Below are 60,948 nucleotides of genomic sequence, written 5' to 3' on the forward strand. Positions count from 1 at the left end.
CTTTGTGTGGAAACACTGGGGTGATTAAGTATCGTTTCTGAAAGGAGACAGATCTAGGTTCTAGTCTCAGTTTTACTGCTGACTGGCTCTCTGACTTTAGGTGAATCATTTATACTTGACCGTTTGAACAAGGTCTCAGGTCTTTCATCTGTTAGCTGGAGATGGTAATATCAAGATTCTGGACAGTAAATAGGGAATAGTGTCTCAGTGCATCCTACATGTAGTGAACATTTCAAAAATGATGTCCATTGTTAATTTTTATGGATCTGTTGCCCTTGTTAGATAGTATGGTGCTCTCATCATGCTTTCCTTCACATACAAGCACGTAATATGGGGCCAGGCACATGGTAGGTACCTGATAAATATTTGAACCAAAATGAGCATTCGAGATAGAGACGGCATTTTAGGAAATGGCAGCAACAAAGACACAGAAATGGAAGTAGGGATCATCAGTGTGAACGGCAGTGGAGGAGGCAGTGGGAAGGAAGAGTCTATGAGAGATTCCTCTCATCTGATCAGAGGAAAGATTTATATAGGGGAATAAGTTATGCTGGATGGATTGTTAGGGCACAGGAAGAGGAGGACCAGGAGAAGGAGTTTGGATTTGATGTGATGGGCAACAGGGAGTCATAGTTTTTGTGAAGACGAGTGACATCACGAAAACAATGAGAAAATCGGTTAAGACTTTCATGATCCAATAGCAAATTATTTTAGATATTCCATTTAATATGACCATTTATGACTACAGTTTGCTGCCATCTTACTTGATTATAAGAGAGACAAATCAGTATTTTTCTCTTCTTCCTGAGTTTTTAAAGAAAAAATAAGCATTATTCTTTGTACTATAAATGGCCATGTGATAAGGACTCCTTTAAAGCAGTGAAAGTACTCCTTCCGAAGACATTGAAGTGTGTCTCAATGATAATGATTAATGACTTTAAAACACCCATAAATCTTTGAGGAATGAGCAAACTACTATTAGAACCATATGTTGCTCTCATTCTTCACATGGAACTTCTATGAAAGTCACCAGGAGTTCAGGGGAATGATGAAGACAAGCATATGGCACTAGATCTGAACTAAATTAATAACAGTATGAAAACACAGCTAAATTGTGATAATCCCCCTTGTTATCCAGCTTTTTTCTTTTCCAGACAGCCTCATGGTGTATAGTTAGCACCGAAAAGACACTTGTTAAATGGGGAGAACCGATGTGCGAGAAGAAGCCATGTGGCATATCTTTTGAAGCAAGCTGAAGAGGCAGTGATTTGGGGCTTCTTTGCTCAGGACCGCTATGGAGTCAGTCAGAGATCAAAAAGGAGCCTAAACCTGACTATGCTTTAGGCACTGCATCTGGCTCCATCCCACACTGTTGCCATAGTCACCCATCTCCTAGCAACAATGAACAGCATTTTCATGTCTCTTAAGTGACAAAGCATGTGAGTAAAACACATAAATGTAATTACAATAGGCTAATAATTGGAGAGGTTACCTCGTGGTTAAAGTTCACTGCGAAAATCCATACGAATCTTTGGTTTCATGATTTGATCTCTCCTGTCATGGGTTTTAATAAGAAAACACCTTGGCTCGAATTGAGGCAGCTCAACAGCGTGCTTTTGAATCTAATGACTGCAAATATCCTTATATAGACTGTGATAAAAGGGAACTTTGTTTTAAAAAGTGAAAAAGCACTTAGTTTGAATAACCTGACCGTCATTATCTGGAACTGAATAGAATGTCCTGGAGGTGGAAAAACCCTGGCCTTGGGGCTGGGAAGAAGGAATATTCCATCCTAACACACTCAGGCTCAAACAATCCATTAGCAGCCTTTGCCATGAGCAATGAGTCTCAATTGAGGTCACTAATCAGAAGCAGTAAAGACAAAATAGAGATAAAAGGGAAAGGCTACATGCGTCATGCTTGTCCTTGAGGCAAAGTTAAAAACAAACAGTGTGGCACTTCTTAGGGGATCTTTAGTTGTTTACTTCTAAATGTTTGTGTCATATTTCTAATAATCTCTATCTAAATATTCTGTCCAAAGAAATCCATTGAGATACCAGCCTCGTCTTTAAAAAAAATGTCATAGCCTTGAATCCTAATAAACCTCGCTGTTAGGCTGACCTACGTGCGTACAATGAAAATTTAGGAGAGTTTAGACTTCCCCAGAGAAGTTGCAAACAAAGAAGTCAACGCCCATTTTCATTTTAAAAAGGCATCTTGTGTATTATTGACAAGATCTATTGGCCACATCCCATGACCCACTTCCTCAGAAATAAGAATGTACATGTCATGGTATGAACACTGCTTTGCTGATTTTTGTATCAGAGCCTGTGCATTTGGTAAATGTCAACCAAAGAGACCCCCTGTGGGAAGTAGATTCTGGAATGTCACCGAGAGATTGCACTGGAGGGGAAGTAGAGCAAGGGGACACTGCCTCCCAGATGGACACACAATCCCCACACCTCGGCGGGCCAGTGTTTCCACGTTGCATACAGAGCAAGCTTAGCTGTGCTAACTGCTTTGTGAAAGGAAAATCCTCCTGAAATTAAATAATCAAAGAAGATAGGTGAGTGCTGATTTTGTGAAATAAACAGTGATTGAGGAAAGAAGAAAACCCAGCAGGACTCAGCGTGAAGCAAATTAATTCATGTTGGAGATTTACTCTCCTGAAGAAATTAAATTGCCCACTTCCTAATCAGCACAGTTCTTGGCATGCTGTTTCCCTCTCTTTCTTCCTAAATTTGTTTCATGTTAGAAACATGAATTAATGTTTAATTCCTTAATTTTTCACTCCATTATTTTTAAACTTAACAATTTGAAGCTCCGGTTCTTTGTGTGGTTCTCTGAAGCTGGGCATTCAGTGGGTCCCTTTGCCATTTATTTGTTTCGGAAAAGGAAATGCCTTTCCAGTCATCTCATTTTGTTTATTCCATTTGCCTCTGTTCCAGAAGAGAATAGAAGGAGACACCAGGGCTACTGCGTCTCTTCTGCATTGTGCACCTGAATGGCTTGGGGGAGAAGCATGCTTCATCATACTAATTTGGAATTCCTGAAGGAAAACCATATCTCAGTGTTCATTCAGCGTATATAGCTGCTCAATGTAAATACAGATTGCTGGGTTCTTTCCCCATTCTTCTCATCCTGCAGCAAAAGAAAAAAAAAAGCACAAACTGTTGTTCTTCCAGTTAAATCTGCACACAGAGGAAGATGTCAACACACATTAAAACTGAAACCACATTTGAGAAGACACGCAGAACTTTGCAAATGCCACTGCTGTTTATAGAGCTCGGAGCTGGAGGGGATATCATATGTTTTTCAATCTGTTTTTTTTTTTTTTTTACTCTTCTGCTGTCTTAAAATAAACCATATAATTCTTGTTCTTGGCCTTAGAACGTGAGTTATGCCATCAGTCTGGTGTGATTCATTTGCTAAAATATTCCGGTGATGAAGGTCTCTCCCTCCCTGTAATAACTGTTGTGGTACTGTTGGTGCCTGTGGAAGTCATTGTGTCCCTTGGAGGGCTGACAAGCAGGAAAGGGCAGCTATGTGGCACAGGCACTGGAGGATAATCAAAGCTGGTGAGATTTCATTTGAATCCTGTCTTCCTTACAGGCACAGTTGGCTGGTGGGAAAACTTCGTTGGCACCACCTGCATACCAACTTTGATTTCAAACGGTGAGGCCAGATTTCTAAAAGCAAGGTATTGGAACATGACCGTGCCTTAGAGTGGAAGCCAATATTCTACTTTGGTCTCTAAGTTGTGTACGCAAAAGCAAGTTTTGGTGAGGACTAACACGTCCAAGTGGTCTTCTTCCGCCTGTCGTATCTGGATTTGACTATTTTGCAGAAAGGCCTATTTGTGTGATATTAATACCTTTGGAGACATTAATTACAGCTTCTTGTAACCACCAGAAGACAAAAGTGCCACCCTGAGTAGCTAAAGAGCTAGGTTCCTGCCAGATATTGAAATTCTTAAAGGCAAGGGTGACACTCTTTTTGTCTCTTCATGGAAATTGAATCTGTTGCTGCTACTGTGGCTTGAAGGTGTTTTCATATTGTAAAAGATCATCCTCCAGACAAGGGATGGCTAGGAGGAGGCATCACTCAAGGAATGAACGAGGGGTGGTGAAATAAAAAAAAAAAAAAAAAACTAAGTCAGAAAAGACTTGGTCAGCATTACCAGAAAGGTTTTATATATTGGGAGGAATACCTAAATGTGTAAGGAATTTGTGATCTTTTGCAGGGTTATCTAAAAAGGGAAAGATCTCTGATTTGAAATGGTGTCTGGCTTGAGTCACTTGATGCAGTTTCCCCTATAGACCTGCTAAATGTTGTTAGAGACCCAGAAGAACTTTCTACCAAAAGCTAAGATGATCAGAAAAGCTAATGTCAGAATCGCAGATATGTTTCTAACCAATAAGAAGAAGCTAGAGCTGGATGGAGAAAAAAATAGCAAGGTTACACACTGATCCCGGCCTCCACCCACCAGAAAGTAGTTCAGGTGCTCCTCTAATGTGGGGAATTCTGTTTTTTTTTTTTTTTTTTTTTTAATGACTCTAATGCTCGTCCCTTTTTCACATTTCCATCCAGAAAGAGACAGAGGAACTAGCAGCACCCATTGAATCTGCTGATGAGGACAAGTGGAACATGGAACAAAAAGCTTTGGCAGAAAAAAAAAAAAAAAAAAAACTTTGGCAGCAATCCATGCTGGATGCTGGTATTTTTATAAACTTTATTAAATCAGAACCAGGCAGGAAAGGAGGTAGAGAATTTTACTTTGGTAGAGGAGCTCTGCTTTACAAAAATACCTCTGAGGCACTAGGATTGAGCTAACCCCATGCACATCAAAACGCTTCCCCACTGTGGATCTGAGAAGGAATGCAATCAGCATCTATGGTCTCCTTGAGGCAACAACCCTGGGCGATGTCTCCTTGTTTAATGAGGAGGAGTGTGGAGAGAGAGAAAGTTTTACTGCTTAGAGGAGAATTCCTGGGTCATGACTGATGCCAGTATGCACACGTTCAGCTTTAGTAAGTACCACCAACCGATTTCCCCATGTAGCTCTACTCCCACCAGGAGTGTATGAGAGTAGCACTTGCTCTATATTCTTGTCGACTTTTGGTATTTTCTGTCTTTTGCATGTTAACCATTCTGTAGGATGGGTAGTGGTATCTCCTTGTAGTCTTAATTTGTTTTTCCTCGGTGATTAATGAAGTGGAGCATATCTGGTGAATTAATAGGACAATTTCTGAGACCATGGAGCCAGCTAACAGCCTAGTTCACCCAGAGATAATTTCAAAATATTTAACCACCAGTAAGACAAAACATTGGCCAGTCAGAGTGAACACTGGCTTAGAGTGATGTTGTATGGTCTTGTATGCACTGGTTGTGCCATATGCTAGCTCCCAGTTGATGGACTTGTGCCAGGGTTGAGGGGTCCAAGAAGGACAGCTGGGGAGGCAGGAGAAAGCGCTCAGGGTCATAGGGCAGCAGCTATATGGAACCCATGAAGATCGTTTCAATATTTAATCAATTGCATGACCATAATGGCACATACTAGCTAAATATCAGCCATAGGTAATATATTTATATTATACCCATGTTACATATAAACATAAAATAGATGATATAAAACCATATTTTATAGGGGATGGCATGTTTTTCACAGAGACGGTTTTGCTCCAGGTCACACAACTAGTACATGCCTAAGTGCCAATCGTTTCTTTGGGCTTAGAGATGTTGCAGATCTAATGCATATTTCAAGTCCATGTCACATGTTATGTATCTGGGTTTCCATGTTTTCATGTTACGTCAACATCCCCCAATAATCAAATGAAATTTTGCCTTCTATTCCATCAGTTTTCTTTTGTGAACAGCATCTTCTGGAATCCAGGGCAGGGATTGGATATCCTGGAGTCCACCAGTCATATTCTACCAAGTAGTCTCAAAACTATCACAGTCCTCAACAGATTACTTGACTCCCCAAGTCCCTGCCCATGGGAGGCAACTGTGAGAAAATAAGCACAGATCCCACGTCCTCATCCATAAATCCTGGAACTACATGTGTTTTTAGAATTAAAAATTTTTTTTAATTAAAAAATTAATTCTGAAAAACCTCTCATGGGATTTGTGCAACATCTTAAATTCAAATGCTTAATATTTCCACAATAAAATGTATGAATATTCATACTAAGTGAGATCAATTAAATTTATAAATAGCCTCATGTCAGTTCCAGCTAAGCTCAGTTGCCAAATGAGTTTTGATGCCAAATAATAAACATATCTTTAAGGTTTCAGAATTTTTCGAATTTCATCATTGAGATAAGGGCTTTTGGAATGCTGATGGCCTGAGCCCATTTTCCCAAAAGTCAGTCATGTTCTATCCAGTAGACTAGGTAAATCAATGCCTTTGCAGTTGGTTTAATTCAATGGCAGATGCAAGTTTTGTGCAGCCTGCAACTTCATTTGCTGAGAAAAGAAAAAGAATATGAAATTACAAATAGAAAATTAGGCATGAACATGAATATTTATTTAGAATGATAAATCACAATGAATTAAATATTTTTTTTAAAAACCAGAGAACAAATATCACAAAGACATTTTTAGGTTTATGGTTTTTGCTTCTACTTGGATGGATACTTTTTTCTTAATACATTTAAATTTTGGTATGAACAGTAATTCTGAAAAAAATAATAAAAGGAGTCTGAAATTATGGAATGCACAAGAGCAAGCCGAATGTATGCTAGATTTAGTGCTATGTTGTAATGGGCCACATAATTTTGTAATCAAATTACTCATAGAATATACATTAAATAAATAAAGGTAGGTGCTTGGTCATAGAAACATTTTGCATCTTCAGGGCATTTTGTTGCCTTCATAGCATTTTTGCATGCCATTTCGTCTGGAACCTCTGGTCTTATCAGGACAATGAATTATAAATACTAATATGTGATCTAATACATCAAAATTAATAAAATGTGACTTTACATATAGCTATATTTATATTTTGAAGTATTGCTTCAGGTTTGTCCATTACAAAGTCAGAAATTCTGATAAGTTCTTTTTTGGACCATTCTATAAAAATGTGCATTTATAATAGTATAGGCTGTATTATTGATTATTTTTTCTGAGAAGAGAAAATTTCAGTTTTCATCAGTCATTGATGAGAATTGCTTATTGCAGTTCTACATGTCTGATGATGAGAAGAATTTTCTGTAGGCTAGTTTCTGGGTCTGGATTTTCAAACTTCACTTCTCAACAACTTATCTACTTAAATGACAATAAAACCTTTGTCCCTGTACCTTCCTGGAGATGAATCATCATTTAGTCATTCCTGGAAGCCATTCCTGCGTCAGAATGACTAGCAATGCCCAAACCTATGTACAGAAGTCATTGGGGGCCAGGCTAAACCCATGTTAAGTGATTTTGCACCTCAAATTTCCTTTAGCTGGATCTCACTATGCTCATGGCTACTCCAGTGCCACCAAACACCCAGGACATGTGATGGAGAGGAAGTTGGAGTGGAAAGGGGCAACAGTATTAATTGGTTGTGGTTAAAATTATTTTGCAAAATTTCAAATACAAGGCTTTACTGAAACCTGTCAGGGTCACGATGGTACCCACAAAAATGAAGGGCTCTGAAGATCGAAGTTTCATTAGTTTTACAAATATCTTCCCATCTTTCTCCTAAGGCATAGCTTAGACTGCTAGGCTGGAGGGGTTCACGTATGCGTAACGAAACATCCTAGTTGTTTCTTCTCCTTCTTCTTCTTCTTCTCCTCCTCCTCCTCCTCCTCCTCCTCCTCCTCCTCCTCCTCCTTCTTCTTCTTCTTCTTCTTCTTCTTCTTTTTCTTCTTTTTAGGTCATGAGAAATATGAACAGCTGGAGTTGAACAAATCCTTTCACAGCTATTCAGAGTTGAAATGAGTTAAATGGGTCTACCCAAAGCTTAATGCCAAACACTACACAAAGCTCTTCTGTGGGATACTGCGAAGCATTATTATTTCACTAAGAGAATGGTGCAGAGGACTTTGGGAAGTTTTTATACAATTTGTACCTTCACTCTGATTACAGTGTTCCTGTGGCAGCTACTGCCTCAGGAGAGGGGCAGTACCCACAAAGCCACTGCTTGTCCTGCCATCTCTGTCTCTGTCCACATATTACTGTATCGCACAGCAATCCTTGTAGAAAAGAAGCTAAAATGTGAGGGTACTAATGCTACAGTCCTTTTCCTTTCTGATTCTTTCAAATAGGCTTCCTGACAACAGTGCTGAAATAATTCTGTTAAAACTTCTCATTCTTTCTGTTACCAGAAGAGCTGCCTCTGTGGTTGGATCACGTGGCAAAGGCAGGTTTAGAAATACTTTACATATCATTTACATACAGCTCTTCAAAGATCAGGAAGGTGGTAGGGGAATCAGTGTCTTCCCTTGTAGACCTTGTACCTAAATCCCACACTTTAAACCATAAAATGATGGTCCAAATACTCACTGGAAACTTGGTAAATATATCATGATTTTCAAAAAGTCTTGCATTTATTAAAGTCTTTCCCTAATAAGATCCAATTACAGAAGAAGCATTTATCAGGTTATGGTTGAGAGGTCGATAAAGAAGCACAACCTCTAAAGATTTATATTTAGGTTGAGTAATAGACAACTGAAGTGTAGTTGCATAATATTCCACAATCACAGATTTAAGAAAGTTCTAAATTATGATATCAAGTTATCAAAATTATTTTGTATATAATTATACATTTAAAATAATTAACATCAATTATTAATTTATAAATTAAGAAATTAAGAAAAAGTACTTTTAGACACTTATGCAACACGTTCTGTTTTTACAGATCAAGAAGCCATGCTTAGAGCTATTTGGGCACTGCTTAATGAACCGATGGGTTCATTCAGCAAACTTTAAGGTTAGCAAGTTTTTTTTTTAAGATTTATTTATTTTTTAATTCTGAGAGACACAGAGAGACGCAGAGACACAGGCAGAGGGAGAAGCAGGTTCCCTGTGGGGAGCCCGATGCAGGACTTGATCCCAGGTCCTCAGGATCACGACCTGAGCTGAAGGCAGATGCTCAACCACTGAGGCACCCAGATACCCCAAGGTCAGCAAGTTTTAAGCCAGTTGTCTCTTGTCCATTATAATTATTGAGGAAAATACATTAGTTTTATTCTGTGGCAAAGCCAAGTATGGAGTGTTTGCTCTCAAGCCTGTATTAGTGGAACAGAAAGAGAAGAGTAAACCAGAGCTCTGCATCCTGTGAGCTTTATCTACAGTCAATATGCAAAGCGTTTATTGACACACTCTGATCTTTAGAGGGAGAAGTCGGCTCCAGCCTCCATTCTTTCTTCCTTCGCTACCTCCTAACCACAGAGTTGGAATTGCAATTTCTGAGAATGGGGTGTGGAAGAGAAGTTAAACCTTCTCTCTTCTGCAGGTCCCTTTTTCATCTGTGTCTCTTGAGTGATCCCTTTTTGGGGCCTTTTTTCTCTGCTCCTTCCCATGAGGTGCAGCGAGGTGATTCTGTACTGCTTCACCTTGGGACCTTCCTTTCCCAGCACTGGGAGTCCACTCATTGAGTGACTTGTAGAACCAAGGTAGAAGTGGCTTGGAGCATGCTGTGTACCAGGAGGGTCAAAAAGAGGCTTCAATGCTCTGGGCTTGCTGAGATGTGAGATCACCCAGAGGCTTGACACTGTAGTCTTAGCTGATAATTCAGAATTCATTTTCCTTAAGTGTCTTCCATGCACGTGCTTCTGGGGCACCCATGGTGCCAGGATTTGGGGTTTAAAAATCCTGGCCACATGTCTCTTCACTAGCACCACAGCTAATCTGGGGTGGGCATATTATTTTGGCTTTGGCAGCCCAACCTCTCCTTTCTCCTCTTTTTGTGACCAACAGCCAGTTTGGTGACCAACATTCTCAGGGTCTCTTCTTGAGTCAATAATACCAACTTTTAGATAAGAATCTGGTAACTTAGGAACTCTGAGTTATAAATGGTAAGGCAATATCCTGTTGAGAGGTTTTTGTAACAGGTCATGGCTTAACACTCCTGATTTTTCTTGAAATTTATGTGTAGTGCACAAAATAACAAATTTCAAGATTTTAAGCATCTGCAACTATGGTGTAGGAGTTTTGGAAGCCTCATCTCACTTCATAGGAGCCTCCTCAACCATGGATCGGGCTGCAGAGTGTAACACTAGGCTGCTGCTGCTGGTATAAATTATTCTGTTGCTCAGGGCTCAGGGCAACATTTTATGTAGGAGAGAATTTCATAAATGCTGTATGAAGCATGAAGGACAATGGAAAATCTACCTCCTACCTTCATCAGACATGCCATGCTGGCTATAAGCGATGTTATTGAGTAAATATCTCACCACTTACCAGTGCCTTTGTAATAAAAACACTTTGTAGCAAGCTGGAAACAAATAATTTACCTTCCTCCCTGTGGTTATTTGGTACCAGTCTGCAGAGATACAGTCATAGTGTGGAAGTGTGGAAATTACTTGTAGTCCTCAATACATTGTGGTCCTATTCTTGGGGTCCACCAGAACATGTCTGGTTTTGCAGGATACCTAGCCTGTATTGGAATTCTTTGTTCTCGACGTAAAACAATCTTGCCACTTCCAAGCAGCTCTGCAGTATTAGTTGCTGAGATAAGAATGACTCCATTTGGAATATTCCGTAAAGTGTTGCAGTCTGTATGAAATCATGACTTAAATTTCTGGCAAAATGTGAGGGCAGCCTGGCCATAACATCTGTTACTCCTCTGATGGCCAGGATTGATTCAACCAGTTTTAGTTTGGGTGACTCTTCCTGGATTTACCCAATCTAGAATTACCTCAAGGTGTGGGTTTCATGGAGAACAATGAAAATGAAGTAATTTCCCCTATATCATGGCTCCTTGAAGGTAGACCTTTGTGTGGAGAACATGAAGAACATGAACCCAGATGTGGGAAATTTCTCTATCTGTTGTTGACTTAATTGGCTGTATCCCTTCTCTACATTGCCTCGGCAGGGTTGAGTAATGTGGTCTTATAGGCTCTGTACCTACTTGCAGAAGCTTGTCAGTCAAGTCCATGTAGTCGTCAGCTCCCAGGTAAAGTCCCCCACCAGACATACCAGAGTCCTATTTACCGCCATTGCAGCAGGTCTATGGTCCTTCACCGTGGGCACTCCACTGACTGATGGTGCTATGCAGCAAGTGCCTGTGAGGCAGGCCCTCACAGAACCTGGGCTTAGGGGAACAAGAATGGTTTGGGAAAAGAATCACCTCACAGGGAATCTTTTAACTGAGTCTTAGAGTAAGTTCACTGATTGATTTGTTGATTTGTACATTTATTCACCAAATAAATATTTCTCATGTGTCACCATGCGTTAGTGTATCTAGAAGTATTATGTATGAACACTCACCCTTTTGTGGCTTCATTCTGAATTGAGAGCCCAAGTTTTCTATAACAGTGTCCATGATTAAAATGTATAAGCCATCTCTAAAACACTCATGGGTTTAAATTTGGACTTAAGCATGAAGGATTAGCCTTTCAGCTATGCTCACACTCTCCGAGCTTTGATTTTATGCCTCCAACTAACATATGGATGGTCATGAATATCAACTCCACATTCTCATTACTTGCCTGGGAATGAATCAGTGTGTGTGGGGAGAGGCCTTTAAAAATTATGATGATGACAGGTGAGGGAGAAAAGTTGAATGATCAAGTTTGTATTTAACACATTTGAAAAGACTTGGAAATCACTAGGGAATATTTCTGCTCTCAGCTCTACTTCTAGGTAAGTACAAGATGTGTCTTGGGTATGGGTGAGGTAATTGCTCTAGAAGATCAGGGCATTGCTCTGTGCATTGTAGCATTCAGAGCTATGATATGCTTCAGTAAGCTGAAATTGTAAAGAAAATTGTTAAAGGGAACCAAACGCTTGGCCCCTGGAATCAGATAATCACATTGATATGAAGGATGGATGAACTAAAAAAAAAGAGAAGAATTAGAATGATTTTGAACTATTACTTGCTGGATGCAACATTCCCCAGCTATTTCAGCTTGCTTCTAGCCCCCTCCGTATGCCCTTGCTCCGTCATGAATTCCAGTCTCTCAATCTGCCTGAAAAAGGGTAGAACATGATGTGTATCTAAGTACAGCACGAGGTACTAATAACAGCTTTCAACTAGACGTTTGTTTTGCTGTACATCTTTTGGTGGCGGAGGCTTAGAAGTTTTAAAGCACCAGGCAAATGTGACTAACTAATATGTGTAAACATGTGAAATTTCTTGAGACTTTGGCAAGGCACCATAACTGCTGTAGATCTCCTGCCCCATGTGTGAATGAATTTAATGAATGAGAGGAGGCTTAAACTAAAGTGCCACCAGGGACCTAGCATTTGATTGAATCTGGCTTAAAATAAGAATAGGGGATGGTGGGGAGTGTGGTAAACCAGAAATATGCATTTTAAACTACCCATTTGGATTCAACAGATACGTGATTAGGTTGCCAAATTGCTATAAAAGTTTCTAAAAGCTGAAGCTCAAATTCTGTAGTTTTTGCCAACCAATACCAGTTCATGGGCTGACAACTAGCCTGTTGGTGAAACTAATTGTTAAGAATATTGAAATTTGGAAGTTTTTTTTTTTTTAAGATTTTTATTTTTTATTCATGAGAGACAGAGAGAGAGAGGCAGAGACACAAGCAGAGGGAGAAGCAGGCTCCATGCAGGGAGCCCGACATGGGACTCAATCCTGGGACCCCAGGATCACGCCCTGGGCTAAAGGCAGGTGCTAAACCACTGAGCTACCCAGGCATCCCTGGAAGGTTTTTTTTCTTTTAAAGATTTTATTTATTTATTTATTTATTTATTTATTTATTTATTTAAGAGAGAGAGAGAGAGAGAGAGAGAATGAGAGCACAAGTGGAATTAGGGGGCTGGGGAGAAAGCACAGAGGAAGAGGGACAAGCAGGCTCCCTGCTCAACAGGAAGTCTGGACATGAGGCTCTGTTTCAGGATCCCCGAACCAAAGGCAGGCACTTGACAAACTGAGCCACCCAGGTGCTCCTGAAATGTAGAAATTTTAAAAATACGTACAGACCAGATGGACTCTAAATTCAGGCAAAATTTGAGCTGCAGTCTCCAGTTGTGACCTCTGAGTTAGGTAATGACTGGGGAACTTGTACTTTCTTATGCTCCTTACTTTGGTCTGTCTTTCCTGCACTGTGAAAACCTGGCTGAAGTCTTCATGCTAAATCTCCCTTATGGCCTGTATTCAACACCTCATGCCACTCCAGACTAATCTTGTATTTTTTAAATAATTCATTTAACTTTTTCCATCTTGTAAAATCTGAAAATACAGTGACATAATTTCCTAACTTACTGGCATTTATTTATTTAAGCACTCATATATAAACATTCTTCTAGGAAATCTCTTCAAATGGAATCTCCATAACTCTTAAAATCCAATACGGTGGGTAGAACTGTAGTTTTACTGTATAATTTTAGGTCATTGTTTTAATATAATCTAGCCATGTCCTAAGGGGCTGATACATAGGGCTGGTTATCAGTCAGTTTTCAAGAAAATGGTCTCAGATTACTTCTGAGGTAAAGATTCTGGATTTTTGTCTTGGAGGCAGTAAGGAGCCATTGCAAGGTTTTAAGCAAGACCATTAGAGAATCAGATTTATTTTGTAGAAAAGGTCATTATGGCAGCCATTTGGGCCATGGACTTTTGAGGGGTGGGGAGATAAGAAACCAGGTACCGTAAGAAATAAAACATTGATAGTTTGATGGAAGTATAAATGTATACAGTGTATACAGTCTAAGAATAATAGGTAAAAGAAAAGAATTTTAAGATTTCACTTAAAACACTTGAAATCTAGCAATAATACAGTTGTGTTCACTATATTTAGCTTATGAAATCAAATCAGAAAATTTGCTTGTCCCAATTCGCTTTCAGGGTTTAAGAGATGGAGGCATCTACATGAGGAGTTAAACAGATTTTTATAAAGTACAGGCTAAGTCTAGAGTGGCATTAGAATCTTGGACACTGTTGCAATAAAGTAGGCAAAATAAGGTGCTGGCAGTGGAGATGGAGAGGAGAGAATGGGGTTGACAGTTCAAGTACCATTAAAGAGATAGAATCAATAGGATTCAGGTTTTAATTGGATGTGAGGGTTGAAGGAGAGGGAATGTCAAGCATACATTCTGGCGTGGGCAACTACGCGTATAATATTGCCCATTAGGAAGATAAGGACTGGAGGTGGAGGAACAGATATGGGGAGGGGCTGGAGAAGATGAAGTATTAATTTGGGATACGTTAAACTAGAGGTAACTGTTGGACGCTGAAGTAAGAATGTCCTGGGGCAGTAAGATATACAGCTTTAGAACTCAGAAAAGAAATTTGAACTGGAAGATTATTCTAGGAGTCATTAGCTTCTGATGATGGTCACCGCCATAAATTTGGATGAGATCACTTATTTTATGAGTAAATGTTGCGTGAGAAAAGCAGAAGGCTAAAGATGCAACCCTGAGGAACATAAATAATACTCTTGTTCAGGAAGGCTGTGCACTATGGTAGCTCTTTGGAGCCTAGCTTCCCCCCTACTAGCTTGGGTGAGTTACATAACCTCTCTCTCTTGGTTTCTCATCTATAAAATGAGGGTAAATATTATCTACCCTTAGGATAGTTAAAATGATTATAGGGATAATTAGAAATAATGTAATGTTCCTATGTTAGTGCCAAGGCTATCTATCATCATTATCTTCTAAATGATTGTCATCACTACTAATCGAGATCTTTAGAACTGGGTGGCGAGATAGACCAACGAGCCTGTGAGTGAAGACAAAGATCCTGACTAGAGGAGACTCTTGAGTTTTGGTGTTTGAACCCTGGAGTATCCATTTTGGGCACTCAAAACTTCTTCTTCCACTAATTACTATTTTCCGACCAGTTTAGGATAGTTAAAGTGACAGGATTTATATATATATTTGCAAGGATTTTATTTTCTTTTATTTTGTATATTTCTTTTTGGAGTTCAATTAGCCAGCATATAGCATATCACCCAGTGCTCATCCCGTCAAGTGCCCCCCTCAGTGCCCGTCACACAGTCACCCCAACCCCCGCCCACCTCCCCTTCCACTACCCCTTGTTTGTTTCCCAGAGTTAGGAGTCTCTCATGTTCTGTCTCATTCCCTGACATTTCCCACTCATTTCCCCTCCTTTCTATTTTTTTGTTTTTATTTTTTTTATTATTTTATTTTATTTTTTTAATTTATTTTTTATTGGTGTTCAATTTGCCAATATATAAAATATCACCCAGTGCTCATCCCGTTAAGTGCCCACCTCAGTGCCCGCCACCCAGTCACCCCCACCCCCCGCCCACCTCCCCTTCCACCACCCCTAGTTCGTTTCCCAGAGTTAGGAGTCTTTCATGTTCTGTCTCCCTTTCTGATATTTCCCACTCATTTTTCTCCTATCCCCTTTATTCCCTTTCATTATTTTTTATACTCCCCAAATGAATGGGACCATATAATGTTTGTCCTTCTCCAATTGACTTATTTCACTCAGCATCATACCCTCCAGTTGACGGGAAATATATTATCACACTTTCATCTACATAGTTTCCAAGAAAGACAAAAAATTTCCTGGAGATCATCACAGGACAAGTATTATTTATCGAGGACAGAAAAGCATTCTCTCTCTATAGGATACAAAAGAACGTACAGGGTAGAGAACTTGTTTAACTTCTTTTTCTTGGCAAGTTGGGGACAGCCCCCCAATCAATATTCTCCTTTCTTCTGATATTTATCATCTCAATGAATAAATATTCATTCATTATTCTCCTAGACATACAAGCGAGAAACCTTAGAGTCATCCTTAGAGTATGGGCAGTAAAGAGAAATAATCTAACAAATTTAAGAACAGCCTCCCGAACAAAACCATGGCATGGTTCTTGGTCAGGATCCTTGTGAACCTTGTGAATTTATAGCTGAATACATAAGCTACAACTCGATATTGTGGTAGACAGCATTCTTCTTGCTTACCCTCACCTTTTAGGCAGTCTGCGACTTTGTGGACCTGTCATAGCATGTCTCTAGGAAAAAAAAAATAGGCAAAATTTATATTTTCTTCTATCATATTAAAACAAAGGCTTGTGGACGTGCGATGATGTAATTCACTGAAATGAAAAGTTCTAGGAAAAATGACCAGCCTTATCAATCAAAAGACAAATATCTCGCTTGATGCACAGAATTTTGAATGCTTCCTAATAGAAGGCACTGGCTTTGTATTGGAGCCTGATGAAGTCACTTTTCACAAACCAGCCCTTGTAGTACCTGACAGATAGAGGGTAAGCGCATGCTTGGGCACTTCTTCAGGGGCAAGCCAGTCAATTTCACATGCAGGAGTCAGGAATATTTATGAATATTTTAAAAATGTAGTAATCAGACTTAGGTGGATTGAGTCATGCAAACGTTTTCACTACTCAAGAATATCTGAAAAACTGGGATCCCTGTGTGGCGCAGCGGTTTGGCGCCCGCCTTTGGCCCAGGGCGTGATTCTGGAGACCCGGGATCGAATCCCACGTTGGGCTCCCGGTGCATGGAGCCTGCTTCTCCCTCTGCCTGTGTCTCTGCCTCTCTCTCTCTCTCTCTGTGACTATCATAAATAAATAAAAAAAAATTAAAAAAAAAAAAAAAGAATATCTGAAAAACTTGTTGGAGATTCAGGGATAAACCCCACAGTTGTTTAGAAAATAAGACCTTTAGGAAGATGAACAGTATTGGATTTATTCTGCCTAAAGCATGAAAAGCTACTGAGAAGTTTAATAACTATCTGTTTCTATCTTCATTGCTTCTACAGGTCAAAAGTGTGATAGATGCCTGTATGAAAAAATTCAAGTAATAAATGTATATGTGGACAGGAGCCCCTATTGTCCCCCAGCAACAATCATCAATAATATATATATTATTTCACACTGCCTCACCATGCCCCACCATCCATATATTAATAAAGCTCTTCATTAGTACTGATATTCAAATCCAAAGCTTTTCATATTGGTAAGGGAGGAAGGGAAAGGAGAAAAAAAAAGGTGTTTTAATTCCTCCAGAGCTGGAGATAACAGTAAACTTCCATGACCAAAGACATACTGGGTCAGCAATGAGGACAAAAATTTGCGTCTCTAAGCATGTGAAGAATGCAGATTCCTTCCTATTCCTTACATTTCCACATTTAGTGCAGAGGGAAGGGTAGCGTTCATACCAACTGGTAGATTCCAAGTCACACCTTGGCACATGTTTCGTTGGCTAACCTCACCCCCATCCAAACCCCCATCTCTACTGTTCCCCTGTCAGAGGCTAGAAAACCACATACTCATTTTGGTCAGAGGGGGCCAAAAACTGTATTTTAAAGTTTGCTTCTAAAAATAAAATAAAATAAAATAAAATAAAATAAAATAAAATAAAATAAAATAAAATTTGCTTCTCTATAGGTTAAATGCATTTTGTATAAGCTACTTTTCCTCTTCTTCCTATATTGAACATAGCAAGATCTGAAACTGGAGGGTCTCTCTTGAGATCATGGTGGAGACCAACACATTCAAGATACACAGCCAGGAGACAGGAAGAGCCTGGACCCTGGACAATATTTTTGAGTAGCAAAAAATAATGCCAGAACAACATAACCCTGGGTGTGTGGGTTGTGGAAAAATAACACTAATTTGTTTAATCCACTGTCATTTGGGATTTCTGATACTGGTAGCTGAAAGCTCTCCTAACTGATACCATGTTAGACCCATTTCTGTTATTTGCCTGGACAATAAGGGTTAGATAAAATCCCAGTGTCAGTATCTTTAGGGATTGGTATCAGGTTTCTTATAGGTCCAAGAAACAACAAGTAAAATCTACAGTTAGAAACCTGTTAGAGAGTGGTGACAATTCTTTTCTTAGATATCCTGCCACCTTACGGACACACCTCAAAGACAAAATTATCTTAGAGCTATCTCAGAATACATATCAGAGATGCAAGGGCCAGTATTTGTTCAGGGAACCGGAATGGCACCCATTCTAGGTTGGGAAGTGCTAGGTTGGAACTGGCACCAAAAATCACTATTTCTAACAGAAGCATTCACCTAATGAACATAAAATGGAAGAATTTTGGCTTTTGTTTATAGTATGAGTCTATTCTGTAGTGGTTAAGAAAAGCAGATTATGAGATTACATTGCTTGGTTTTTTATTCTATCACTTCCCAGCTATGAGTCCTTGGGTGAACTAAATCTCTTTGTATCTCTGTTTCCTAACATGCAAATTGAGCAGAATAATAGTACCTACTTCACAGGATTTTCACAAGGATTAAATGAAGTTGATAAGGGAGAGCTTGGTTCTTGTCTCACGGAGTCGAAGAATGAATCTCGTGGACAACAGAGAGTGAGCAAAGCGATAGAAGTTTATTAAGCAGAGATACAGAGAAAGCTCTCAGGAGTGAGAGGGGTCCCGCCAGGGTGGCCACTGAGGGCTTTTATGGTCTTTTGTAGGAAACTGACTGGGGAACTTGGTAAATTTCTGTCAATATCAGGATGGATATTTAGAACAAACATGGTGGACTGGTAACTCTCCCAATAACAAACAAGATGTCCTTCTACATATCATGAGCCCAAACAAGGTGCACCCTTCTCTCTGGATAACATCTCCTCCATAATGTTTCCCACATCTGGGATTTCTGTGGGCCTACTCAGGGAGCCCATGGCCTTGAAATTCTTGTGCCATCTTGGTTTGAGCAGGGACTATTGATAACACCTTAATGACATATTTCTTTGTTGTCTGGTGCTTTCTGTGATTACTTAGGAGCCACTGAAGGGGGCAACTCCCTAATATTTTGCAGCTAGGAAGCCAGGTTTATATTTTTCTGTTTTTATCTCTTATCTCTGTTTTTTTGGGATGAATAGGAGCCTGACTCTGGGCCTTTCCCTTATCCTTCCCTGCCTAGCTCTATCTGCCCCTAACTCATTCCTACCTCAAAGTGATACATATAAATTTCTTAGAAAAAATGCCAGATCCTCTGAAACTGGTGGATCTACATATAAGACTGTTGTTGCTTAGTGTGGTGTCTGTCACATAAAAAGTTCCCCAAACATGAGCTGTTACTCCATTTAATGTATTCTCCCCAAATTTTCCATATAGTATTGTGGGAGGTCGTATATAAAAATATTTAAAAATCATGCCAAGGCTATTTTTTGGAGTGCTCTTCTTACATTTTTGCAGTAAGCTGAATTAATACTTTTATAGATAATTGCTTCTGCTCTGTCTTCATATAATCTCTTTGTTCTTTTAAAACATATCTACAATATAGTTTAGAGGGTACCCTGGATATCTTTCTACTTTAGACAATTTCAGCCTGAACTCGATTTACTCTGACTTCCTTACCCAAGGGCTTAGCCATAGGTGCTTTGTGGGCAGCCAGTAAATAGGAGAGCCATATAAATTGTCTAAACTAGGACATTCTTGATAGATAAAGAGAATGCTAGTAATAAAGGATCAGGATTATAGGAATAAACCTGGTTATGTGGTCCTTAAATGACTCCCTCCTTTCAGATTTAGTTGTTTTAGGGAATCCCTCTAAGCTCTGTCCACCCACAATCTTACAGACCCTTCTGTTAGCTTCCAGCTTCTGAAGGACAAATTTATTTCGCCTGGGTTTAGGAAGTTTCAGAATAGGGATCATTTGGCGGAGACAGAAGCAAAGCTTCGTACTGCACCACAGGGAATGTCCTTTCTGGAAAGACATAACAAAACAGCTAAAAAATATATATACATAGTAATATTTTCATTTGCTTTGTAAACTTTTCAGAGTGTTTTAACTCCCCGTTTGCAAGGTCCCCTTGAAGCTGTTGTTCAGTTTGGTCTACTATAACAAATACTGCAGACTGGGTGGCTTAAACACCTTACATTACTTCTCTCAGTTCTGGAAGCTGGGAATTCCAAGATCAAGTGCTGGTAGATCCTGTGTCTGGTGAGGACCACCTTCCTGGTTTGCAAATGGCTGTTCTTCCCATTCTCCCTGCACTCTCACATGGTGGGGCGAGAGAGAGAGGGAAAGCTCTGTTGGGTATCTTTTTATAAGGGCATTAACCCCATTCATAGGGCTCCATACTTATGATGTAATCATCTCCCAAGGGCCCATTTCCTAATTCCTTCACCTTGAGGGTGAGGATTTCAGCATATAAATTTTGGGAGGACCCAAACAATCAGTCCACAACGTTGGCCTTATTTACTTCTTGATTATTCTATGCACAAACACCTTGACCCAATCCAAAATATTTTATTTATTGTTCTGCAAACACAGTGCTTGTATTTCTATTTCTAACCTTATAGACATGTGCTGTCTGTGTGCAATACCCTCTCCCATAAAATATGCTATTCTCATAAACTTATGTATATGAAACACAGAAATAATACATTGCCACTATTTGTCATCATAATTAAATCATATGGCAACATAAAGGCTCTCCCAAATGACCAAATTAGGTTAAGATTTCTTCATCTCTCATAGTAAGTCAAACTTATCGTATAATTTCTTAAGTTTTCTTAGCAAATTGGGTTATGATCCTATAACTATAAACACGATGGTGTCTTCTCCTTTCTTCTTGCAGAAGATTACATTTCAGAAATTTTTGATGTCTTTATGTTGGAATTTATTATTCAGAAGGCAAAAGTAAAGATGTTGTTACTATTGAGATAGTGAGTAGGCAGTGATAAAAATAAAAATAATCTGTGTGATTTTACCTCATTAAGAGTATTCAGTATAGTTATGTGTATATATTATATGATTTCAATAGCAACAATAAATCTTATCATATAATTGAATGGATGTGAGGCCAAAAAAAGGAAGAGGAGAGAGGAGAGCCTGGAGCTCATAACTATTCTATTAAACTGAAGCCCTGGGGGTTGGAAACTGACTTACGATGGAAAGGAGAGCTTTTTTTGACTGTACAGACTCACAGAGTGCTACATGATTGCATGTAATAATTTATTTAGTCAGGTTTCCCCTGTCATTAACTCTGTTAATGAATCCCCTGTCATTAACTCTGTTTCATTTTAAGGTTTCTCAAAATGTTATTATAATCATGTGTTGAATCTTAGATTTTTTTTCTCTGCCTATTGAGATGACCAGATGGTTTTTCTTCTTTAATATGTTGATATGTTCAATTGCAATACTAGGCTTTCTAAATCAAACCATCTTTGCACTTGTGGAATAAGCCTAATTTAGTCACGAGTATTTTTTTTTTGTCAGTTTGCTAATGTTTATATATCCATGTTTATAAAGGAGATTATCTTGTAACTTTGTTTCTTGTGCTGTCCTTATCTCGATTTTTTTAAAATTAATCACTGATTCTTCTCCAGGTATTTGCAGTGGTTTTAATATCATTGATTAGGCCAACGACTTTAACTTCTAACTATATAACATTTGAGAAACTGTTCTTAGAATTCAGAATGTCACAGGAGTGATTAGAATGTGTTATTATATTGCTATTAATTAATAAGGAAGAGTCAAAGAGCCCCAGATCTAAGAGAACTAAAAATTAAAACGCCCAGCCTCTCTGATTCTCACTCTGACACTTGTTTATTAATTGTGTGGGCTTGAGTATAACAGAATTTTTAAAAAAGATTTGCCTATTTACTTGAAAGAGAGAAAGAGAGAGAGAGAGAGAGTGAATGCACAAGTGGGAGGAGGAGCAGAGGGAGAGGGATAGAGAGAATCCCATGTAGACTTCCTGCGTAACACAGATCCCAGTGTGGGGCTTGATCCCATGACCTATAAGATGATGGCCTGAGCCAAAATCATGAGCCTTAACTGGCTGAGCCACTCAGGCACTCCTATAACTGGAGAATTTTATGATGATTTATGCATTTAAAAATATAATTCTGTTGAATAAAGAATATATATAAATGAATATATGTAAAAGAATATATATAAAGAATACATATGTATGAAGTTTCTATTATATCTGTATATAATAGAACATGAACCATAAAAAAGAATGAAATATTGCCATTTGCAACAACATGGATGGATAGAGAGAATAATGCTATAAGTGAAATAAGTCTGTCAGAGAAAGACAAATACCATATGATTTCACTCAAATGTGGAATTTAAGAAACAAAACAAAGACAAAAAGAGACAGGCCAGAAAACAGACTCTTATCTGTAGAGAACAAACTGAGAGCTACCAGAGGGGAGGCGGGTGAGAGGCTGGGTGAAGTAGGTGTGGGGATTAAGAGTCCACTTAACCCAATGAGTCATGTATAGAAGTGTTGAGGCCTTATATTTTACACTGAAACTAATGTCACACTTACATTAATTATACTGGAATTAATAAAAATGATTCTGTTGTAAGCGTAGAAGACGGACTGGGAGGGGAAGGTACCAAACTGTGAAGAAACTGTTGGAATAGTCTAAACAACAAGAAGATCTGGAACAAAGACCATTGTAATGGAGGTGAAAGAGGGTGCAGATGCAGATCTTTTCACTGCAGTGAATCTTCTCAATCTGCCCCTTCTGGTGGAATTTAGACAGACATAGATCTAGGTGGTGGCTGTGTCAGTTATGAGGTGCTCGAGTTTATGCTGCACATAATTCAATGTCACTGAGCATGACTTTAACTCGTGCAGTACAGATATAACAGTACTTGTCTCATTGAAGTCGCTGTGAAATTAAATGGTAAATTCTAGATAAAGTTCCTACTATCATGCTGGAAACATAGCTTGTACTCCATAAACTAAAAAGGTAATTACTTTTTTAAACAGGAAATTATTTTTAATTACGAGAAAACTGTTCAGTTCCTAGATGTACTTTAGCATGATGGAATGAAAAGGGAACTGAGGCAGGAGGGAGGACATTTCGATTCTAATCCAGCTCTGTCACTAAACAGGAATTTATCTTGCGAAACTGGAGGATGAGTTTTCTAGCTTGTGAAAGGAAGGTTTTTTTCCCTGCGTGGATGGGTCTTGACTCTAAGCAGTGCCAATCCCATGAGTGGGTCCCAGCAGTTGTCTAGGTGGAAGCCGTACTTCTCAGAGGAATCAGTCAACAGTCACTCCTCTTTAATATCTATGGTTTGCCATCACTTTTTATTTCTGCCTCTGACAATTTATCCGTCTTCGAGTTGCTAGTCATAACCTTGAATTGTTTCAGTTAATCAGGGTTCTTTCCTGCACCTATGTAAACTTTTCAGATGTTTTCCATTTTGTCTTTTTGCGTGAACTGGGCTAATCCCTGGTTTATCTGAACCTCCACCAACCAGGGAGTAAGGCCACACTGATGACTCCATGGAAGACATTCTGGAGGTGCAAACCAAGACGAGGGCCATGCCAACAGACTAGCATGTCCTGGCCCTTAGTCACTCAGAGCTCTGTGTCCTTGATTTTCTTGTGGTTTACAAAAACAAAAACACAGTGGTTTTGGTTCTTTGGCTTCTTGTCAACTCTTCCTTGCTCTTTAGTATTTTTCCACCCCGATAAATAGCTGGTTGAATTTATAATATGAAAGGGTAAGTCATACTGGAAATGTTAATCCTGAATTGTCTCCAAACCTAAGAACCTTATTCGAAAATCATTCAGGAAAACTCCTTCTATAATTAAAATAATATGGTTGGCATAATGTTTAATTATAGAATTGATCCTTCTTCATAAAAAGAAAGAAAATGCTTTCAAAAGCGGAAATAAAGTCGTGTTTGTTATTATGAAAGGTATCTCTGAGATTTGAGGAACTAAGATTAAGGAGGTTATAATTGTTCTTAAAGCAGGAATAATTAATTATTAAAAATGTATTTGTCTTATAGGCAAATGGTTCTTTAAAAAAATTAAAAAAATAAACATTTTGTAAAGATGAGAAGCTAAGGTGAAGATGAAGGCTTGATTGACCCTTGAGTGCTGAGACATCCTTTTATCATTCTTTTAAGAAAGTTGCTGATATTCTTGTAGGGTACTGCGCATAAACAGTTTAAAAACTGGTTCTGAGAGCCGGGTGTTACAGAATGAACACGTTATCGTTGGGTTATGAGCGTCAGCCACATCTCTTATTTCAATTAAACACCTCACTAACCCTGCTGGCAGAGCCTGAGCCACTTCATCAACAGACTCGTCCTCTCACAAGTAATCCCAGCAAATGGCACCCTGCTCATCCTCAAGAGGTGTGAGAGAGGTCTGAGAGGGTGCACATGCTGTGTGCTTCCCATCTGAGGAATGGCATGCGAGGATGGGCTGTGGAAATTCACAGGTTTGGGGTAGGCTGGGTCAAGAGCATGCAATATATACACAAAACACTCTCTTAGGCAAGAATAAAATATGCTGGAAAGTTGTAGAACAGGAAGGAGGGTGAGCTTTTGCTACAGTGATCAACAAAACATATTACTAGGTATTTTTGGCAGGGGAATATTAAACTTCCCAGGCCTCAAAGCACTTAGTCAATCGATAGCGGTTTATGACACCGATGGTGATTCTACTGGAGTGACATGATATGTTAGGCAGACCAGCAATTCATTCCTCTTGGACCCACTGCAAACCCTACATGGTTGTAATTTTCTCTTCACATTTACCATGACCCAGGGTTGAACAGCACTCCCGATTTCATTTTCCTCAGTATTAACCATTCAAACGTTAACATTCTGATAATGGACAGAGAATGGTTCTTAAGAATTACAAGGTTATGAAATTTCATTGCTGAATATAAGATAAGTAGGCCCAAGTATCTGAATACTAGTGTGGTCTATTAAGCATAGAATTTATGGAGAGTGTTTTTACTGTTGCTATTTACAAGAAAAAATAGTTTCTATTATAATCATCCAATTTAATACTAACAGGCAATAAGATACTGAATATGATATAGTATGTTACACATATTTTAATTATTCACTTAAAAAGTATATCTGTCTCCCCAGTAGACTGTTAGCTCCTGAAGGCCAGGAGAAAGATTGTATTTTATTCACCACAGTCTAGCAATAAACAGATGCTCAATAAATGTTAATTGAATAAGTGAATGAAATAGTTCCAGATTCCTTTTTAATGACCATGAAAACTTACTATGTGTTGAGCTGTACAAAGCTTACTTCATGTAGGGCCACTGTAAAGCCTAGGGAGTTTTATTATTTTTAACTGAGGGGAAGAAGAAATGGAGGCCGAGAGGGGTAAATAAGGTGCCTAGTGTCACAGTTAGTGAGAGTTGCAGTCAGAATTTGAACTCGGGTCTTGCTAACATCATAGTTAGAGAAGAGATTTTTTTTCAGTTAAAATAAACAGTTTAAAAAATGTCCTTTGAGAAAGTGTGTTTTATTAATCAAAAAAGAAAGACTTCGTGATACCACTTTTTTGTACAGAAGCAAAGGCAAGATTTAGACTAATCGCTCTTGGGAACTTGGTACTTTGAAAATCCTGTGGCCCTCAGGCAGTAGAGATCCTTAGTTATTTAGTTGAAGCTATTGTTCTGTATAAAACAGGTTTGGGCAGAAGTAACTGCTGATTCTAAATGTGAGCCATCGAGCGTAGTAGGATAAGTTGAGTCAGAACTCGCTGACCTCAAAATGGTCTGGGAACGCTTTCTGCCTTCTAGACTGCATGGCCAGTCATGGGGTGGGGGGGAATCACCCACTCTGTTTTAATGGAAAATTTGTCATTCTGGTTTTAATTGAAGGATCAAAAGGGAGAAATGAGAATATTTCAGACTTGAATTCCTATGTGATTTAGGCTGCCAGGCTTCAAAGATTTCTCCCAGACAGACAAAGAAGGCCAGGCCTGGTCAAGAGTTACTGCCTTTGTTTGCGATTCTAGTGTAAGTGGTTGATTCAAGGTCATCCCAGGAAATAGCAGCAGGGGAGTGGGCAAGTCAGGCAGGGAAGGAAAAGAAACCAATAGAGTTTTTCACCAAGCAAGTGACTACCATGGTGACACTGGTGCTCATTCCCTCTGGGCCACTCTGGGAGGTCCTGGAGAACATATACCTCAAACTGCTCCAGCAGAGGGGCATCTCCTTCATCATTGGTTGATGGCGATTCCCAAGATCAGTAACTGGTACTTCTTGGGTGTGCAGAGTGGGCCAAGCTTTGTCCATGGCTGAAGAATCACCGGGGTTTTCAGTCAGCAGCCTTGGGCATGAAGCAACTGGAGATGAGGCGCTGTGGAGCCACATACCTCAACACCAGCTACAGGCATTGAGGTCAAAATAGTAATGCTCACCTACCCCTGTCGCACTTTGTGGTTTAACAGAATTTTCAGAAGCAACACCTGGTCTTAGTTTTTGATTCTTTTTTTTTTTTTTTTAAAGATTTTATTTATTTATTCATGATAGTCACAGAGAGAGAGAGAGGCAGAGACACAGGCAGAGGGAGAAGCAGGCTCCATGCACCGGGAGCCCGATGTGGGATTCGATCCCGGGTCTCCAGGATCGCGCCCTGGGCCAAAGGCAGGCGCCAAACCGCTGCGCCACCCAGGGATCCCTTAGTTTTTGATTCTGTCAACCATCCTGTGAAGTCAGGACACATCCCGTCATTCTTATTTTACAGAAGAGGAAATGGAGGCACAGAGAGTCCAAGTATGTTGCTCATGGTCACACACAGTGTAAGTAACAGGGCTGGAGTAACAGGTCGTCTTCTGACCTAGAGTTCGTTTCGCTTTCCATCCCACTGTGTTCCAATGCAGTGGCAGATAAATTTATGTCTTATATGTCATCAAATTGTAAGAATCTCTTCCTTCAGGGGTATTTAGTAAGATATGGAAACTTTCAGCCAAAGGAAGTTGAACTTTATTTATTTGTTTGTTTGTTTTTTAAAAAATAGAATGGATACTCTGTACTTCCTATACCCCACTGGGATTTTGTGGAGACTTGTACAATTAAAGTTCGCATTTGGAGTGGTGTTGTATATCTTTGTGTTGGAGGGAATCACGGGTAAATGAGAAATTAGGGAAGCTGGATTTGTGGGTACCCAGCTTGAATGAAAAAGAAATGGAGACGTATAGGAAGAAAACAGAACAAAGAAAGGAAAAGGCACCAAGGCAAGTGCTATCAACATGAATTAGCTGTTTTCATTGCTAACCTTTTTCTTTTTCTTCTTTATTAACTTTAATATGTGTATCACATGGTCAATTAATTCACTAGTAATTGAAGTGTTTTTTTTTAAAGATTTTATTTATTTATCACACACACACACACACACACACACACACACAGAATGAGTGGGGGAAAGGGGCAGAGGGAGAAGGAGAAGCAGACTACCTGCTGAGCAGGAAGCTTGACTCAAGGCTCCATCCCAACACCCTGAAATCATGACCTAAGCCAAAGGCAGAGGCTTAACTGGCTGAGCCACCCAGGCACCCCTAACTGAAGTTTACTAAATTACTTCACCTACTGAATAAAACATCAAACCCTCTATTCCTCTTTTCACACATGGTCATAGACACAGCACAACAGTGTTTATTCATTCTTTGTATAGAACAAACATAGACATTATTTAAAGTCTTGAACAAATATCCAGTTTCAGGTGGCATATACCATCACCTACTGTGAACATTTTTGAGGTCTCCATGATTATTAATTTTAGAAATACAATGTAATATTAATTGCATAGATTACTAAAAATCCATTGGCAACATGAGTAACATTTGGAAAGATATTAATGTAATTTTTCTATTGTTTTTCCTAAGAGGGATTTTTCCAACTGGTCTACCTGAGGCATCCATCTCTCAGGAGATTAAGATATCCAGATAACATTCAGCTTTTGACGTGCAAAATGGGATTACACAGCAATTAATATCATTGAGAACTTCTAAACTTTCTAAACTCCTTCCTCTGTTGCCATATAAACCACAGAATTTCTTGTATCATGTTGTTAATATGCTACCGTGTTAACAACAGAGCTGGAGGCCTCAGCCTTTGTCCATCATGGGGCTTAAATTGTGCCTAGGAGAAGGAGGCAATGACATAAAATGACATTTACATTTCATGTAAATGAAAGCTGTGTCTCTCTGGCCCTACAAAGTTATAAGGAGAATAAGACAGACAAGCCAGGAGCAGACACATTTAGATGTCTGCCCAGATTTTCACTTATTTGGAGTTGGCCTAGAGAAGGATGGGTACATTTGGAAGAGGACTCTTTTTTCCCCATGTCATCTAGCAGGTGGCTCGTATTGACCTAGTTAGATTCAGTTAAATTTGATGGTCTCTGCCATGACACTCAGTCACTCAGGTCCTGATGCTGAGGACCCAGCATTTTGTTTTCCCAGCCTATCCTTGTTTTCCTCAAGGTAAAAATAAGAGCCTAAGATAGCAGCTTTCCAGGGAGTTTTGGTACAGCAGAGGCAAGGTGGCTTCATAAGAAGGCTGAGTGGACAGCCTGAGCTAGGGGTGCATGGGACTGCATGGGGGTACAAGGCAGACATCCCCTGGGTTTATAGTGGAAGCTTAGGGGAGATCGGCATAGCCAGGATCCATTACCTGGAGCATGACTTGAGCCAAGAGGATTAGATCCAAATTCAAATTTTCCTGGGCTTCTGCACTGGGGGTCTGCAGGGCACAAGACAAAACAGACCAGAGGCTTCACCCAAAGACCAGAGGACTAAAAGATAGCGTAGGGTCCCATAATTTCTCAACACTACAAAGTCATGTAACAAGGTCTTTTTACTCCTTCACTCATACATCCATTCACCACTTATGGATTAAAGAAGAGAGTTAAGTGAGATTATCTAAGAGAAAGAACACTTAAAAAAAATCCTATGGAGCATGTGTACCACCTAAAAGGACTATTTAAATTACTGGATTTTATTAAGCTTTAAACAATTGTCTATTTAGTTCACCTGTTTCCTAGTTAACAAAGGAATGGGTGGGTGAGGAATAAAAAGAAAGGACTATATCATTTAAAGACAAAATTAAGAGATTATTATTTTTCTGTACTTCCAAAATGTAGCGTGATGGAACATTTTCTACTCTGATACATTCATGTTCTTTAACATGTCAAATCTCTTAACTTGGAGATGGGGACATCAAATTGGCCTTTACTAATTCCTCTTCATTTGATTTGTGCAATGTTTCTAAGTGCCCTTTGTCTGTCTTTCCTACTACCAACCTATTCCTCATCTCCTTTTACCTCACTTAGACTGAGCCTTCTAACTTGTATTCTCAACTCATGTCTTCCCACCGCAGTCCATCGAGTCTGCTGCCGTATGAATTTTACTGAAGAACATCATACACTTTGCCATTACTCCGAAATCTTCTTGCCTAAAAAACAAATTCCATGCCCCTCCAACTGGGATTTGAAATTTTCTTAGGGTCTCGCCCTATCAACAGATCCCCTCAGGATCTCTGGAACACAGTACATGTTCCCTTGTTGTGTCTTTGTACTGTTCCTATTTCCCCAGACATCCTTCTTTCCCATCTGTTCCCTGTAGACTGCAAATTCAAGCTTTAGAACAAATGCCATCTTTTCCAGAAAATCTTTTCTGATATGGTCAGGCAAAAATCATTTTTATTACTTGATGTCAGCATTATTTGCATGCATGTTAAATCAGCATATGAGTCTTATCCCACCTATTAGAAGAAATCCTTTATATGCCTTGCTCATGGCAGTTGTTCAAAATATGTTGATTTTCTTGAATTATTAAAGGGAGGCAATAAATCTCTTTAACTATAACACTGAATTAGTAATGTTAAATACCTTTGTATTATTTACTGTGCATGGACACTGAATGATTTTTAAGAGGTACAAATTAAGTAAAAATAATTTCTTATGCCATGTAACACATCTCTATTGTTGCTGATAAGTTAAACAGGAATGTGTGAAAAGTCACTGCAAACACTAACAGTTGGAGCTTATCCCAAGGTCTATAAATACCTAAAGAGGACTCCTAAAGATTGAGGGTGGTTTTAATGGAACACATTGTTCCATGAAGATTATATAAACACATTGTTTTAAAACTACAAAATTAGAATCATGTTTGTAGTTCTCTACCCACTGGATCTTAATAGTCTTTATTTTTAAACCACTTGAAAAGAAACAAATGAAAACTTATATAACATGAATGAATTTTAATATTTTTGCTCCCATGTATTTTTTCCCCATGTATTTTTTTTTAATACAAAAGTGTTCTTCCTTTGATTCATCACAGGTAATATTTACCCTGAGGATGAACATGTTTCCAACATAACTAATATCCTATAATTTTAAATTGGAGAAGCAATATTGGATTTCACATATTAAAATAGTTTGATTTTTCCATCTCTTTAAAATTTATTTGAAATGTGGACATTCTCATTGATTTTTGTCTCTATACTCTGTTCCAAGGATACTGCATATTTTGGATTCAAACAGTGTTTCCTTTCCTTTTAATTCTTGCCTTGTGGAATAAGAAAGTTTAGATGGCCAATAAAATGGGACTTTTAGGCATCCCTCTAAATTGTAAAAATAGGATCAATGAACTGAATAAATATTCCTTAGACACTTGAGATCTTTTATAGACTCAGAATTCTTTATGTCAGGGAAATCTTTAGTATAGGGGGTGTACTTAGGGAGAGGAGAATAATTCTTTCCCTATCGCCTGTTTCTTCTTCAAATTAAATGTGAAAACATGAAACTTGATTAAATAATCTAATTTGAAAATTATAACATGAACACAAAAAAAGGAAATCTCTCTATTTCAAATGGAATTAATTCTTGGCATCAGAGACACCCCAAAGGGAATCAACTTTAATCAGATGAGCCAGTTCAAGAGAAGTACTACACTTTAGCAGACTGAATTACACTTTAGCAGAGTAAACTAAGTAGAAAATGACCTGTCCTGAAAATATGTGTGCCTGTGAGTGTTTTTGAAGACAGATTGGGATCCTGGGCTATCATGATGTGCACTTAACTATAACCCAGCAGTGATGTTCCTTGCCCTTCGTGCTCTGGTGGAAGGAGACACAGGGAGGAGTGTCACTTCCTGAAATCTCCACCTTCCTCTCATCCTGAAGACACATTGATTGACAGCCCCTCATATCTCGGTTCCCTCCATTTGGTTTATATACACAAGGTGACAGTTTTTTGGGCTACATGAGTGGGTATGTTTGTTTGGTAGAATTGATGAGCCCTGACCTCATAAAAACTGTATGGGAATGATACAAAACACAGTCATTTTCAAATCCAGTAATTTTACAGCCAATTAAAAGACTCTTTAGAGAAAACATAATGCATTTGATCAAGCTGAAAAAGTCAGTGATTCGTATGAATGCATGTGCATGTCCCTCTTTTGTTGTTAGTTTTTAAAGCTTCCATCTTATAAGCATGGCCCACCAGCCAAGGATACATTTGCAAAGCAAATAATATAGACTTATACTCTATAGTGTTTTTATTACATGGTTAGTTTAGATATCTTTCCTTTCCCTAGTGTAGCATTTTGATAATTGGTTGCTTGCTTTCTGAAATTTAGATTCTAATTCACTCTTTAAATCTAACTAGGAGGAAATTTAAGTTAAAATGATAAACATGGTATCTAACATACACTAATGAAATTGTCTTAAAAAAAAGATGGCTTGCATATGTATCTGTTTAACATGTTTCATCAAAACTGTTGCAGTGGTATGTAATTTTAATGTAAAATTGCCCTCTTTGCAGGGAATTGAGCCTGCTGCTGGATCTTTAAATTTTCAGTGTCTGTTGTCATAGCAACCAGAATTGACTCTGGTACCCACTGTGTTCAACATAAATTAATTTAAAGACATAGCATTTGAAACAGTTTAGTCAATTTTAAGTCTGTATCTGGCTAGGCTTGAGATTCCAATGCTGTTTTATATTTAAAATGTCATTAAATTGTGTTCATTTTATGTTAATTAGACTTATTTGTAGGATTTAGTGCCTTAAATGTAATATAAGAAAAATGTGGAAAACTAGTTCATGAATTATTTGTGAGCTGCAAGCTTCTAATAATGTGAGTATTTCCTTTTAAAAACACTGGAATGTTTGTCCACCCCAAATGCCCTAGTATTATCTGAATAGATAGGCTTGATGTTACCAAAATAAATCCTCATTTTGAATGTGTTAGTCAAAGATCCCTCAGGCTCTGCACTCTGATAATCTTTTAAGAAGAAAAAAGCTGGCTATCTTCCGGCACTTTTTATGCCTAATCAGTCCCTATTACCTTGAAGAGACATGGATTTTCACATTTAATAATTCTAAACAGCTTTAACATATTTTTGTAACGTAAGTTTTAGGGGATTTGGTTTTCAATGTAGGCAGTTAAGAGACCAAAAAGTAATACATGTATATGCTAATAATATATATCAATATATATAATAACAATATATTATATGTAATAATATATTAATATAATATATATATATTAGTAATATATATGTATGGCTATTTTCCTGAGGTTCAAATCTGTCATGCTTTCTCTTTCTGACTATGCAATTTTTAGAGCTGACCCTATAACCTTTGTCCAATAAATATTTTATGTTTTTCATACTCTATTATTGTAAAAGTAAACATATGGAAGTAGATTACACATTATGATTGATGTAAAACCTTAAGGAAGACAGAAACTGTATATATATTAAAAATTATGTGCATGTCCCTCTTTTGTACTTAGGGACATGTATTTTGTACTTAAATATTAACATTTAATAACATTAACATTTTTACACAATATAATATATTTATTTGAAATTATCTTATTAATTACTATATTAACTTTATATTAATTTTATTATAGGAAAATATTTCTAATATTTTCTAATAATTCTAAGTTGTCCAAGAAAAAATATCACACCTCATTTCTGAGGAATGAATTTGTTTTTCCTAGTGTTATTAAGCTTTATGTCATGCTTTCCTGATCATGGAAAATATTATGGCTACCATTTAGAAAATAAAATACACATTTAAAAATTTCATCTTTTCCTTCCAGAAAAAAATGTGGTTTTCTCTGAAGTGGTTTTATTTTTTCTGAACTATCTAATGGTAACTTAAAGTCATTTGAACCATAATCCTTCACTTTTGGAAATGAAATGATAGACTAGCTTGTGGGATTTCGGGAACACTGCCTTCACATTTCTTCTGAAATTAGAAAGAACTCTGTACATTAATATTTAGAACTTTAGTTGTACACATAAAACTCAGATGCTACATCAGCCTAAGGTCTATATGTGTGATTTGTTTTCTACCTTGCTGTATTGATATAAACTAGAATAAGATATTTAAGGAAAGGCAGGAATCTGTTACAGCCCTTGTGTGACTCATTAATGCCCACTAGACAGTGTTATTAATAAACCAGTAGAGACAACACACTTGAAATTCACTGCTCCTGAAGGGATTTGTTCTTCACAGGACAAATATGTATACATACATACATATACTCATATATATGTATTCAAAATGTGGAAGTCTGAAAACTTTCCTGTTTGAATTAAATTGCATGAACACCTGTCTCCAGATGAATATGCCATTGATCATTACACTAAATCTTTTGTTGATTGTCACAAGTATATTTGGAAGTTTATCACTAGATTTAACTGAAAATTTTTTGTTTTTATTTATTTTTATTTATTTTTTTGAAAACATATTTTTAAAAGAAGATTGAGAATTCCTTAAGTAATAAACACACAATTGGGGATTAAAACCAATTGTAATTTAATGTGATAATTGACCCATAATCCAAAGCTTGATACAAATGGAATCTGATGCAGTTTATAATGACCCAGAGGAGATAAAATGAACGATAGAGAAAAGAATCAACTTGGGACTTTCTGGGCTGAGATATTGTTTTCTCAGAAATTACTCTTATGTCTATCCTGAGAACCTTAAATTTGATATGGTGACACACATTTGGAGACTTTGGAAAACAAGAGTCACTTTTATAAAGCATTACTATGAGGCTTGTGACCAGAACTACAACCTTCCCTAATCTGACCATCCACACTAACAAACTCTGTCTGAAATGAAGAGGCTTCTAGACTCACAGGACTCTCAAAGTTACCCCAAAATGGATATATATCTTCAGCTCTGTCCATTGTGCATGGTCATAAATAAAATAAATTATGGAGTAATACTATAATACTTTGAAAAATATGACTGTACCCCACCCCTTTCTGTTCTAGTCAGCTTCAACAGTCCAAATGTCTAGGGAAAGATCAAAGTCAGCTGAAAAGGAATGCAAAAACAAAGAAGAAGAAGCTTCTGCTTTGTCAAATAAGATTATAAAGGAACACGATAGCCAGGCAACTGATGTAAAACAGAATTTTCCAATTTTCTTTATTCTCTTCATGTTCTTAATACTAGGGTATTAAGGTTGTAGGAGTCTGTTTAGAGTATTCTTCTGTAGAATAGAGCAGTATCTCCTTTTGCCTTTGACAACAGAGCTATAAGATGGTTCTTAGCAACAGAAGAAGTATATAAACTACAAGAGATTACCCTTTCCTGGTCTGGAAATTTTGTTAGAGATTGCCGAGAAAACAAGAAGGATTTCTTCTCTCCAAGTCCAGAGGGTGTGAGATGAGTCAGAGAGTACCCATAGGTTTGGGAGTGGAGAGTTAAGAGGGGATGGGGAATAGGGGAAAGTATCATCTTGCTTCCCACATGGAACTCTGGAAAGTGATCACCTCTGGGGTTGACTCTGTATTGTTTTGGAAGCTAGGCCACATCAGTGAGACTTCTCAGCAGTGAGGAAAGAGACTGTAAAGCTCAGGATTCCAATGTGGCTTTAATGCAGAATTAAGGCAACGAGTCTATTATAGTCACAGAAGCGAGGATTGAGCCAATGGACTTAGAGGTTGGAAGAAAAATGTGACAGACACTTGAGAATTGGTAGGAATGGGAGCTAAGATGAAGTCCAGTCAGGCCTTGTCTGAGCTCCACCAAATGCAAGTTTTAGTTGTGAGTGCCAGGAGGGGCAGCCGCTTTCAGGTAGATAAGGACCCAGAGATCAGAAGACTTTGTGCCTGAGGACTCAGATGCTTCTCCTGAGAAGTTCAACCAACTGCTCCCAGCATACATTAGGCATCTCCTTCGGAAAAGAACCTGCAGAAAGGGTGAATGTTTGCAAAGTGAAGCATTTTTGCCCAAGAGACAAAACAAGCTGCTACCTATAGAAACTAGATTTTCAGATTGGACTGAGTTTAAAAATTGAATTGAACCACTTCTGCCTTCTTCCTCTCTGTCTGCCCCATTCTCCCTCATTTTTCTTTCTTTGGAACTCCAATTACTATATGTTTCAAGGTAATGATGGCTTTGTTCATTATTTTGTCAATCATTCTTCCCTCTGTGCTTTCATAGAGGTGACTTCTTTGGACTGTCTCCAAGTTCAGAGATTTTTTCTCTTATTGTACCCAATCTACTATGAATTTTATCCATTGTACTTTTTTTATTTTGGATTTTTTTTCCATTTCAAGATTTTATTTAGTTATTATTAGTTAATATCTCATAGTCTCCACATCTTTTCTGAAATTCCCCGACTCTTCATCTCTTATATCCAATTTTTCTCATAGATTCTCCAACATAGGGATCCCTGGGTGGCGCAGCGGTTTGGCGCCTGCCTTTGGCCCAGGGCGCGATCCTGGAGACCCCGGATCGAATCCCACATCGGGCTCCCTGCATGGAGCCTGCTTCTCCCTCTGCCTATGTCTCTGCCTCTCTCTCTCTCTGTGACTATCATGAATAAATAAATAAAATCTTTAAAAAAAAAAAAAAGATTCTCCAACATATTTGCTATGGTTCCTTATCTATTAATTCTAATATTTGGTTTTGTCTTCATCTAGTAACTGTGTTTTTTCTTCCTGTTAATCATGAGTCATATTTTTAAATGTGTTCATATTGGTTGCATACTGATAATTATTGATACACTATAGAGGCTTTGGATTCCATTATCTTTCTCTGAACAGTGTAGTGTTTTTTTTCCCCATCAGGTAGTTAACTTGTTGGTAAATCATTTAGTTCTTGTTTGTAGTTGTTTTTTTTTAAGTTTATTTCTTTATTTATTTGAGAGGGAACAAAAGAGAGTGAAAAAGAGAGAGAGAGAGAGAGAGAGGGAGAACTCAGGGGGGGAGGGTGAGAGGGAGAAAGAGAATCTCCAGCAGACTCCGGCTATGCGCAGAGCCTGATGTGGGGCTTGACGTAGGGCTCCATCCCATGACTCTGAGATCATGACCTCAGCTGAAATCAAGAGTTGAACACTTAACTGACTTAGCTACCCAGGCACTCCCTGGCTTGAAGTTTTTAATCCTAGAGTATGTTCCGTCTGGGACTTTAATGGGAATCCTGATATATTTATGAACTCTAATTCCAAAATCTGACTTCTCTACAGTGTGCATTCACTGAATTTTTATGCTGATTTTGTCACTCTGCCTGCCTTCAGACAGTAGTACTTCCCCCCAGACTTTCTAATTGTTACGAGCAGGAAGGCTAGTCTAAAACAAGCTACTTTACCATTATTCAAAACCCAACATTTCTAAAGTAGAAATGAGTTGCAATATAGAGCCCAAGGAAGAATGGTAGGAGATAAGGTTGAAAATATAAACAAGAATTTAATCATGCAGGGTTTTGTAGGCCTTAGCAAGGATATCAAAAGTTTTTTCTAAGCATTAAATAGGCACTAGAGAATTTTAAGGAGTTATTTCATTTTATTTAAAGACGCAGTGGTAGTTCTTTGTGAACATATGGTAAATAATAGTACTGGTAGTTCTACATGGAAATAGATGGCAAATAGTAATATTGGATAAGATATTAATCATAAAAGATATGTCTGGGGCAGTAATAAGTGACATAACAAAAAACTTAAGAGTGGATAATAATACTGATGACTTAATCACCAAGCAAGGATGCTCACCAGGTGACTAAGAAAATAAAAGAGGGATAGTCATGGCTTTAAAAACTGAGATTCTTCTGATAACTCAGGCACAGTTCCTTGTTTACTCATCTATGGAGCACTTCCAAGCTACTATTCTAGGTGCTAGGGACCCAACAGTGAAGAGAGAACATTCTTTGGAGAAACATAAGATAAGTCTACATAGTTTTGACATTTCATCTCTGTCATATTCCAAACAATTTACTTTCTTAGTGAGACCTGATTATTGAACTTTCTGTTTCTTTAGCTCTCTCTGCTAGTGATCAAATTTTAACCCTAAATTACAGAAAAAAAGAACATATAATAGAAAGAAACCCTTTGAACCATGGATGCAGTGTGGTAATAAAAATTTCTTTTAATTTAAGCTCCAATTTGGGGTACCTGGGGGACTCACTCGGTTAAGTGTCTGCCTTTGGCTCAGATCATGATCCCAGGATCCTGGGATCAAATCCCATCAGGCTCCCTGCTCAGCGGGGAGCCTGCTTCTCCTTCCTCTCCCTCTACCCCTGCTTGTGCTCCCTCCTTCTCTCTCTGTCAAAAAAGAAATAAAATCTTTTAAAAAATAATTTGAGCTCCAATTTGACTAAATTAAGTGCCATTTTTACATTATCAAAGCTTTTTTTTTTTTTCTGATGGCTTAGACTACTTCATATTTCTTTTGGCAAACTGATGAGCTAGGGTTGTAGTTTATTTGTTAATGTTTTAGTCTCACTAAGGAGACTGTAAAAATGATTTAAATTAAGAAGAGATCCTGCTGTCAGTTCCAGAATGAAAACCATGTGCCTTCTAAGGAAAATCTCTGAGGCTTCTTTTTGTGTGTGTGAGTGTGGGCAGCTCAAAAGCCAGCAGCCAAATAATAAAACTAAAAGGAATATTTACAGATCCATTGCATGCAAGTCTGTTCTTTAGGTTTGTGAGGGAGTTCTACTTAACTTTTTTATTTCAGGGCTTTTGGCGCAATTTTAAATAAACAGCACACATCCATGTGGGAGCAATGAGGAGGAACTGTAGCATCTGGTATGACTTTAAAAATAACTTCCTACTTATATAACTGAGATTTCAGTAAAGATCAATGAGATTTTTCAAGGCTGAGACCTGAGGTTGGATAGCATGAAATAGTTCCTTTGGAAGCTGTTGATTCATGTAGCAGTGCTATTTTGAAAGAAAAACATTCTTATCCAACAAGCAGATGTTAACAGACCATGGCCCTAGAGTCGTAACTCTAGGTTACCGAGATCCAAGTTTGTGTTCTCAGCTTCATTTACAATCATTAAGAGCCTTTTACTTTTAATTACTTCTTTATTGATCTCATAGCACACATTTCTCCCAGTCTGTACAAAATGTCAACTTAAGTGGAATAGGCAAGGTCTGCATTCACGATCCACAATCAAGCTAGCCTGCTTCCCTACCACACGGAGTGGTGGCCACTGGTTCATTGCTTCTGGATGGCAACGTTATTCACGATGTCCTATGCTTCTGAGACAAAAACCACTTTACATCTTTAGCAGCTAGGGCCTGTGCTGCTTTGGAAATATGATATTGTAGAACTCTCTTTAGTTTTTCACGTCTCGGGAGCTGTGGAACATGTTGAAATCAAAACTTACTTGTCGCCAATCCAAAAAATATTCATTGGGTTATCTTCTAAACTTTCATTACTCCCCTAAAGAATTCTGAGCTTTGACAAGTCACAGTAAGTGTCTTACTATCTCTGATGATTAAGAGCTGTCTAAATATTGGGTTATAGAGCCCAGTGTGTAATACTGGATATAATCCTAGGTCCTTATGCAAAACTTTTTTAGGGGCGTGGATAGGATTAAAAAGTGGGTGCCCATATTCACTTCCTGACAAACTATAAATTCCTTCTATGACTTATTTATCTTGTGTTCCCTTTTTTAATTCTCTATTTTTTTTTAAAAAGATTTTATTTATTTATTCATGAGAGACACACACATAAACGGGGGTGGGGGGTGGGGGCAGAGACACAGGCAGAGGGAGAAGCAGGCTCCATGCAGGGAGCCTGATGTGGGACTCGATCCTGGGTCTCCAGGATCAGGCCCCGGGCTGAAGGTGGTACTAAACCACTGAACCACTGGGGCTGCCCAATTCTCTATTTTCAATGGCATATGAACTTGCTGCTCCCATGAAATGAATATGAGGTTCAGGGGAAACTAAATTATTGGAACTGATGTATATTTTAAAAAGAAAGGTTTATAAAGGTGTACCTGCACATAGCATCCAAAAGAAGGAAGGACAGGAGGAGAGCACATGCTTTGAAGGCTGCAGGGATGCCCAGCCCATGTTTATGGTCTGTCATTCTATCATCTGGTTATTAGCAGTTCATTTTGCTCTTATGGTTGTTTTTAATAAGTCCTATCTCTTTTGAGTTCCAGGAAAATAATTTGTGTATCCTAATCAGCCATCTCTGCCTTATTTAGTTTAATTATGCACATTTTAGTCATTCTTCTACCTCAAATAATCAAATTACTGTGCTAATAAAAAGAGACTGCATTTACATAGGCCACAGACTCTACTATCATGTGCTATAAGAAACACTGTTGCTTTCCTAAAGTCATATTAAATGTAATAAAGATTTTTTTTCATGGAGAAGGAAATGGGCGCTGAAAAATTTTAGAGAAGCATTATCAATGTGGAAAAAATTAAGGGAAAGAATCATGGAGAAAGGTTTAATAAAATACTTAGAAGACTTACACCTCTTTTAGATGAATATATACAAATATATATTTTAAATATATATAATATAAAAATATATTATAAAAATATATTATATAGATATATAAAATTTAAGTAAATATAAATTTAAATATTTCAATAAAACTCAAATAATACTGGTTTACTTTTAGCTATTTATTATACCCCTAACATGTGCACAGAACTCTGCTGGGGCCCACAATGTGGCATTTAAACTGGTGCCCAAATTTATGTGTTCTCCAGGTGACTGCCTGTGCCAAGTATTGTTTGGTTTGTCAGATTCCCTTCAAGTTCTCTCTTAGAACCTTGGTAATAGCTAAAGGATGGGATGTAGCTGTTAGCCATCTATGATGCTGACTCTGAGGTTACTGTAATGGAAACTAAGTCCTAGGAAAGGACTTGAAATGACCTTGTTGTTAAATTGCACCTGAGGACTGAAATTCTCCATGCTGACCCGATCCCAATCTTTGTGTGGCCTCTTTACCGACTACATCGTCTTCCTGCCCCATCTTTTTCATCATTTTCTGATACCTGCTCTCAAAGCAGGCCTCCCAGCCTTCCAAAGCAATCTTTTATATTCCTGGTGTATGTAAGGCCTCCTGGTTTATTTTGAATCTATCATTTCCATTTGTGCCTTTATGGACAGAAAAATTGGAGACACAGTGAGTTCTTTTTTTATACCTTATTGTGTTTTATATTTCCCTCCTCTGTTGAAAATTTGCCATCCCATCCCATAAAATGCAATACAGTTACAAAGACAAACCAAGCCCAGCATATTCACATTTGGTCATTTCTTTCTGAGTATTTCTTTCATCCTGCAATCTGTTAACGGGCTGTTCTGGTTGAGTCAGTGCTGAGACTTATCAATGCTATTCGTATGAGGTTTGACAAACTTTCTCTAGCACCTATTCCAAAAGTAATTTTTGTTTTTTCTTTGTGCTCTGTGCAGGCAAAGCCTTTTTAACTGTCACTGAATCCTTGGGGATGCTCTCGGCTGCTTGAGAGAAATATTCCTTTCCGGAAAAAAATGATCTGTCAGGGTAGGCTAGACTCATCAACAAGTCCTTGTAGTTTTCAACCCATCACATCTAGACTGTTAGCAGCACCTGTAGGCATTGGCAAGGAGGGGAAGGGGAAAATGTGAAACAACTGTGTTACTAGGGTCTCTTGCCTCTATGTTCCTGTACTAAAAGGAGATTAGATGAGAAGCACCAGGAGACAGTAATATAGTGAAGGGACATGCTCTAAGGGGGTGCTTTTCAAACTTCAGAAAGCAGGAGAATCACCTGGAGAGCTTGTAAAAACAGGATTCTGAGACTCAGGTTCTGTAAGTTTAGAATGTGGCCAGAGATTTTGAATTTTGATAAACTCTCAGTTCATCTAATGCTGTAGATCTAAGGACCACACTTTGAGCAGTTCTGTTCTAAAGTGGTGAGTCTCAAATTTTATTGAGCATCACAATCAACTAGGATTTTTGTCTTTCTGACTTATTTCACTTAGTGTAATATCTCTAGCTCCATCCACATCATTGCAAATGGCAATATTTCATTCTTTTTTTATGACTAATACTCCATTGTACATATATACTACGTCTTCTTTATCCATTCATTACTCGAGGGACATTTGGGCTCTTTCCATAATTGGCTATTGTAGATAATGATGCTATAGACGTTGGGGTGCATGTATCTTTGAATCAGTAATTTTGTATCCTTTGGGTAAATACCTAGTGGTATAATTGCTGGATCTTAGGGTAGTTCAAATTTTAACTTTTTGAGGATCCTCCATAATGTTTTCCAGAGCGGCTGCATCAATGTGGTTTCCCAACAACGGTGTAAAAAGTGTTCCTCTTTCTCTGCATCTCTTGCTAACATCTGTTGTTTCCTCTGTTGTTAACTTTAGTCATTCTGACTGGTGGGGTGATACCTCATAGTTTTGATGATTTGATGTAGACTTTTTTTTTCTTTTTGTAGAGTTGATGATCACATGCGGAATTTAAAAAACAAAAATAGGGGAAAAAAGAAAGGAAAACCAGGAAACAGGCTCTTAACTATAGAGAACAAACTAAGGATTGTTGGAAGGGGGATGGGTGGGGAATGGGCTAAATGGGTGATGGGGATCAAGGAGAACACTGGTTGTGATGAGCCCTGGGGTTGTATACAAGTGATGAGTCACTAAATTGTACACCTGAAACTAACATTACACTGCATGTCAACTAACTGGAATTTAAATAAAAACTTGGAGAAAAAAAGAATCAACTAGGAGTTTTAAAAACATACATTGCTGGGCTCTGCCCTTAGGTATTTTGACTCAGTAGTCTGGGTGAGGGCCAAAGAATTTGCATTTCTAACAAGTTCCCTGGTCCTGCTGATGCTGTTGGTGCTGGACCACGCTTTGAGAACCACTGCTCTGAAGAATGGTGTTAAAGGAGAGTCACCAGCACTGTGTAAGGAGTCCATGGAGTCTGTCAGTCAGGGCTTTGGGACATAGCCAATTTGCAGACAGACTGAGGTACTCTTAAACAACAACAGTGACAGTTCTAGCAGTCCACAGGATCACTGGAGACATTTGGAGACATGTTCTATTTTGTTCAAACCACGTTTTATTTGAATCTCAAAGAGCAAGATAACTTTGCCTGACATTTGGCTTATAAAATTTAGAAAAAAAACAAAAACAAAAACAGTGTCCAGGCATGACTCATTATATGTAAGATAATCTCTCTTTTGAGGACTTGCAGGAAGGCATCAGAAGATAAAAGGCTGAGTAGGACGCTGTCTTCACCCGTTTGGGTGACTAAATGGTGTCTGGGGACACACTATTACCTGACTTAGGCTCTGTGAGTAAAGGAAAAGAAGGAAGGCATTTGGTTGTGACATTTAATGAGGGTAGTTAAAACAGCCCAAAGAACCCCATCTTGGTTGTGTTTTGGAATGGAATACTTATCTGTTTTAACCAAAATGTGGAGGCTGAAGTATTTTCAGCATCTCAGGAGAGTTATTCTCAGAATACCTCAAAGTAAATCTCTTGGTAGTAATTATTCATATACATTTCAGTTCAATCTCAGAAATGAATCTCTCTAAGGGAACTCTGTATTCAAATCCTCCTTTGGAATAAAACCTGTGAGAAGGATCTTCTCAGCAGGAGGTTGGGAATTAATCCATCATGGGAAAGATTGATTAGAATCACATGGTTGATACAATTCATGTGATCCCAATCACATTAGAACCAAATGCTACACATCCTCCTGTTATTCTGTTGTGGCTCTTAGGTGAGTCTCTCTCCCGCCCCAACTCCCTTTCCTTCCATGTTGAAAATTGTAGCCAACCTTGTGGATGAAAATATATGGGATTCCTTCAGGATGTCGGGGTAGAGAAAAGGTAATTAAATACTGGATTTGAGCCTGGTGTATTAAGATTACATTCATAGATTTTATCCACTGAGGGTTTTTATCAAGTCAGGCTGTGTCTTTCCCTCAGGCCATGTTTTTATCTCGTGGGAATCTTGGGGAGACAGTTAAGTGGTTGAGCACAAATTGTTTCTCCTTGCTGGAAATAACTCAAAGTGCATATATGCCTTATCAACTATAGGTAAATTAGGTCACCTTTCCATACACGAAGAAAACACATATCTTCATCAAAAGCTTATAGAGGAAGACAATTACAATAGACTCCATCTGTGAAAATCCTTTGGGACATGGAGAGGAGATGCCAACTGTAGCTTAAATATGTTTGCTTGCCAAGTCAAAAATTCTCTCCCAAATTTGGGCTTCTTCCTGCTAAGTCAGGAATTGGAGTTTTGGAAGCTGGAGAACTAATATTATGCTTCTCAAATTATGCCCAGAGATGATTGCTTGAATTAACTACATCACTATTAAAGTGATGGCAATCCTAACTTTTGGCTCATTACCCTTTTGGAAGGTAGTGAATTTGAAAAACATCACATTGAACTTCTCTTTAATGATCCAACTGAAGATAAATTTAGATAAATATCAAGAATTAGTCAATGAAAAGAAGAGCAGTATCGAATAACACGGATGTGATTTGCATTTATAACACAGTTCAGCTCAGCTCAACAAACACACTGAATGTATATTATATTCCAAGTACTGGTGATACAAAGATGAATAAAACATTGTTTATGTTTTGCTTAATCCCAGTTAAGGGGTTGAGGGAACTGATCTAACAAATAATATGTGTAGAAATAGGGGTGGAATGTAGCAGGGATAATGAATATAGACATTGGAGCCAGATAGACTTTGGTTATTTACAATCCCAGGTCTTGCTTTGATTTTGTGGCTTTAAGTCAACTAGTTTACTTTTCCTAACCAATCTTTGTTTTATCATCTGTGGTACAAAATAGGCATTCAACAAATGGAAGCTAATGTTAATAATTAGAACTATGTATTGGTACAGAGATAATAAAGGAGAGAGAATGCTTCCAAGTGGAGATTGTTTTGGTAGGAATAGGAATTCTCTAGGTAGATAATATTTGTGAATGGACTCTGGGTAGAGCAAATAAGACTTCCAAATGCCTATGCAGGGGAAACTGTAAAAATCAGTTTAATGTTTTTTTTTTTTTTAAAGATTTTATTTATTTATTCATGAGAAACACAGAGAAAGAGAGGCAGAGACATAGGCAAAGGGAGAAGCAGGCTCCATGCAGGGAGCCCGATGTGGGCCTCGATCCCGGGTCTCCAGGCTCACACCCTGGGCTGAAGGCAGACGCTTAACTGCTGAGCCACCCAGGCATCCCAAGTTTAATATTGTTCATTCACTATTTGTGCACAGCAATTAGAGATGGTGCTGGAGAGGAGGCAGGAGTTGGCTCCTCATCACAGCCTGGACTCTGTTAAGTTTGGACTTGATCCTTTAGGTCAGAGATTGAAGATGTACTTTTCTATAATTTTTTTTCTGTTTCAGTTTTGTTTTATTTTTATGTCCCCCAGTGTTTAAAAATAGATTTCACTTAAAACCTCAGATTTATTCTGACTTCTTTTGGAGATTTACCACAAAGAATCTGCATTTGCTCATGGCAACGACTGGTTGAAGCTGAGTGAAGGCTGCTCCCTCAAAGAGATATATGCCGTCTTGATGAGCAGTGAGGAAACATGGAGGTTTTAAGCAGGTTGGTTTTGTAGCAGGGAATGTCATAGAACTGTCCTTATCTGCAGTTGTGGGAGAGGAGGCCAGAAATTGAGAGCGGTATTGAGCATGACACCTTTCAGGACTAGGTTAATGGAGGAAGGACTTGTACTGTTATTCAGGTTGGTAGATAGTTGTGGGTTGTTTTTGTTTTGTTTTTTAAGCAAAATGAGATTAAAGATTAGGAGAGGGGATAGGAATGTCATATATGGACTCAGTGATTGTTATTGGTTGGACAATAACCCTAGCAGAATAAGATATCTGATTTTTTAAAATATATCTCTTAAGAAAAACAAAAAGTAAAATTAAGTGGCAATATAAAATAGGCAGCCATTCCCAATGTCTTTTCTCACCTCTTCTCAAAACTGGAAACTCCCCTTATCCCCTTAACCAGCAAGAGTGGATGGAGAGAGAATGTCTATGGTGGATAAAGAACTCACAACCAGCAAACCTCAGCATACAACTTGGACACCATAAAGATATCCAAGACCCAAAAAAGAGCCCAGAGGCTTGATAATTGTTGGGTGAATGCCCGCTACCCAAGAAGGGAGGAGGAAGTAGTAAAAGCTCTAAGCACAGGGAAGGCAAGAAGAAGATAATATTAGGAAAGGAGAGGAAGGGGTCCATGAGGAGACCCTACCGTTGGAGGGAACATCCATGTGTAGACATGCAGCACATCTAGGAAGGGACTTTGAAGGATGGGAATTAGATAAAGTAGGGATACAAAGCTATTCCAAGTCCACCCTCCCACTCTATACAATTTGCATTTTATCCTCTGAAACCTTATGTAAAGATCTGTCTGTATCCTTGTGTCATGCATTTAGGTTCACCAGTCAGAAGGAACGAAAATACTATCCCCCACCCCCTGCATCATCCTGGAATGGCAGGCATCTATAATTTTCCTGTTAGAAATCAGGCAGCAAAAGGAGAACCTGGTGGATGTCATACAACCAGGGACGGTGGCAGCGTGCTTCCCTGACCTCCTTTTCTTTTTCCCAGAGGAGCACTATGCACCACTCCCACTGTGGGTTGAAGATAAAGTGCCTGGGTTGTAGATAGATAAGTCACTGACTACAAAGTACAGAGTGAATTGAGACATGCACATATAAGACTGGGGATGGAAGTGGGGGCATCAGTTTTTGTACTAGTTTGAAGGAGGAGGAGGACGTGAACTCAAGCTTGGGTGTATGGATAGAAAGGAGATGGCTTCATGGTATCTCATGTCTCTGGGGTTTTGCATATTCTTGCTTCACCTGGACTGGATAGGGTGCCCTCACTCATGTATCCACTCGAATTCAATGTTACCTCCACAGTGGAATCTTCCATGAGAAGATTCAAGTATTCTTTTTTGTATACTTTTTATCTTATAATTTTCATAAGGAGGTAGTTTCATAAAATAGGTAGTCCTGTCTGACTGCTCACAGGAATTTAAGTTTCTTAGATTTAGGGCACAATGTCTTGGAGAACTGTGATCACCTACATGAACGTGACATAGTTACCTGGACTAGGAACAGAAACCACCTGTGTCAATGTGAATTAGGGTTTTGTTCCAGGACACATTTGCCCAAAAAAGATGAGACTGCAAACTAATAAGTAGTCTCACTATTTGTGTCAGGTAATACCTGCAAATCAGTGTATCTGAGACAGCAGTTTGCTCATCCAGGCAAATGGCTCACTTATCAACAGCAAGGACCTTCATCTTGCTGTAATGACTAATTGTAAACTCTTCTGTCATGACCACTGCTCAATCCCAATAGGTTTTTGTTTTGAAAAGACACTTCCTGAACCATTTCTGCCTAGATCCCTAACTTCTATGAAGATCTGCTCTTTGGTGACCATGGCTAAGACTCTATCAAGGTGATGTTCTCCTTTAGAATAGGAAAGGACGTTGTCTGGTGGTGATGTTTTGAGCTATTAAACATCTTTTAGTCTTAATGCTGCCTAGACTAGCATACAGTGGTGCTTAAAATTTGTAGAAATAGGCAGTGAGAGAAAATCAACATGACACGGTGCTCTCATCGGATGAGGGCAGATGAGTAAAGAGTCAGGGATGCTTCCAAAGTACTAAGAGTGAACTTGTGCCATCATTTAGGATGGAAAATGCAACAGCAGATTTTCAATGAGAAGATACTGATTTCAATTCTAGACTGAGAGTTGAGTTGAGTTTGAGATTTCTGCGATGTGAAAATAAAGATGTCTAATTCCGTGCTTAATGATGGGAGGCCCCAGGTATGACATTTGTCAGGGAGGTTGGGCACTTGTTTTTTTCATCAGTGGCTTCCAAGTTAGGTCTTGAGACACAGAGCATCAGCACCACAGGGGAATTTTACTTGGAAATGCAAATTTTGAGGCCTTAAGGACCAACCCATTGAATTGAAAACCCTCTGGGTGGGGTTGAGCTATTTGTGTTTTAATAATCTTTCCAGGTGATCTGTTGTATTCTTTTTGACCTGTGTGTCTTAAGGAGTCAGTTGCTTAGCCTTTCTCACCCTGGGTTCCTCAAATGTAAAACAGGAATACTAACAGCACCTACCTCCTTGAGTTCTCATGGTGATTAAGTGAATTAATATATGGAAAGTGCTTATATCTGTATTTGTTTGCTGCTTTAATTTTTTTTTAATCTCTTTACAAATTCATTGCTCTTTTATTTGCCTGACTAAATATTTCCTGTCTTTACGAGTCTCTCCTATGTTTCTACCAGTGAGCTGTAGCATTAGTTATCACATTGCTTGGCCTACAGGACATATTCAGTAAATATATTAATTGAGTGAATGCACACTCCAGTTTTCATTTCCTTATTTCTTGTCTGAGTTTTATAGCTTTTATTATCAGTATCACTTGTTTTGGCACTAAATTAGACATTGTTATATTTATGCCTTGTTTCCTAATTGTATTATAAGCGCTTGAAGGGGCAGTATTATGCTGTACTTATCTTTTCCACCTACACAGCACCTGGCACAGTGTTGACAATATAAAGGGAATTCAGTAATAATCTGTGTAAAATAAAAGAGAAGACTTGATGTTTTTTTCCTCTCAAATTCATCTACCCTGTTAAATTTCTGCAATTTCTTATCCTCACCCCCGCAATGGCAGCAATTTCAAAATCCTAAATCTCTACTGCCACTTTCTCCTGAGAGTCACAAGATGAAAAGAACAGCGATTCTTTTCTTATTTCTGGTGTCATCTGGTAAGATGGCTTTTATTATTTTGAGCCTCCATGTCAACCTTATAAATTCAGCCTAATATTTCTAAAATTATTTCTTGAGTCAAAAGCTAGGGGATTGTGAATGACCTGTTACTTTTAACCAGAATAATGATGTGCCATCTGTATCTCTCTAGAAATATACCTTTAAGGCTAAGGTATGATGTTACTTATACTTGATATAGCCTTATTTTTACCAGCATTTTGCTTCAGCTTTTCCTTAGCTCTTCGATAAGCTCCCTGCTTTGTGCAGTGCTGAGTTGAAATTCTGCTAGCACAGAGGATTGAAAATATCTCTTATGTAGTTAAGCTCCTTTAAGAATATAGAAAATTAATGTAATGTGTATAGTGAAAAAGGCCAGCTTTGGAGACCTACAGATCTGAGATCAAAATTTGAGGTCTGTTATAATTTTTTGTATGGCCTTCAGTAAGCTATTCAACATGTCTACTTACTCATTTTTAATTAGGGACATAAATTTCACCTTATGATGTTATATGAGGCAATTAAATAGCACAAGTTATGTATTGTACCCAGCACATGGAGGATATTCAATAAATGGTGGATATGATTATAAAACAGAAGAAGAGAGCAACACACTGTATATCTCAGAGACAGAGGCCACTCTAGAGTCTGCATGGTATCATTATAAAATAGCAACTCTGGTATTGTGGACACTATTTCTAGTCTAAAATTCTATTTAAATTCTGTTTAAGAATGTCCCCATCAAAGCTCAGATCACTTTAGATAATCTTCAAATAGCATCTCCTAATTAATTATATAACTGGAGGGTCTTTTCATACAATGGAAATCTCTCACACTTTTCCCCTAGAAACTCCATCCACTGGTCACCTGTGACTCAGTTATTGGGGAATTTTCCGACCCTTAGGGAAAGTCTGCTACAGCTAACTGGTTGTTCACTAAGCCCATCTCGGTACCTCCTCCGGAAACCTTGGGTGTCACTCCTCTAGGGTCTGTGAGAAATAGTTGCTGTCCGCAAGGGCTTTCTCAATTTTTTAATAAAACTCTAGCAAGATCAGTGAGGAATAGGAAATCTAGTGACAAGTTTTTTTCTAATCCATAAAGACGTATGTATTCAAGAGGAAAACAGAAAACTCCTCCAGGTAGGCAAGATCTAGGTAGTCCTGGATGGCTGAGGGACTTCTGAAGTTTTTTGTGGAGACAACAACATAGTGAAATACAAACATGTTACATAGTTTGTAAGGAGATAAAGATATATATGTATTTCCCTGAAAATTACTAGAAATAAAATTGCTGATTAACCAGCATCATTTATAGGTGCCAGTGGTTTACTGAATACAGTTGTACCACTGACTCACACATGAGAACAGCTACTACCATTTCTGCCTCCCTCCATCATCTCCTGCAGGGCCCAGAGCTACCTGGGGGAGTAGTAGGGAGGAAATGGCATTCTTGGACAACCTGAGGTTCATAAGTGGAGGCAGGGAGGAGCTAGGGCCAGTTTACAGAAGTCAACTTTACAGGACTCCTATCTAGCCAAAGGGCAGACTTGGCTCCAGACCTTCACATTTCTTTATCACATTGCCAAATGGGGCTTCATTTACATTAATAGGCTTTCTCTATTTTAATTTTTAATTGATAATTAAAGATTTATTTATTTGAGGGGGGGAAGAGAGAGAGAGAGCAGAGAGGAGGGGCAGAGGGAAGGCATCCCAAGCAGACTCCCCACTGAGTGTCCCTGCCTCAATGTGGAGCTTGATGTGGGGCTTGATCTCACAACCCTGAGATCATAACCTGAGCCCAAATCAAGAGTCGGACACCTAACCGACTGAGCCATCCAGGTGCCCCGATAGGCTTTCTCTATTTTAAAAGGCAAATCTCTCTAAGGGATCTAGAAACTCAGGTCATGCACACGTTGGCATGGATTGCTTATTTGAATTCAGTCAGTTATTACTGCCTGTTTGTCTAGATTATGAAACCTATCAGAGATGTGTGATGGATTGAATAGAAGAGTAAACCACTGGCACCTATAAATGATGCTTACGGCAATGCAAATTCTAGCTAAACATACTTTGTGCTGTAATTAATGTTCATTCTCTATCCTCCTCAGGAGAAAAGTAACGGAGTGTTCTTCATTCTTGTATAAGGATTGTTCCCAATCCTTTCCCTTAGGACTATAAAAGAGTATGTGTGGAGTCAGAATAGTCAGATTGTTGTCGCTATCAAATTTGTGTTTGATTTATGAAGCTCCTTCTAGCTTCTGTGCTTCCTAGTTATTTCAGTGCTCTTTCTCTGTCATGGTGTCAGTGTTTTGTTTCATCAACTCTTTTACTATCTTGAAAAATTAGTCTACATTTACTTTTATGTCCTGTCTCCCATTCACTTTTCAAATTTTGCAATCCAAATTTTGTCCCCATCATTTTACTAATACGCTTCTCAAAGCAGTAACGTCTCCTCTTATTAGTCAAATTTGAAGGTCTCCTCCCTATTCTCACTCATTCAATTTCACAGCAGAATTGAATCATCTTCTACTCATTATCTTTGATTCAGTGGGGTTTTTCCCATTTCTCAGAATGCTTGATAGAGTCCCTTCTCTTCTAATGCCCATATTCAAAAGTGAGAATTCCTTCAAGATTTTTCTATTGCCCAAACCAGTGGTTTCCAGCCTTGGCTGTACATTAGAATCACCCGGGAAAGCTTTAAAAACTGATGACTGGGTCCCACTCTCAGAGGTTCTGAGTTAATTGTTCTGGGGTGTATCTTGAGTACTGGGAGTTTTTCTTAGTAGCTCCCCAGGTAATTCCAACACTTTGCCAAGATTGAGAATTGTGTTAAACTATAAGAATTCAGATTTTTTTTTTGGGGGGGGTTTCTATTATTTTCTTTGAAATTCAAACAAAATTGTCTAGAGGTCCCATCTCATGGGAAGGCCCAGATTCTTTTTCAAGTAACTGCAAATTCTGAGGGGTAACATTGTCACTGGTCCCCTCTGGTTCCAAGTTCCTAACTTTCTGAACATTTAGTATTATTTGCAAGTATTATCTGCATCTAGTTTCCTAAAGCAATTGGTTCTCTTGCCTCTGGCTCTACAGAAGTCACTGTGTAGAACTTGGGCCCCTTTCCGTCTATCCCTGAGCCACATACAGAAGGCAGTTTTATGATGGCTGCCTTTATTGAAGATTTGGATCAATATAAAGGTTTTGGGTCAATGTAAGAGTTTTATATTAAAGCAAATAGATAAGGGCAGTTTCTATATAGACTCCCAACTTCTGGCCACATACATGAGCCTGCTTTTGCCTCGAAACTTTTCCTGCACCTTAATTATCCTCATATTCTAAGTAACTTAGATTTCCATCCCTTTGACACCTCTTAGAAGCAGTCTTTTTAAACTACTGTCTTAAAAATGGAATAGGATAGTATGTAGATTAATTTTTTTCCTCTGGCATAAATTGCGTCTCCTCATGCCTCTTTCCTTTCCCCTACTGCCCTTAGAAGACAGAAGTTCCTACATTCAATTCTGGTTTTCAACAACATTTTTTTTTTTCATCCTATTACATCCTTTCTTCAGTCATCAGTTGCTGTGGTAGGTAGCATCCAAAAAATGTCCCCTAGAGATTCCCATCCTCTAATTATTCAATCAAACACTTATACAGGTACCACTGTGAAGGAATTTTCCAGACGTAATTAGTGTTGTGGAGCTTAAAATAGGAAGGTTATACTGGATTATCCAAGTGGGCCCAAAATAATTACATGAGATCTGAAAAACAGAGGTCAATGGAATAGAAAGTCCTGCCAAAGACCCAGGAATATGAAGGATCTTGATGTGGGATGAAGACATTTTGACCAATGACATTCTGTACTTTTAGCCCAAGTAGCATGGTAAATGTATGTCTTGCTCACTCCCTGTGGCCCAAACATATAGGAACAAAAGAATATAAAAGTAAGGAGGGAAAGAACCCATTTCAAAAATGAAATAATCATCTCTATGAACCAAGAAGGTAATAGAAGTGTGATTCAGTGAATAGGGCTGAATCATCCATTCATTGGTCCCTGAGTCATTTGTGCATGAGATTTGCCTGAGATCTTGCAGGTTAAAGGATGGGAGAAGGGAAGTCAGAAGCCAGAGATTGGGGTAGGACTGCCTCCCTTTATTTTTATTTATTTATCTATTTATTTATTTTAAAGATTTTATTTATTCATGAGACACACACACACACACACACACACACACAGAGGGAGCAGAGACACAGGCAAAGGGAGAAGCAGGCTCCCTGCTGGGAGCCCGACATGGGACTTGATCCTGGGTCTCCAGAATCACCCACTGGGCCCAAGGCAGCCGCTTAACCGCTGAGCCACCCAGGGATCCCCTGACTGCCTCCCTTTAAAAAGGAAGGTTAAAAATAAAAATGGACACACTTTACCTTTGGGCTTTGACAAAGCTCTGGGCTTAGTGCAGCAGACGGTAACAGACACAACCATAGAACCAGTAACTTAACCAAGGGATCCTTTGTTCTGTGACCAAATCTACAAAATTTACAGTATCCCTTATAGAGACCCCAAATCATTGTGATAAGGTTCTGGTCTGGGGTTTTGGAGGGCTGCATGAAGCAAATGAAAAATCAGTAGATTGATAGGGATATGGTGGGGGAGCAGCATTGAAAAATGAAAAAAGGAAATGCCTCTTACAATGTATTTATAATCTGCCCATCCCCCCTCCCTTAATCATCCTGAAGAAATCTAATGTCAGAATAGACAGACAACAAAATCAATGGTCAAAGCAAGAATTTATTCCAATGAAAAGACTTAAAATGAGTGTGCTTGGGATTCAAAGAAATGAATAAGGCATGGTTTCCATTTTAAAAAGGCAATAATTAGGGTTACCTAGGTGGCTCAGTCAGCCTTCCACTCAGGTCATGATCCTGGAGTCCCAGGATCAAGCCCTGCACAAGGCTCCCTACTCAGTGGGGAGGCTGCTTCTTCCTCCGACCCTCTTCCCTCTCATGCTCTATCTCACTCTCTCTCTCTCAAGTAAATAAATAAAATCTTTAAAAAAAGGCAACAATTACTAATCAACACCAGCCCAAAACAAAATAGATATGAAATAGAATTGATTATAATTCTTAGAAATGAAAAATACAGTTATTGAAATAAGAAAATAATTATTTCAGTTACATATTATGATCTTTAAAAAACATGCCAAAACTTAGTGGTTTAAATCAACAGCTCTCCCAGCATTCTGGTTCAGGACCTTAGGTAGTACTTAATTAGTAGCACTGGCAAGGATGACTTGATTATAGTCAGCTGGGCTAGAAGGTTCTAGAAGTCTTCATTCATAAGTCTCAGGGGTTTACCATGTGTGGCTCTTTTCTATCCACATTGTAACTTATTCATTAGTCTGGTTCATGGTTTGTTAAAGCATGGTGGCTAGTTTTCTTCAGAGAGTTTAAAAACAGATGTGGTTGGCCTTTTAAAGAACTGGAACTGGCACAGTGTCACTTCCGCTATGGTCAGACAAGCCATAGGGCTAACCCAGGTTCATGGGGTTAGACATAGATTCAGTCTATTTCTTTCAAGAATAGCAAAGTCTCATGGCAAAAAACATGTGGGATGGAAGATAGTGTGTGGTAATCTCTGGAAACACAATCTACCACAATAGTTGACTGAATAAACTTTATAGAAAAACAGTGAATTGGAAGATGGGATTGAGAAATTAACCAGAAACAACATGAAGAAAAGATACAAACCAAATTAAAGGGCCGTTAAGAGAATAGATTGATAGGTACAATTGAGTGAAGGACAAAGAAGCAATATTTGGTGAGATAACTGCTAAAAATTTTTCCAAAACTGAAGAAATGATGTGTCCTAAGATCACAGTAACTCTGGATAGCATGTAACACAAATAGTAATCTAGACCTAGGAATACTATAATGAAATTGCAAATGTCAAAGTAAAAAAGAATTATTTAAAGCTCTTAGTTACCCATCAATGGAATGAGAAATAAAACCTGGACAGATACATTCCAGAATGAAATACAATATTGTCAGTGTATTTCTCAGTGTAACTGAGAATATTATCTTCAATCTAGAACTTCTATCTAAGACATAAATCAAGGTTGTTGGCAAATATAAGACATTTTCAGTCATTGTAAGCCTTAAATGTATGGAGTCCAGTTAACTTTTCAAGACAAAAAAAATCAACTGAAAGAGAGGGATACAAGAAATAGTGTCAAATACCAAAATTTGTTAAAATTACAGTACGGTTAAAAAAGATTACCCAACAATTCTGTTTTGAAAGTTGTTGATCCTAGGATTTTAAACAAAATAATTAGATGAGAGTGGTTGACATAAAAGACTGCTAAGATCCTTGTCATTGTCAGGAGGAAGAAGAAATTGTGGAATAACTATAGGTTTTGCGAGAAGAATTTATGGTTGATTATATGTGTTAAATTTTTTTAAATACATTTATTTCTTATTCGTGTTCAATTTGTCAACATACAGAATAACACCCAGTGCTCATCCCATCAAGTGCCCACCTCAGTGCCCATCACCCCCAGTCACCCCCACCTACCTCCCCTTCCACCACCCCTAGTTCGTTTCCCAGAGTTAGGATTAGGAGTCTTTCATGTTCTGTCTCCCTTTCTGATATTTCCCTATGTGTTAAAATCTAAGGTTAAGACGTAAGATTAAAAACCAGCAGAAGTTTATGTAGAAAATAAAGAATACTTTATCAAATCACCCAAAGGCAAAGGATGAAAAAGAAAAGAACAGGAAAGTAACAGAATGTAAAATAAAGATGTCAGAAATAAGTTCAAATATGCCTGAAATCATATATGGTTTAAGCTCCTCTATTAAAGATAAATGGTTGGATTAGATTTTTTAAAAATCAGGTATATGCTACTTTACAAAAAGAGAGCTGCATAGCATACAAAAAATATAATTTAAAGCAAAAAGCATGACTAGGAACATGGCACTATATAATAATACAATGAATAGCCTATCAAGAAGATCTAATAATTATTATGATTTTTTTCTTTCACAACGTAGCCTCTAGATATATAAAACCCAAGTTGACAGAATTTGAGACGACTGGGTAGGTCCACAATCATAGTAAGAGATTCAAAGGTATTTTATCATAAGTGTGTAACGTCTGCTAGTGTGTAACAGACCAAAAGTTGATGATGGTGTATAGCAGAACTTTTGTGAATTCCATGGGCTGTGTACAGGTGTGCTAAAGTACTGTCCTCACCCTTGTGATTGCTGGGTGGGCAAGGAGGTCTCTGGAACATTCCTCCATCCTTAGCAGTTGGGAGCTGCCTCAGACATTTATAAAACAAATCATGTGCCGGCTCAGACTGGTGAGCAGACTCAAAACAAAATAAAACACCAAAAAATTCATAATACCTAGCACAGGGAACAGTCAGAAATTAGTATATTCATACATAGATTCAAGCTGTTGAAATTGGTATAGACTCTCTTCACTATAATTTGGGAACATTTTTAAAAATCTTTGGATTTTTTTCATATATTTTGGTAATATGGAGTAATAACAATTATGGAGATTTTTGTTGAGTAGAGTTACACAAATGGGTAAGAATATACATCTAAGGACGTTCATCATGGGGTTATATGTAACATAGAATAATTGAAAATAACTTGAGTGTCTAAATAGATAGAACTGATTAAAATATCATACAATTATATGATAGAATAACACATGGTATTAAGAGTGATATAGGAACAAACCAGAAATTTATGGGGTTTGTAGCACAGCTTCCCTAATCTGAACTTGTGAGACATTGCTAAATGAATTGAAACAGTTCTTCTCGCTTAGAACATGGTCTCAGAATCCTTTTAATATCAAGCTCTAAGCAGCTATAATCAGGATCAGAAATAAAAGGAAACGTGAAACTTATGAGCCATACCTATCCTTAGAGGAATAGCTAATGACACAGAAAAATGTTCTTTATGTATTGTTAAGGGAAAAAAGTAGATTACCAAGGAGTACACACCGATGATTACATTTTCTTTAAAGAGCATTCATGCTTACCTATGTCTAGATAAAAATGTTGAATGTGAAAAGGAATTATTTTCAGGTGATAGGATTGCATGTGATTTTCATTTTCATTTATTTTCTATTGTGAGGCTGTATTACTTTTGAAGTAAGAAAAATGAAAAGGATCTTGACTTGTTCATTAAGCCCTAGCATCTAAAAATCCTTTCTCATGTTGAATCCCTTTCTACCTTGACTCCCTGAGGGGTCCGAGACTCTCTCCTCCCACTTACCAGAGTTTGACCTCTGTTGACATGATCTGTGTCTGTGCATCTTTCTCCTCAACTAGATTGAAGGCTCTGGAGTGTAGTGACTTGTGACTCAACACAAGTGGTTTGCTATTCACAGATGCGAGGACACATTTTGTTGAATCGAATGGACCTAGTTGGACAGCATCAACTCCATGCACCCTACGCCTGAGTACAGAGCCCGCAAGCAAACATTCTGATTCCAAGTGTCTATGGAACTTGGAGAGGAAAGACACTGGTGAGTCAGACTCAGTGGACTTGAGTCCCCTTGCAGAACTCTCCCCGTGTGACATTTTCATTTTGTGCAGGTAAAGGCACATATTTCAGTTCTGCTTTGTGGACCTCAGTAGTGTGGATATTTAGGCAATACTTTTCCAGTTTTCTGTCTGTAGAAAGTCTTAGAAGTTCTTGCAAGACAGCAGAGGAGGACTGTTTTCACCTCTGAACCCTCAAGGCTATGATGTGCTCTTGTTAGAAAGGCTGAGCTGGAGTAATTTCTCCACGGGACAGAATAGATTCAGTGATCTGGGAAAGCAGTTCCCGAACTCTGATGCCTTTGTGTCCTCAGGACTAATCTGGTGGAAGGCACATGAAAGCAAGGAATCTAAACTCAGGACCAGAAGTGGAGTGGAAGAGAGAAACTTCTGGGACCTAATTAATGGAACACACAGAGAACTTGAGAAGCACACCCGGCCTGGGAAAACAAAAACAAAAACAACAAACAACAAACAAAACAAAACAACAACAAAAAAACTCTGGAGCTGAAGAATAGGAATATCATTATTTCCAGGTGAATTAAATGAAAGATTACCATCACTTAATTTTTTTTTTCCCCTTAAGTTAAAGCTTCGACAACAGCAGCAAATCCCAATGCTGAAGTCACTCTTGTTTTCATTGCTTTGCTTTTATAGGTCCTTACCACATCCTTGCAGGAAAGCAAGAGCGCCTTCTTTTTAATGATCCTCCAAGAAGGAGAGCACACCAATCCCGAGTTGAGTGACATGTGCTTTAAACAGAGAAAGATGGACATTGCGCATGTACCTGGCCGTGAAATTAAAGACCAGGCCCTTTTGTTCTATACTTCATAGATGTGAGACTAATGGCCCTGGTTCTCGTTATAAAACTTGGTGTATGTGACAACTGCTACCAGCAGTGGAGTTATAAGCATTAGAAGATTTAGATTTTGCCTAAAGTTGACTGCAGTCTTTCCAATGGCTGGTGGGCGGTGAAAGTGGTCATTTGGGGGGCAGTATGGTTAGGTCTCTATCTGCATATGAAATTTTTTGAGGTTCATGAAGAATTGGATAAACCACATCCATGCAACCAGAGTACCAATCTCATTACAAATTTTCCGGTGTTCTCTTCCCCAGAGCCAATCATGTAGCCCCCCTCCCCTTTTTTTTTCTTCAGAAATCTTTATTTTTAAATCTTTAGTTGTAGACAAGGAACATTCTAGAGCTAAACTCATCTGGATATCTGACAGTTCTCCAGGTGAGAAAACTGGAGGGTTGGAATTTTGTTAGTAAATGAGCTGATCTAGAACATAAGCCTCCCGACTGGCTGGGCCTTTCTCACCACATGGTTTTGCTGCCCTGTGGTTTGTGGATCTGTGTAGATTCACGGCTGAGTGTTGCTGGTCCGTGATGGGACAAGTAAAAAAAGTGAAAGCAAACATTTAGAAACTTTTGTAAATATGTTGACACATGAGCAGACTAATTTGTTCAATGTAGTAATAAAATGCTTTGGACTTATGATTTCTTTTGTTCATGTAGGAAAGTTAAATTTCAGAAAATTTTATTAAAGTATGCTTGACTTACAATGTTAGAGTAGTTTCAGGTTACAGCATAGCGATCCAGTAATTCTATACACCGCACAGTGCTCACCGGGTGGTCCCCCTCTGTCATCGCACAACATTATTGCAATATTTTTGACTATATTCCCATGCTGTACTGTTTGTCCCTCTGACTGTTTTATACTAGAAATTTGGATTTCTTAATCCCCTTCATCCATTCTTTCACTCTCCTCCCATCTGGAAATCACCAGTTTGTTCTTGGTATTTATGAGTCTGTTTTGGTTTGTTTATTCTGTTTCTTAGATTCCACGTATAAATGAAATTATATGGCTTTTTGTCTTTCTCTTTCTAACTAATTTCACTTAGCAGAATACCCCGTAGGTCCATCCATGTTGTTGCAAATGGCAAGATTTCATTCTTTTTATAACTAATATTCCATGGTGTGTGTGTTTGTGTATACAACATCTTTTTTATTTAATCGTCTATCGGTGAACACTTGGATTGCTTGCACATTTTGGCTGTTGTAAATGAGCCACAGTGAACATGGGATTGCATAAATGTCTTTGAGTTAGTGTTTTCCTGTCTTTAGAAGATACCCAGCAGTGGAATCGTTAGATTATATAATATTTATGTTTTATATTTTTTTTGAGGAAGCTCCGTTATTGTTTTCCATTGTAGCTGCACCAATTTCCATTTTGGTCAACAATGAACAAGGGTTCCCTTTTCTCCACTTCCTACCAATGCATGTTATTTCTTATCTGGCTGATTGTTGCTATCCTAACAGATGGGAGGTGAGGTATCACTGTGGTTTTGGTTTGGATTTCTCAGATAAGTGATGTTGAGCATCTTTTCATGTGTGTCTGTGGCTAGCAGAATGTCTCCTTTGGAAAAATGTCTTTTCAGGTCTTCTGCCCATTAATTTTTTTTTTTTATTTTAGTCACCCAGTGCTCATCACAACAAGTGCCCTCCTTAATGCCCATCACGTATTTCACCCATCCCCATGCTCATTTTCCTTCTGGTGACCATTAGGTTCTTCTCTATAGTTATGAGTCTCTTTCTTGGTTTGTTTCTTTCTTTTTTTAAAAGATTTTATTTATTCATGAGAGAGGGAGTCAGAAACACAGGCAGAGGGAGAAACAGGCTCCCCACAGGGATCCTGAAAGGGGACTTGATCCCCGGACCTTAGGATCATGACCTGAGCCAAAGGCAGATGCTCAACCACTGAGTCACCCAGATGCCCCATTGATTTGTCTCTCTAACCCTCTATTTTTCCCTTTGCTTGTTTGTTTTCTTTTTTGTTTTCCACATATGAGTGAAACCCTGTAGTATTGGTCTTTCTCTGAATGACTTACTTCACTTAGCCTTGTACTCAGTACCTCCCTTTATGTTGTTGCTAATGGCAAGATTCCATTCTTTTCCATGGCTGTATATTACTCTAATGTGTGTGTGCTAGCGTGCATGTGTGTGTGTGTGTGTGTGTGTGTGTGTGCGCGCGCGCTCGTGTGGTATGTGTACCACTCTTCTTTATCTTCTCATCAATCATTGGAGACTTGGGCTCTTTCTATAATTTGGCTATTGTTTTTTTTTAAGAAATTTTTTTTTAAATTTTTATTTATTTATGATAGTCACAGAGAGAGAGAGAGGCAGAGACATAGGCAGAGGGAGAAGCAGGCTCCATGCACCGGGATCCCAATGTGGGATTCGATCCCGGGTCTCCAGGATCGCGCCCTGGGCCAAAGGCAGGCGCCAAACCGCTGCGCCACCCAGGGATCCCTATAATTTGGCTATTGTAACGAATGCTGCTATAAACATAGGGGTTCAGGGATCGCTTTGAATTTGAATTAATATTTCTGTATTCTTTGGATAAATACCCAGAGTGTGATTGCTGGATTATGGGGCAGTTATATTTTTAACTTTCTAAGGAATCTTCATACTATTTTCCACAGTGGCTGCACCAGCTTACATTCCCAACTGTACAAGAGCATTCTCCTTTCTCCATATCCTTGCCAACACTTGTTCGTTCTTGTGTTTTTGATTTTAGCCATTCTGACAGGTGTGAGGTCATATCTCATTGTAGTTTTGATTTGCCTTTCCCTGATGGTAAGTGATGAAGAACATCTTCTCATATATCTGTTGACCATCTGTATGTCTTTGGGGAAACGTTTGTTCATTTCTTCTGCCCAATTTTAGTTGGCTTATTTATTTTTGCGTGTTGAGTTTTATAAGTTCTTTATATATTTTGGATACTAACACTTTATTATATGTGTCATTTGCAAATACCTTCTCCCATTGTATTGTTTTATTTTTGCTGAGTGTTGTGCAGAACCTTTTTATTTTGTTGTAGTACCAAAAGGTCTGTTGTTGTTGTTGTTTGCTTTTGTTTTTCTTGCCTAAGGGGACCTCTCTAGAAAAAGTTGCTATGGCCAGTGTCAGAGAAATAACTGCCTGCACTCGTTCCTAGGATTTTAATGGTTTCAGGTCTTGCATTCAGGTCTCTAATCCATTTTGAATTTATTTGTGTATGGTGAAAGAAAGTGATCCACTTTGATTCTTTTTCATGTTGCTGTCCAGTTTTCCCAATACCATTTGTTGAAGATACTGTCCTTTTTTTAAAAAAAAAAATTTATTTACTCATGAGACACACACACACACACACACACACACACACACAGAGGCAGAGACACAGGCAGACAGAGAAGCAGGCTCCCTGCAGGGAGCCCGATGTGGGACTCCATCCTGGGACTCCAGGATCACACCCTGAGACGAAGGTAGATGCTCAATCGCTGAGCCCCCAGATGTCCCGAGACTGTCTTTCCTACTGCATAGTCTTTCCTACTTTGTTGAAGATTAATTGGAGATATAATTGTGAGTTTATTTCTGGTTTTTTTCTGTTCCATTGATCTATGTGTCAATTTTTGTGTCAATGCCATACTAGTTTTGATCACTGTGGTTTTATTTTTATTTTTAAAAAAGATTATAT

The 60,948-nt window shown here is 38.4% G+C and overlaps 2 long non-coding RNA genes across 2 annotated transcripts; both read left to right on the forward strand.

The window, feature by feature from the left end:
- The first annotated feature begins 2,120 nt into the window (after positions 1 to 2,120).
- On the forward strand, positions 2,121 to 3,190 carry LOC144290102 (uncharacterized). Its single transcript, XR_013357937.1, has 2 exons — positions 2,121 to 2,566; positions 2,949 to 3,190. It is a non-coding gene; the product is annotated as an uncharacterized LOC144290102 (long non-coding RNA).
- Positions 3,191 to 3,446: 256 nt separating this feature from the next.
- Positions 3,447 to 58,075, forward strand: LOC144290103 (uncharacterized). The gene is made up of 4 exons (XR_013357938.1): positions 3,447 to 3,578; positions 56,276 to 56,413; positions 56,744 to 56,965; positions 57,087 to 58,075. It is a non-coding gene; the product is annotated as an uncharacterized LOC144290103 (long non-coding RNA).
- The last annotated feature ends 2,873 nt before the right edge of the window (positions 58,076 to 60,948 follow it).

Source organism: Canis aureus, chromosome 2, assembly GCF_053574225.1.
Source record: "Canis aureus isolate CA01 chromosome 2, VMU_Caureus_v.1.0, whole genome shotgun sequence".
Classification (NCBI taxonomy): domain Eukaryota; kingdom Metazoa; phylum Chordata; class Mammalia; order Carnivora; family Canidae; genus Canis; species Canis aureus.